The 67,416-nt window shown below is 37.1% G+C and overlaps 3 protein-coding genes and 1 pseudogene across 3 annotated transcripts; 2 read left to right on the top strand and 2 right to left on the bottom strand.

The window, feature by feature from the left end:
• Window positions 1-6,755: 6,755 nt before the first annotated feature.
• On the bottom strand, window positions 6,756-7,355 carry LOC142620172 (uncharacterized). Its single transcript, XM_075793585.1, has one exon. It carries the CDS (start codon window positions 7,353-7,355, stop codon window positions 6,756-6,758), a length of 600 nt encoding a protein of 199 aa, XP_075649700.1.
• Window positions 7,356-12,349: 4,994 nt separating this feature from the next.
• On the top strand, window positions 12,350-24,891 carry LOC142620171 (putative polygalacturonase). The gene is made up of 5 exons (XM_075793584.1): window positions 12,350-12,673; window positions 13,376-13,496; window positions 13,588-13,833; window positions 14,337-14,704; window positions 24,568-24,891. Exons 1-5 carry the CDS (start codon window positions 12,350-12,352, stop codon window positions 24,889-24,891), a joined length of 1,383 nt encoding a protein of 460 aa, XP_075649699.1.
• Window positions 24,892-26,978: 2,087 nt separating this feature from the next.
• On the top strand, window positions 26,979-31,034 carry LOC142620170 (putative polygalacturonase; annotated as a pseudogene).
• A 1,198-nt stretch (window positions 31,035-32,232) lies between these two features.
• Window positions 32,233-35,178, bottom strand: LOC142620169 (putative serine/threonine-protein kinase At1g01540). The gene is made up of 6 exons (XM_075793582.1): window positions 34,842-35,178; window positions 33,559-33,652; window positions 33,293-33,415; window positions 33,041-33,202; window positions 32,793-32,916; window positions 32,233-32,703 (listed from the first exon to the last, which is right to left on the bottom strand). The coding sequence occupies exons 1-6, from the start codon at window positions 35,176-35,178 to the stop codon at window positions 32,233-32,235; spliced, it is 1,311 nt and encodes a 436-aa protein (XP_075649697.1).
• Between the last annotated feature and the right edge of the window lie 32,238 nt (window positions 35,179-67,416).

The raw sequence follows: 67,416 nt of genomic DNA, 5'->3' as shown, positions 1-67,416 counted from the left end.
ACATACTAAAATTTTGACAATAGATACAATCAAATTTAATTAGTTGTCAAAATTGCATGATCTCTGCCACTCATCTTGCTCATATATATAGACAGTAATGTACGTACACACACACATATATCAACCATTTTTCTATATATATACACATATATATGAATTTGATAGGGGAATACATTTTCAATAAGTATAAATAATAATAACTTTTAATTGTCTACTCTTTTTGTTGGTATACTAATTGTCTACTATGGTCAACCACAAGTCTTCAATATTACTCTAAATTTTGTATTTACATAATGTATTGTATAATATATCATCACTGCATAGTATCTGCCAATAAAAAAAGTATTTGCCAACAATGCAATTCTCCTAAACAATATTATCATTTATTATATAACAATATTATTAGTCCACGGTAAAGATTGTCCCATGTAAAAGAAATTTAGAGCAATATAGGTACTTTGTTTAAACTTTTCATCTTTTGCTTCATTCATTCTTTCTTCTTCTTCTTCTTCTTATTTTATTTTATTTTATTGCACTTAATGTACAAAAAAGAAGTAACTTCTATTTGGAATCCATCAAACCGAAAATTTCTTAGAGAAAAAAGAAAATCGAGCCTGAAATTCAAAGCAAATAATTGAGATTTTGGTAGAGAGGAATGAAATAATTACCACTGCAAATTTTTTCTCCTTTGCAAGTCGAAGCTATTGATCAATCAGTGAAGGAAAAAAAATCTAATAAGAGAATTGTGTTACAGAGGGGAAGAGAAACATGGAGAAAAGAGAGAAGAGAGACAGTTAGAGAGAGAGAGAGAGAGAGAGAAATCTATGGGAAGATGAGAGACTAGAGTTAGTGACAATGAGAGTGTGAGGAGAGAAAAAGCAAAGGGAAGAGAGAAAAAGTGAGAAAACTTACCATGAGAGAGAGAAGGCGCCAAAAAATTATGTTTCCCACGGCTATAGACGAAGATAATATTTAAAGGAGATGCAACGTGTGAGAGAGAGATTGTTTTCCAAAAAAAAAAATTTGGAAAACAACCTATAGAAAATAAGCCTTATTTTTATTAGGGTTTTCCATTGACTAAAGATAGTTTTTCATTGACTAGGTTTTTTTTGTGTTACCAAACACTGGAAAATGTGGAAAACTATCTTTACAGAAGTTTTTCCAGCGAAACAAACAGAGCGTACATGTCCAAAAAAAAAAATTTCACAACCAAACCCACATCACAACAAGAAAAAAAACCAATGCGCCATAAAAATTTCACCATAATCAAAATTCTTCACATATCCATACACAACTACCAAACTTTTTTCATAGCCATACGAAAAGAAAGTTCCTACATTTCCAAAATAGCAAAAAAATTCGCACAAGCTCATGCCCATGCACAAATAAATTCTCACATGGCCAAAATCATAATCACAAAAATTTTCAAGAACCAACATCACATGCACAAAAAAATTTTCATAATCAAAATTTCATGCCCATAAAATTTTTCCCACGTCCAAAAATTTTCCATACCCACAAATTTCCCCACAAAATTTTGCCACGGCCATAAAACAAAGTTTACACATGCCAATAAACTTTTCCCATATACATCATGAACACATTCACATAAGCCTACCACAAATTTTTCACAATGCCAATACTCCCAAAATTCATCCAACAACATCACAATCTACCTACATTATCAAAATTCCATAAGCCATCAACATTGTCCAAATTGCTCCATGACCAAGAAACAACACTTCAAGAATGTCCAAATCCATTTTCCAACATAACCAATCACACAATGCCCCAAATTTCAAACAACCAAATGACAATATCTCACCATGAAACATGCAACAACATTTTCCCAAGCAAAGAAACCAAAGAAAAACTCACCTTGGTGTCTACATGACAATATGGAGCATGGGTCCTAAGGTCTTGAAGAAGTCCATCCGCATCATATCAATCAAATGTTGGATCATATTTCTTACCATGAAAAGTAAGAAAAGAAGGTCCCTTGGAAGAAGAAGCCATCTTGATGCAAAGAAAAATGGGTTTAGAAAAATGGGTTTCACCAAAAATGGGTGTGTAGTGAAAATGCTCAAAACACAATAATCTAAAGAAATATTGATAGAGATGGATGAGGGAAGGTTAAGAAACTTAGAAAAATATTTTTTGTGAGAAGAAATAGTGCGATGAAGAAGAAAATTCAAGGAGAAGAAGAAGGTGAATAGTGTTAATGGAGGAAGAGAAGTTGATGAAAGATGAAGCAAAGAAGAAAAAGGAGAGAGACAAGGAAGTGGAGGGGCCAAAATTTTGGCCCCCACACTTAAACTCAGCCAAAGAGCTGAGCCAACTTAGTCAAACTGAGTTGACTCAGTCAAACCTCAACAAAAAAAAAAATTTCAAATTCAAAGTTTTCAAGTATCTTTCAAACTCCAAATTTTCAATTCAAAATTTTCATTCCCAAGTAAAAAAAATTCACATTCTCAATGCCAAATTTTTTCTAAATTCAAACCCCATATTTCATGATCAAAAATTTCAAGCCTTAATTTTCAAAATTCCAAATCTCAAAATTTCAAATTTCAAATTCTAAATTTCGAGTCAAAATCTCAAAGTTTCAAAGTCTCAAAATTTTTAATGTCAATTTCAAAACTTCCAAGTTTCAAAAATCAAATGTTTCTCAAAAATAGAATTTTTTGTCAATTAAACTTTTCTTGATAAAGTTCAAATCAAGAAGGGCTAAATGAAAATCACATATCTCAAAAACAGTGGGACCACAAAGCACTCATCAGTTAAAGTCTAATTCCAAATTTTGACTTTTGCAGCTAGCAATTCAAATCGAAGTAGAGAAGACCTTTGATCGACATTCCAGCATTTTTAGATCAAAGTAGAGAAGAACTTTGATCAATCATTCCAGTAAGTTCAGATCAAAGAAGAGAAGACCTTTGATTCAACATTCCAGCAATTTCAGATCGAAGTATAGTAGTCCTTTGATCAACATTTCAGCAATTTCAAATTGAAGTAAAGTTTGATCAACATTTCAGAAATTTTAGATCGAAGTAGAGAAGACCTTTAATCAACATTTCAGCAATTTCAAATCGAAGTAAAGAAGACCTTTGATCAACACTTTAGCTTTCAGATTGAAGTAGAGAAGACCTTTGATCATTTCAACAATTTCATATCGAAGTAGAGAAGACCTTTGATCAAACATTTCAGCAATTCAGATTAAAGTAGAGAAGCCCCTTTGATTGGCATTCTAGCAATTCCAGTTTCAAGGTTGAGAAGCCCCTTGATCGTCTTTCTTTAAGTTTCAAGGTTGAGAAGCTTTTTGGTTACCTTTCGTCAAGATTGAGGTTGAGAAGCCCTTTGGTCGCAGACAACTCCGGTTTCAAGTTTGAGAAGTCCTTTGATCACCTTTCTTCAAGTTCCAAGGTTGAGAAGCCCTCTGGTTACCTTTCGTCAAGATTGAGGTTGAGAAACCCTTTGGTCACAAATGACTCCATCATTCAAGATCAAAATTGAAAAGCCTCTTGGTCATCCCACTTGTCAAGAATTATTTCCAGAGTCATCAACTACCAACTAAGTCAAGTATTTTCTTTTTTTTGTCAAAAGATAATGCACTAGTTCTATGTCCCGAAGTTTAGGTTCAAGGGCCAGGTAATCTTTGAAAATTCAACCTCAATTAAATCATGGTAGCTAAAATTAGTGTCTTTGTTTTACATTGACATTCACTTTCCAAGTTCTGTCAATGAGGGGCATTCTGTATACACTCAATTTTTCACCCATGATTTAATCAAGGACAATGACTGGAGTGACCATCCATGTACTCCAAAAATCATAATTTCATTACATGCATCAATTTGTTCTCGCAATACATGCATCAATATATTCATTGTATATCATAAAAATGATCTTGAGCTACTAATGGTCACAATGGTATGTCCAGTTTCTAAATTGAAATATCGGATTGAAAGATATTGCATGATCAAGTTTGCACGGTCAACATGCATTGTATCTAGGAAGAGTCGACCACGTACAATTAATTTAAATTAATTCTAATTGGTTAAACAATTAAAATTAATTAAATAATTTTATGAGTGGTTGATAATTAGTGTTTAAAGTAAGGTTGCATGCATAGGAATAAAAGGGATGATTGGATAACAATAAAATTATGGATAATATGAACTTTATCAAGATTTATTTTTAAGAGATTTATCTACAAGATAATTGTTCCTAAAATGTCTGAATTATCCAGAAAAGAGATAAAAAAAAAAAATCATAGACTGAAGATGAAAACACATCTAGGTACAAGGACTAGATAAAAGAACCCTAAAAAGAGAGTCCAAAATGCACCCAAACACGAAAGTGCATTCGGTGTCCAAAAGCACCATTCGGCACTTTTGGAGTGCCGAACGGCACTTTAAAAGTGTTGAATTGGCTCCTTTTGGGCTTTGGCCCAATGCCCTTAGAGTGACGATAAGGCACACCCTTTTTAATCTTTTCGCAAAAGGATGAGTCCCGATTCGCGTTCTACACTCAGAGCTATTTTTTAGAGTTTTCAAGCCTTTATAAATAGAGACTGTATCTCATAATTCAAAGGACTTTTTTTGGGTGCTCTAAGAGGCATACATTTTTAAACTCTCAAAATGCTTATATTTGCTAATATTTGCTGCCAAAATTAGGGTTTTTAGGTTTCAAATATAATTAAATAAATTTCTTTGAACCCTAAAATATCCTCTCTAGAACAAGGAGTACTCATGCAAGAGGTTGTTTTCAATAACCCCTATTCTTTTTTATGCTTCTTGTTTTTGATGATGCATGTTTTCCTTTATCCCTAACATGAATTTTTAATCATTGTTTTGTTAAAGTATGATCTTGTTTTTATATAATTGTTATGATCTCTTTCTTAATTTCAATAATCTACATATAACTAATTCTTTTTCTTAAAATAAAAATAGATCTACATCTTTCTTAGATGCATATCTGAATTTTTCTTAAACAAAAACGGATCTGCATCTTTCTTAGATTTAGATCTGAATTTTTCTTAAAATAAAAACAGATCTACATCTTTATTAGATGTAGATCTAAATTTTTCTTAAATCAAAAACTGATTTGTATCCTTCTTAGATACAAATCTAATTTTTTTTCTTTAATAAATGCAGATTTTGAAATAACGAAAATGATTATGCACGATTGTTATGTTTGTTGTTTGTTTTATTTAGTTCATGTAGCATAGATTTATCTTATGAATGAAATTCTCTTCATAAAAAATCTTTTTTGTATTTTTTGAACCTATAAAAACAGATCTGATCCTTCTGTTGTCAAAAACCTTTTTTTTTATCATCATAAAACAAATCTGGTCTTTTACAAAGTTAAAACCATGTTTTTTTTATTTTTTATTCTCAAAAACAGATCTGAGTTTTTCTCTCCAAAAACCTTTTTTTTTTATTATTACAAAACAGATCTGGCATTTTGACAAACTAAAATCAATTTTTTTAATCACAAAAACAGATCTGAATTTTTTAAAACAAAGAAGAGGATTCATTCATAAATAAATTTCTGTGATTTAGTTTTGTTCATATATACAACATGTCATTCATAGCATGCATAAATGGTACATTGGTCACAAAAGTCTAGAAGACCAGGCTTTGTTTGGGCGGAATGGGTGCCTAACACCTTCCCATTCCGTAACGTAGCCACCGAATCTAGTTCTTTTGGATAGGTAGATCCATGCCTTGTCTTTATTTTTTATTTTGGGTAGAATGTAACTAGGACAAAAAGCTAATTATTTGGTAGTTTGTAACTAAGACCCAAAGCTACGTAATTTTCAATTTTCTAACATGTATTTTTATTCAATCAATGAGAAGGATACTATTCAGTCATGTATTTTATATTTAGTTTTTCTTTTTTTTTGTATAAAAAATAAGTGGCAACTCCACACCACTTACGCAAAAAGAGAGGTTCCCTAAAAAGCACTCCAAAAATCTCTTTTTTTTTTAGAGTACCTAATTTCTTGGTCTCTCACAGGGCTTTTAACAAGCAAGCACCTCATCAAGTTTCTTTGAAGCCACCCGCTCCACTTTGGCATTGGCTTGAATAACTTCAAGCTCAAGAAACTTTATCCTAGAATAGGCATTTGTCAGCTCTTCATGCAATGCCTCAACTTCGCATTTTGTCTCTTTATGCCTCACAAGTATGCTCTTGTAATCCTATTCAGCTTTCTTCATTTTTCTGATGGCAGCCTTAGCCACTCTAGCATACTTTCCGGTCTTCTCAAGAAGAGAATTATAGGATTCTTGCAATCCTCTTGCTCCTTCATTTTCATCGTCGAATTCCTCTCCAACCCCCATAGACTCTACTTCAGTGTGCTCACCGAGCTCTTCCACTAGAGTGCTCAAATCATCCAAAGAGTCCACGGGTGCAATAGTCATAAAGGAATTGTAGTTTCCATCTCCGTCACAACTATCTTCAGAATCCGAGTTGGAGCTATCTGAGTCACTAGGGATAGTAGCAAATACTTTACCCTTTGCCTTCAAATAAGTGGGGCATTCTTTCTTCACATGGCCATGCCCTTTGCACTCATAGCACATGACTGCTTGAGATGAAGAGGATTCTTTGGAGTCCTTCTTGAAGTCCTTCTTATCCTTTTTGAAATTTGAGAATTTGCCTTTCTTAAACATCTTTCCACCCTTCTTGAATTTTAAGAACTTACAGAAGTTCTTTGCAAGGTACGCCATCTCCTTTTCAACCTCATCCTTATCCGAGAAATCTTAAGCTTCGACTCTCTCATTGATCTTCTTAAGAGCAAGAGATTTGCTCTTCCTTTGTGATGGTAGAGACAGCTCATAAGTTTGAAGAGAACCAATGAGTTCTTGAATTTTGATCTCATCAAGATCTTTACTCTCTTCAATTGAGGTGACCTTGGCACAAAAGCTCTCCGGCAATGATCGTAGGATCTTCCTAACAACCTTGGAGTCCTCCTTCTTTTCACCCAAGTTGAATTTGCCAATCATCACTTCATTTAACTTCCCATAAAAGGAGTCGAACAACTCATCTTCGCTCATTTTTAGTTCTTCGAAGCAAGTGGTGAGCATTTGTAACTTGGTGTCTTTCACTGTCTTGGTGCCTTCATATGTGGTCTCCAAGATTTGCCACGCTTCCTTGGAAATTGTTATATGGGAGATCCTCTGGAATTCATCGAGTGAGACACCATACAAAAAAAAAAAAAAAGCATTTAAAGCTTTACTATTAGCATTGGCTGCTACAAGGGCTGTCTTATCCCAAGCAGATTTGGCTACCTCTGGCCTAGTCCATCCAATCTCAACAACATCCCATACGCTCTCATCAATAAAGCACAAGAATGCATGCATACGCACTTTCCAAAAGGCGTAATTATTCCCATCGAAGAAGGGAGGTGCATTTAGGGATTAAGACCTGTCCATCTAAGGGTCAAGGATCACACTTAGGATATAGAAATCCGACAAAGTGTACCCGCTCTAATACCAATTGAAAGTTACTTGGTGTGTAAAACACTAGTGAATGTTTAGACCCCCTTTTTCAAAATAACCAATACAAGCTTATACTCAAACAATAGATGTGCAGAATGATAAGTACAAGCAATACCCAAATAAATAAACAACTCTAAACCATAATTAATCACAATACAACAGCAATTAAAAGGCAAGAGTGAGGGTTAGAAAGATGCAAACACAAAGATAACATCGGCACATGTTTTCGAAGAGGAAACCAAAGAACTCGATGAAAAACCTCTCTGCCGCTCTCTAAGCAGTGAAAATATCCATTAAACAATAAAGTTGGGATACACGAATAGCACTAGACCCTACAAGCCTAATCTACCCAATGCATCTAAGCCCTCCAAGCTTTTTATTCCAACAAGGTTAAGCCTAACCATGTCTTCTTTAGCTTCCTCGATCCTGCAATAAGCCCATTGCATCAACCAAATGAATTGGTCCTCTGTGAACTGTTTCCCAAGAACCAAATAACCTCCTCATAGATATGGGTATGGTGAGATAAGGATTTGGCTAATGAACCTCTCCATGGTATGTCAATGGAGATGGTGAGAGTAGACGAATTTGGAGAATCAAATGTCTAAGATTATGGATGAGTCAATCTTGTTTTTCTCTAGGGTTTCTCACTCAAAATTCTCTTTGGAAGTTCTCAACATTTCGTGGGTATAAGGGTTTTATAGAAGGGTATGAGAAGGAATGTGAAAAGTCATTTTTCTGCATAACAAGGGGTTCTGGCGACTTGACTCGCGACTGGGACTAGTAGCGAGTTTCAGTCACGAAATAACTGACTGGCCAAACTGTATTTTTTGTCCTATAGTGCTCCAACTGTCATGATCCTTTAGCTTCTTGCATGCTTCACACGTGTGGCAAACTTCTTGATTGCACACACACTTGAATTCTTCACACTCTCTCACACACAACCCTTACATGGTTCCCACCTAAATACAGGGTATTTAATTACTGAATTACAACCAAATTTGGCACAAAATAAAGCCAACAAATGGTTGAATAAATTCAACCTTACACTCGGGTTTAGTTCGAGATAGCAATTACAAATGATTTTCAAGTCTCCAAAAGTTCCTCCCTTCCTCCAAATGCTTCTTAGCTCTCCAAATGCTTCTTAGCTTTATATAATCAGTTAAGATGTATCTGAGCCCTACATTTGGAAGGTCAGGATTAAATTTCTCCGATACTTGTCCCATCAAGACCTTACTAGAAGGCTTCCATACTGAGATATGAGCTGGGTTGTTTCAAATGTCATTTCCTCATTAATGCAACCAGCTAAGTGATTACAGAGCATTGAATGCAGAAGTGATGGATGCTTTATCCATTCTCTTTCCTTTCTTTCCAGCTTGGCGACAAATATTTATCTTCGCCCTCGGTTTGCACCCAACAACCTTTAGCCTTGGTTCTTGGTTTCTTGAGGGCATGTTGACATCCTCGAAGTCCTCGGGCGTTGTGGTCTTTTTGCACTTGCATAAGGTCACTTATATTTTCTCGAGGACATTCTGCCGATGCTTTCCTAGGTTCTTACTCCTGGCATTGTCCTTAATTCATCATCTTTATTCTCGAATCCTCGTCTCCCCGTATATATATAAAGAAAATGTGATTAAACAAAGAGAAATTGGCTAAAAACACATCCATTTATCAAAATTTAATTGTTTTTAGTTAGGTTTCTGAATCCTTAAAAAAAAACCTAGAAAAACTTTGAAATCATCATCAATTTTTATTTTTATTTCTATGGCTCATACCACACAAAATAGTAGTAAAAAAAACCCAGCAAATTATGAGTTCTAACACAATGTTTTATTAAAAAAAGCTAATTTCATAAATAATCAATTAATTAGATTTTTTTTTTCTTTAGTTCTATAATAAAATACATTTATGACTTTCCCAAACCAAAATCTCAAACACCTAAAGACTCAAAGTAAATCACAACTTTTACAAAATTCACAATGTCTGACTTCAACATCAAAATTGTAAGCTACTGTCACTGAATAAAAAAAGCAAACCCCTTTCCTTGGTCATAGCCTATTCATACGGGTTAGAATCAAATGGTACCACAATCTTGGAGTTACGTAGGTATAGTTGAAAGGTTTAAGGTAAATAATATCGTTTTTTGCCTAAGTGTATTTGAGATGAGATGACATGAAGGACTGTGAGCATATATATATATATAAAGGAGTAGAAGTGAAAAGTGTGAACGAAAATGCAAAGAGTTTTTTGTGTGTAAGAAAAAAAAAAAAAAAAAAAAAAAAAACCTTGAAACATTGAACCAAATAAAACAAATAGTTTTCTTAAAACATTGAATAAAAAATGTAACAAAATTAGTTTTGAAACATTAAACCAACGGAAATAAAGAGTTCCTATTTTTAAATTTGTTCTTAATTTTGATATGGTTTAAGAGTATTTCAATTCTCTCTATATATGACCTCTTGATTTTTATTTTTTTTTGGATTAATATTTTTGGCTTTAACAATGTCTAATGGATATTTGTATTGGCATTAACTCTCCATCATAGTTTGTCCATCTGAGTTACAGCAGGTTTTTATGCAACCCGTTACTTGATGATTAAAAAAACCATCCACGTGTATTTATCGTTAGATGACATTTTTAATGAGTTATGTGACTTAGTTAAATAATACATGTGGATTTTTTTTAACTACCACGTAATGAGTTGCATAAAAATTTATGCAATCCAAGTTGGATAAAAACCTTGCTAAAAAAAAATTATTTAATGCTAACAACCTAAAGAGAAATACTATGTTTACAATATTTTCACAACAAATCTTTGGTAGCAAGTTGTTACTTGTTGTTACCACTGGGCAAAAATGTGATTTCGATGGTGGATTCAAATTAAAAATTTATAACAACTTGTCATTTAGAATTTGTTGTGAAAGTGTTATGAAAATATTGTGGATATAAAACTTCTCTATTATTAAGTGTTAGAATATTTCAAATTATTAAAAAAAAAAAAAACTCCCATGACCAAATCCTGATAATAGTTAGTGAATTTTTTTTTTTTAATAGGAGAAACTTTTTTTTTTTTGGGGTTAAACATTATTACTGATCACCAAATCATGATAGGGGTTTAATCAAAAGGGAATATTTTCAAATTTTAAAATATTTTACTTTAAAATGAAGAAATAACATAAGTTGTAACTTGTAAACTTATCAGGGATTTAGTAAGGGCTGTATTCTCTTTACGATGATAGTAATAAATTAATAATTTTTCAACGATCAAGTGAAATCTTTGATGCACTTTTCATTTAGAATTTGAGATGAATCAACCATCCTTGTTCAATACTAATCATGTGGATGACAATAAGATTCTAGGTCAAATATTTAAACTTTCTGAAAAAGGGGTCAAATATTAAAAATCATTAGTCTTTTTTTTTTTTTTGAATTAATAAGCAAATCTTATCAACGAGTAAAAATTAAGAAAAATGAGAAAATAGCTCAACTGAACTACCAACAAGGGACAACAAAACCAAATTCCCGCCCACAAATACAATACACCCCTACCCAAAATGGGCAACACCGGAATACCACAATTAGCAAATTAACTAGTAACTACAACTACCCAAAAAACTCAACGAAGTCAAAATTTAAGGAACGATTCTCATCTGTTTACACAAATTTCTCAAATATCCTACTCTTGAAAGGACAAAAATATATACAATTCCTTAAATTACTCAGTTAAATTAAGTTTAATTATATAACAACATTGACCAAGTATTAAAGTATATATCTGAATTTTTTTGAAACGATAGAATCACATGACTGAATTAACTGTTTTATTTATTTAATTTTTTTTTACAAAAAGCTGACATCTTTAATACTGAATTGAGCAATATACATTTGAAACATCAAACATCTAATATATAACACCTAAAAAGTGATACCTAACTTTTAACTAAAGCCTCTTTTTTTTTTTTTTTTTTCCTTGAACCCCAGCATGATCACCTAAAAAGTGGCATCTAAGATTCAAAAGCAAGTAATTCTCTCTATCAAAATTTTCCTTTTTAAAAAAAATCTCTCTATCAAATTAAAAAAGAGTGAATTAATTATTTATATATAAAAAAATAAATAAAAAGTAAATTAATTCCTCTACGAAAAAAATGGAAACCGAATACGTGAATTTCTATGTATGACCATCTCATAGATAGATGCGACGCAGATATCCTTCCAAAGTTCACCTCCACAACTCTTTAAATTCCCTCTTAATTCTTCTACAATGAAAATCAATCTTAAACATTCTCTTCAACCTTCAGTCTTCTCAAAACATGGGACTGTCTCTAAAGTTCAAAACCAATGTACGTTTTCTCCGAACTCCTAGGTTTTCTTGCTTTGTGTTTCGGTTTTTATATAATATTTTCTTGGTTTTGTACTTGAGAAATGCCATCCACAGTATTTTCACAATGCTTTTACAAGAAATCATTAGTAGTAGCTTATTATTGGTTGTTATTATATGGGCAAAAAAAGGTAATATTAGTGACAAGTTCAAATTAAAAACAATAACAACTTATTACATGATTTGTTGAAAGTATTGTAAAAATTTTGTGGTCATAACACATTTTTTATAAAATTGTTCCTTTATGATTTTCTTTTAAAGAGAACTAGTAATCTACAACATTTTCATAATAAATTTTAAATGACAAATTGATACTTATTGTTACTAGTGAGTAAAAAAATAATTTCAATACTGAGGTTTAAATTAAAACTTATAACAACTTACTACTTAAAATTTGTTGTGAAAGTGTTATAAATTGTAGCATTTCTTCTTTCTTTTTGTTATAGGGAAATAAAAGTTGACGCGATAATTTATAACAATTATGCAGGTTCTCTCAGCGATTGTTATCTTGGGAATATTAAGTTTAAGAGTCGCAGACTGTGGTTTACTTGCTGAAAAATTAGTGTATCAGGCAATAAATTGTCGAAAGCATACTGCATTTTTGACTGATTTTGGAGCAGTTGGTGATGGAAAAACATTAAACACAAAGGTTTTTAATTCTGCAATTCGTAATCTAAGCAGATATGCATCAGATGGTGGGGCACAACTTATTGTACCTCCTGGAAAATGGTTAACTGGAAGCTTTAATCTCACCAGCCATTTCACCCTTTTTCTTGAAAAGGATGCTGTTATTCTTGGAACGCAGGTATAAAGTTTGTTTTTTAACAGTTTAATCATCTTTTTAGATGAAAAAAGTTTGTTTGCAAACTTGTTTTGAGCAAAATAATCAAAAGAAAATAAGCTATTTCAAACACACTAATAGTTGAGGGGGCCCTATTTACATTTTTCCTTTTACATGAAATTTGAAAATGTCCTCACATTTTGGCCAAGAAATTAAACCAAAGCCATTATAGCATAATAATTGGTAAGCAAGGAACTGTTAAAATGAACTTGTCATAAATGGTATATTGGCCGTTATTTATTCCGAAGCTATAAACAAGGGAATGGCATTGGCCATTAGTTGATCCAAAGCTAAAAACAAGAGAAGATACTAATTTGAGTTTTTTTTTTTTTTTTGAGAAGATACTAATTTAAGTTATTATTTGTAGTTGACAAGAGCCTTGTAACTCACCTATTTAATACTTCTTTGTATTTTTAACAAAGATATCTAGATCTCAAATCTTCATTTTCAATTGTGACTAACAAATTATATATATATATATATATATATATATATATATATATATATATATATATATATATATATAAAACTAACAAAGATTTTGTTGGTAATTACCACAAATAGACTTTGGGTATACACTTATTATAAAAAAAGTGAAACTATTTTCTTTGATTACATGTTTCTCTAACCATCATTTGCTATACACATGCGTGATCAAATGGATAGGATGAGTCACAATGGCCTCCTCTTCCTGTGTTGCCTTCTTATGGAAGAGGAAGGGATGCACCTGGTGGACGGTTAAGCGCTCTCATTTTTGGTACAAATCTCACTGATGTCATAATCACAGGTAATTATATATTAATCAAAACTTTTTTTTAATAATTATTTTTGGCTTTAACAATGTCTAATGGGTAACATTTGTAATGGCATTATATTAGGTAACAATGGCACAATTGATGGCCAAGGTTCTATTTGGTGGGACAAATTCCGCGCTGGGAATTTGACGCTAACACGGCCATACATGATTGAGATCATGTACTCCAATCAAATCCAAATATCTAATCTCACTCTACTTAACTCTCCATCATGGTTTGTCCATCCCATTTACAGCAGTGATATACTAATCACAGGGCTCACGATCCTTGCATCAATTTATTCTGCTAATACCGATGGGGTAGACCCAGGTATGTTTGACACTTGTCCTAATTGCTTTAATTAATATGAGGTTGAAAGGTTAATTACTTATTCCCTTGCCATTCCCCTATTTTAAGGAGTCATGATAGAAACACAACTTTTTTTATCATATTTTTCACAACTTGCCGAGGAAATAGCTTACGATTGATCGATATATCATCATTTTCACATGACATCATTGATACATGTTTTATTATGCATCAATCATACAATGTCACCTCAAAAATTTCATAAAAACGAGTAGACCAAAGTTAGAATAGAATTTTGTTAGCCCTCCCTCAATTTCTCGCTTTTGAAAAAGGAATCTAAACACAATTTTTTGGGCTGATTTTGTTTGTCTGGGAAAATGTAATAGCTATAGAGTCAAGAGTGGCTTTGCTGTTGAAGTGTAAAATTATGAGTGATTTACAATTAACATATCATCATTTTCACGTGACATTGATCATTGACACAATTTACCATTGCTGAGTCTATGTTCCCGTTTTGTTTCCAGATTCATGCTCAAACGTTCGTATCGAGGACTGCTACATAGTCTCAGGGGATGACTGCATTGCCGTGAAAAGTGGTTGGGATCAATATGGAATCAAAGTTGGAATGCCTACACAGCATCTATTCATTAGAAGGCTTACCTGCATTTCTCCTTTCAGTGCTGCCATTGCTCTAGGCAGTGAAATGTCCGGCGGAATCCAAGATGTTAGAGCTGAATACATCACAGCCATTGATACTGAATCAGCTATTAGAATTAAGACTGCTATTGGAAGAGGAGGTTATGTCAAGGACATCCATGCTAGGCAATTGACCTTGAAGAACATGAAGTACGTTTTCTGGATGGCAGGCAATTATAATCAACATCCAGACCAAAACTACTGATGATGCCGAAAATATCACCAGTGAGTTGCAAGCGCTCCTCAAACGAAAGCAACACCTGCAAAAAGAAAACGAAGGACCTAGAAGAGAGCACCGGTGTGGTGTCGACCGAGGTTCCTATCCTGGTAGTTCGATCGGGCCTTGAATCATCTAGTTGGACTTCTTCCAATGTCTCCACGGGTTCCGCCACTGTTCTCTGTTCTTCGATGCTCATTGTCTGTACATGGTCATCCATCTCCATCATGGCCACGTAGCATTCCCGTGCAGTTACCTGATTTCCGCGTAGTTCTCCAACCCCATGTTCAGTGGGAAACTTGATCATCAGATGGTAGGTTGAAGTGATGGCTTTCCATGCATTGAGAGTAGGACGTCCGAGTATGGCGTTGTATGCTGAAGAACAATCCACCACTAGAAAGGAGACATTTTTAGTTATCTGTCGTGGGTAGTCTCCTACCGTCACCTCCAATGTGACGGATCCTAAAGGATGGACCCGGGTTCCCCCGAAGCCGACGAGGGCGCGCGTGCCGGGATCGGCGCTCCTTTGCAATCCCCATCCGTGGCTGGAACGCAGGATAGTAGAGGATGTCCGCTGAGCTCCCGTTGTCTACTAGAACTCGGTGGACGTTGAAATCCCCTACCCGGATGCTAACCACAAGCGCGTCGTCACGGGGGTGGTGAAGGCGCCGGGCCTCGTCTTCAAAAAACTCGATGCCTTTGGAGCCGTTTCGCCGTATTCTTTCTAATGAAGGTCCCGTCGATTGGACACTTTCTGTACCGTCCGTAAATAAGTCTTTCGGCCTTCTTGGACGATCCTATCAAGCGTTGCCCCCCATTATCATCCGTATGTACGCTACCGGGTGGTCCGGGACGCTCGTTTTCCCGTCTAGGATTCGCTCCCCGAGGATGATCGGTTCTTTTCCTTCCTCACGAACCTTTGCAACCTTCCTTGCCTTATAAGGGCTTCAATCCGTTGTTTCAAATCAAAACAATCCGTCGTTTCATGGCCGTGGTCCCGGTGAAAGCGGCAATATCTATCTCTTGGCCTCTTGTTCGGATCTCCCTTCAACTTGCCCGGGAATGTCAAGCTTCCTTCATCTTTGATTTGCATTAGCACTTGGTCAATTGGGCTGTGAGGGGGTGAAACTTGTGAACCTCCCCGAAGGCGGCTTTGGGTCTCCTGGGTCTTCTCGTCGATCTCTCGGTTCTAGCCACTTTTCGTCCGTTATCCGGTTTCATATCTTCCTCTCTTTCCCTTTTCTTTGGTTTGTAGTCTTCTCTCGGCCAGCAAGGCATCCTCCGCGTTCATATACTTCGTCGCCCTGTAATAGACATCGGACATAGTCTTTGGGTCATTCTTACATAGGGAAAATAAGAACTTACCCTCTTGTAACCCGTTTGTGAATGCTGCCACAAGTGTCTTGTCGTCGGCCTCGTCTATCGAGAGGGATTCCTTATTAAAGCGGGCTATATAAGACCTTAAAGTCTCACCCTCTCGTTGTTTAATTCCCAATATGCATGCAATAGACCTCTTGTGTCGATGACTTCCGATGAAGTGTGACACGAACTGTGCACCTAATTCCTTAAAAGTGCCGATGGAATTAGGCGTCAACTTGCTGTACCAATCCCTCGCAGGCCCTTTCAAGGTGGTGAGGAAAGCCCCTCGCACATGATTTCGTCCAGGTACGCCCCCGAAGATGCATTAGAGTTCGAAAGACCTGGGTGATCCAACGGGTCCTTGGATCCGTCATAGTTTTCCACATGGGGCATTTTAAACTTTGAAGGGACGGGGTATGAATTCACCAACGCTGTGAATGGTGAATCCGGTCTATGGACTAGGTCGTCCGGTAGATTTGGATACTCGTCCCTTAAGGGCGTTCATCATTGCATCCATACGTTCCCTCATCTCCTGCATTTCGGTAGCTATGTGAGTCGGCACCGGGTCTAAAGCAAGCGGTTGATTGGTTTCTTGTCGCTCGGGTCTAGTCGGAGCGTTGCTGCCCTCAGGCCTTTCCGCGTTCCTTCCTTCGGGACTAGCTCCCTCCTGATCTTCCTGTGGTGCGCTCTGATGTGCAGTTATTTGCCGTAACTGCTCTTCCAGATCATGATTCTGCTTAGTGAGGCGCTCAACCGCCGCTGCAAGCGTTTGGACCTGCCTTTCCAAAGCGGTGGCGCGTGGTTCGTCGCCTTGATTGTTGTTCGTTGCCATCGATCGGGTGAGTGCCATGCAACTCTTTGTCTCAGGGATAAAGCGAGGCTAATATAATCCGAAGTTTTTCTTCCTCCTCCTTAGTGTTATATTCCCACAGACGGCGCCAACTGATGATGCCGAAAATATCACTAGTGAGTTGCAAGCGCTCCTCAAACGAAAGCAACACCTGCAAAAAGAAAACGAAGGACCTAGAAGAGAGCACCGGTGTGGTGTCGACCGAATACCCTCCGAAGGTCAAGTTAGAATCTTGTTCCTTTAACCCTAGAGTGCTAGAGTTAAGAATATTATGCGTACCTTCATACTTAGGGTTTCTGGGGTATTTATAGTGGGTAGAATTACCTTTCTTTGAGGATACAACTTCCTTCTCAAGTTCCTTTCCATATAGGAGTCTTCTTAAACGTGTGCCGCAAGGAGTCTAAATATACACGTTTGCGTGGAGATAAAGCAGAAGCTTATCTGAAATATATCAAACGACACGCCACGTGGCATCCATAATTAATTTATACAAGACGGATATTCAGCAACACCTAACCGTCATAGCTGGGTCAATCATGGTGTCAATCCGTCTTGACTGTTTCCGTCCATTTACTATTTTTATCCCCTTCAGTTGCCCCCTTCATTCCTTGGATCCGTCCATTTACGACCAAACGATTCGACATGCGATCCTATTGTTCCTCAAAGAAAACCAAGATGTATTCGCATGGAGCCATGACGACATGCCAGGGATAGATCCGACGGTCATAGTCCATAAATTAAACGTATCACCTTCGTTCTCTCCAGTCCGACAAAAGAAACTCGTATTCGCCCCCGAAAGGGATCGAGCTGCAGCAGAGGAAGTGCAGAAGCTACGAGAAGCGGACTTCATACGAGAAGTGTACTATCCAGACTGGCTGGCAAATGTGGTAATGGTCAAAAAGTCAAATGGGAAGTGGAGAATGTGCGTTGATTTCACGGATTTAAATAAAGCGTGCCCTAAAGACGGCCTACCCGCTCCCACGGATTGACGCTTTAGTCGACTCCACCGCAAAACATGAGTTGTTGAGCTTCATGGACGCCTTCTCGGGGCACAACCGATTAAGTTGGAGAAGACGGATCAAGAGAAGACATCATTTGTGACGAGTCAAGTGGCTTTTTGCTACAAGGTGATGCCATTCGGGCTTAAGAATGCGGGGAGCCACGTACCAACGATTAATGAACAAGATGTTCGAGCACCGAGATTGGCCGGAACGTCCAAGTCTACGTAGATGACATGTTGGTAAAAAGCGTAAAGGCGTCGGATCATCGAGGGACCTCCGTGAGACTTTCGACACTCTTCGAACGTACAAAATGAAGCCGAACCCAAGCAAATGCGCATTCGGAGTAATGCTGGAAAGTTCTTAGGGTTCATGGTGTCCCGGCGGGGCATTGAGGTCAACCCCGAGAAAGTGAAAGCAATTATGGATCTATCTCCTCCAAGGACGGTGAAGGAAGTGCAAAGCCCGACGGAAAGATAGCAGCCCTTAAATAGGTTCGTATCGAGAGCAACCGACAAGTGTCTCCCTTTCTTTAGAACGCTAAGGAAATCTTTTGAGTGGACGGACGAATGCCAAAGGGCATTTGAAGAGTTGAAGGCATATCCGTCGCCCCGCCATTACTTAGCCCCGTCCTGCGCCGAGGAGGAATTATTCCTATATCTTGCTTGTCTCGTCGGCGGCGGTAAGTGCGGCTCTCATTAGAGAGGAAGGGAAGGTCCGAGAAACCCGTGTACTTTGTAAGCCGGGCGCTACGAGGCGGCCGAGGGAGAGGTACCCACGGATAGAGAAACTCGCCTTCGCACTTGTAACCGCAGCTCGAAAACCGAAGCCGTATTTTCAAGCACACACAATAACAATCCCGACGGATCAGCCATTACGGAGAGCAATGCACAATCCCTAAAACCGCCGGACGAATGGCTTTGTGGGCTATCGAGCTAAGCGAGTACGATATCCAATACCAGCCACGAACAAATTGTGAAAGGACAAATATTGCGTACTTCATTGCGGAATTCACTACACATGAGGAGCAGGGGGTAGAAGAGACGCCTACATGGAGAATTCATATAGACGGATCCTCCAATAAGCATGCGGGAGGAATCGGGGTTGTACTCCATACCCCGGAAGGAGATAAGATTGAATGTATGATCCGTCTGGAGTTCCCTGCTACGAATAATGAAGCGGAGTATGAGGCCCCGGTGGCGGGATTGGAGCTTGCAATAGCGTACTGGGGCCGGAAAGCAATGGTCTACTCCGATTCCCAAATCGTAGCTAGCCAAGTTAATGGGAGTTATGATTGTAGGAATGAACGAATGAGAAGGTACCTCGAAGAAGTGAAGGGTCGGACGAGTGCCCTCAAATTCACGATAACTCGAATACCGAGAGAAGAGAATCAAGAAGCGGATCAACTCGCAAAGGCGGCTTCGGCCGAACCTATGGTCGTCCCGGAGCGGTGTATTGTCCTTCGTCCAATATTCATCGTTACTAGATAATGTTCAAAAGTGTGAACTAATCACTAGAGATGATTGGACGGTTCCACCGTGGCGTACCTATAAGGACCCGGCAAGCTTCCCGAACGGGAAGGAAGACGCAAGAAAATTGAAGGTTAGGGCTGCCCGATTCATACCGATCAAAGGCATCCTCTACAAAGAGGATTCTCCCGCCCTTATCTAAGATGCCCGGGCCATGACGGCCGTACTACGTAATGAGGGAAGTTCATGAAGCGGATCTCGTGGAAACCACTCGTGGTCAAGGTCTCGGTACACAAGCTACTCAAAGGCGGGTATTGCGGCCGACAATGCAGAAGGATGCCCATGTATACGTGAGAGCCCGCGATAAGTGTCAACGGTTCGGCAATCTTATTAGGCGACCAACGGAGGAACTCACACCTATGACGGCCCCATGGCCGTTCGCACAATGGGGATTGGACATCATGGGTCCATTTCCAATGGCGGCAAGACAAGCGAAGTTCCCGGTAGTAGGAATCGACTACTTCACCAAGTGGGTGGAAGCGGAAGCTCTTGCTACTATCACGGAGAAAAATATTCGCAACTTTGTATGGAGAAATATTATCCGCCGATATGGGATTCCGAGAGTACTTGTGTCGGACAACGGGAAGCAATTCGACAACCATGCGTTCCGAGACTTTTGTTCTCGCCTAGGAATCAAGAATCACTACTCGTCGCCCGCTCATCCACAGCTAACGGTCATGTTGAATTCACGAACCGTTCCTTATTAAAGATCATAAAGACCCGGATCGAGGGGTAAAAGGGAATATGGCCAGACGAACTACCAAGTGTCCTATGGGCGTACAGAACAACGGCAAGAACGCCAACGGGAGAGACACCGTTTCGATTAGCGTTTGGTGCCGAAGCCCTCATACCGGCAGAAGTTGGGTTGACGAGCTACCGTGTGGAAAGCTATGACGAGAGTAAGAATGCTGAAGCATTACGCCTACAACTTGACCTTGTTGATGAAGTCGGGGCAATGGCTCAAAGATCGGCTCGGTATCGGGGACATGATGGCAAAACATTACATCTCTAAGTTTCGGCTCCGAGACTTCAGAGTTGGAGATCTAGTGTTACGAAAAGTGCTTGGCGCTACGAAAGATGCATCCCCGGGAAAGCCGTCCCCAAATCGGGAAGGCCCGTACCGAATCATTTCATGGCACAGAAGGGAACGTACTACTTGGAGACACTAGACGGAAGGAAGTTAAGCCATCCCTGGAACACGGAGCACCTGAAGAAGTACTACCAATAAGTGCAGCAGTCACGATACCAACTGCCTTACTTTCCAGTTTAATTTTAGACAGTTATAGCTTTTACTTTTTAGAGCTCAGTTTTTTCTTTTTCATAAACAATTTGGTTTATTGAACTTATGAGTGGAATTTTTTCTAAAAAATGCATGCTGATGAAAATCTACAAGTCCAGGAGTGAACGGTCTACAAGTCCACAAAGTGGACAGATCACCCAAAGGGTAAAAAGCCTACAAGTCCACATAGTGGACGGATCACCCAAAGGGTGAAAAACCTACAAGTCCACATAGTGGACGGATCACCCAAAGGGTAAAAAGCCTACAAGTCCATATAGTGGACGGATCACCCAAAGGGTAAAAAACCTACAAACACCTAGTGGACGGATCACCCAAAGGGTAAAAAACCTACAAGTCCACATAGTGGACGGATCAACCAAAGGGTAAAAAACCTACAAGTCCACATAGTGGACGGATCAACCAAAGGGTAAAAAACCTAAGTCCACATAGTGGACGGATAACCCAAAGGGTAAAAAACCTTAAGTCTAAAAAGTGGACGGATTATCCCATATTACAACTCCATAAAATAAGGCAGACTACACAAAAAGATTAGAAAATCTCGTTCACAAATGGACGGGTTATCTGAATATACGACGGATAATAAGCAAGCAACATGCCATTTAAGGTTTGATAAGTCAAGTTTAAAAATTACAAATGACGGTTCAAACAAAAGTTCACTAAACAGTGATAAATTTTTACAAAAGGAAAAGTGTTCTATTCGTTCTTCGGAGATGAGTTCCCGTCCAATGGACCGTCGTCTTCGAGTAGGAGGTTGAACTTCACCTTCATTGGCCGGAGCGATGACGGCGAACACTTCATCCGTACTCTCGGCCGGACGGATTGCGCTAGTGTTTGCCCTTGAGCATCAATGTTGATGTGAGATACGTCCAACTCGGGGTACGACGACTTAACTCGACGGATAGCGTCGTCGAACCCGTCCGCAAAGGAGTTTCCAAGCTCCGTTATAAGATTCTCGGAATCACGGTATTCTTGGACGGCTATCTCCTTGGCATTGTCAAGCTTCGACACCGTCTCCGTCACCGCTTATCTTTATTATTCAAAAGTTCACGTAGATGCCCATTCTCTTTCTCCACTTCGCCTCTAACTTGCTCCGAGCACTTGAGCTTTCGTCCATATTAATCTTATAGGTCTTGACTCATGTAACTCCTCCTCCATCGTCTTGTTTTTTTGTCTCGGACGGTCCATGGATGTCTCATGATTAAGGCAACGGCCAAAAAGCCCCTTCATCATCACCATAGCACTGAAGCAAAGAAAAACGATGTCATGATAATGACGGGCGTAAAGGAACTTAGCAACAATACTAGACGGATCCAAAATTACCTGAGCAAGGGTGAAGAGTCCCGTTTCACCCATCGCCTCCGTCGAGTGGTTTCCAAGGTCTGCGTAGTCGTCAGCAGTCAGCATGGACGACATCTTCTCGAGAGCATAGCTCGAGTCTTCCCGAAAGAGGACGGGTGGTTTCTCCCCTGGAGGTGTTGGACCCTTCATTAAACCTTTGCCTTTCCCGTGTTTGACGGGCGTTTTCTCAGCTTGTAAGGCCACGACAGGTTCGACGGTAGTCCTCTGTTTCTTCTGAGGACGGTCCGTCTTTTCATGTTGGATTCGTTTTGACGGTACCGTATGGGTCGTCCCTTTTGCTTGACCCCCGTCCTGCTTTTTCTTTGCTGCTTGCTGTTTAATAAGGGCTCTCCTCCTGGCGGCGTCCATTTCTGCAAATCATAGACGGATGAGAGAGGAAAGGTAAAGTAAAGCAAAAGAAAAAATGAAAGACGGGTATAGTTTTGACGAACTTACGTTTTCGAACTTTGTTATCGTATTGACGGGCAAGCCGGATGAAGGTTCGGGTCCGTCACAATACCAATTCGCAGTATCAAGCGTGACGAGTTGAGCCCAAGTTCTTTCCCGCAGTTTTGTCTTGTTAAAAATTCTCTCCAAAAAACTCCACCGCTCCACGTAAACCTGAGGACGGTCCCGAGCTGCAATAAAGGACGGTTAGACCTAGAAAATAAATTAAATTGACTTCAAAGATCGGACGGAAGCAAAAAAAGGGTACACATACCCGACGGAGGCATTATGCCCCATGTTGTGTCGACGGGCATGTTAGTTACATCTCCTGGACGGCACATCCATTCGTCCCCTTCTAAAAAGAAGTAACGACTCTTCCGGTCTATTCGAGTCCGGAGTGTCAGCGACGAGCCTCAATAAGGGACTTCTAGCTACAAAGCTATACATCCCCTTGGACTTGACGATCTCTCGTTGGACGGTAACAATGGAAAAATTCTTCCACCGTCAACCTTCGGCACCTTCGAGACATCGCCCCATACAAAACCTCAACCCCAATGAACACTCTCCGTGCATTTGGGGAGATTTGGGTGACGGACGTACCAAGGTATTGAAGAAGTCGACGGTGAAGAGAACTCAAGGGAAATCCGAGCCCCGCCTTTAAAGCTTGCTCGTAGATCCCAACACCGTCTACCCCTGTAGTAGCATTTCTCGGATTTGTTGGGAAGACGTAGACGGATGTTGTCCGGTATTTGGTACTTTGTCCTAAGTGTGTTGAGTTGAGATTCGGTCATGGACGACCTAAAATCGTTTACCGTCTAGAGAGGCAAGATGACGAACTCCCTAAGGCCATCTCGGGGCCAATTATTGATTGGACGGGAGGATCCACACCGTCCAAGCTACTACCGGACGATTCCGAACTCTCCGTCTCTAGACCACCATCAAGGGAAGAAGAGGTACTTGACGGATCCCTCTCTTCACTTGAAGTGTCGTGATCTCTTGGACTCCGATGGAAACTTTTCATCGTAGCCCGCCCCCTCGCGGACAAACGACCGGTTACTTGACGCACTAGACATTACCTACATTTATGACGGTACAACCTAAGACACCGACGGTTCTAAAGAAAACACACTTAAAACGAGTTGAAATTCAAAGAAAGACGGAGAAAGGTTTGGAATACGTACCGAATCGAAATGATTTCGACGAGAATCGACGGACGGATCGTCGAAATGACGGGAAGGCACGATAGTTGTGACGGTTGTGCTCTGCTCACAAGTTTTTCATATGAAGGTAAAATAAGGGGAGAAAAATTTGGCTTTTTATAGAGCAGAGGGCGCGGAATACGAAGCGACGCCTCGGTTTGGGTAAACAGCCAATCCATGAGGGCCACGTGCTCTTCGCCAGAAATGTAGGCCACGTGTCATCCGTCATGGTATGCCAAGACCGTCCCCATTTAATACATTGCTTTTAGTCATTCCATGGATCCGTCAGATTATAAGGACGGATCCAAGGAATGAAGGGGGCAACTGAAGGGGATAAAAATAGTAAATGGACGGAAACAGTCAAGACGGATCGACACCATGATTGACCCAGCTATGACGGTTAGGTGTTGCTGAATATCCGTCTTGTATAAATTAATTATGGATGCCACGTGGCGTGTCGTTTGATATATTTCAGATAAGCTTCTGCTTTATCCCCACGCAAACGTGTATATTTAGACTCCTTGCGGCACACGTTTAAGAAGACTCCTATATGGAAAGGAACTTGAGAAGGAAGTTGTATCCTCAAAGAAAGGTAATTCTACCCACTATAAATACCCCAGAAACCCTAAGTATGAAGGTACGCATAATATTCTTAACTCTAGCACTCTAGGGTTAAAGGAACAAGATTCTAACTTGACCTTCGGAGGGTATTCGGTCGACACCACACCGGTGCTCTCTTCTAGGTCCTTCGTTTTCTTTTTGCAGGTGTTGTTTTCGTTTGAGGAGCGCTTGCAACTCACTGGTGATATTTTCGGCATCATCAACTACGATCCAAAAGCAATTCCAGAGATTCAAGGTATTAGTTATCGGGAAGTGGTGGCGACGAACGTTACTTATGCAGGAAGACTTGACGGAATTAAAGGTGATCCCTTCACTGCAATATGCCTTTCTGAAGTGAACATTACTATGAATCAGAAGGAAAATAAAGTACCATGGAATTGTACTGATATTGCTGGAGTGACAAGCGATGTGACCCCTAAGTCATGTGCGTCGTTGCCTGAGAAGAAAGGTGTGACTTGTCTCTTCCCCTATGATAAGCAGCCTATCGAGGATGTTCAGACGAAGACTTGTTCTTACACCCATTAATGATGTTCAGTCGAAGTGAAATGTACTTTTTAAAAAAAAAAAATTAGGATAGAGTAAAGTATTCATATAAATTGTGGGTTATATTTAGGTCAACTAATGAAGTCTCTTATGGTTAAATAAGAGATTTGGAGTTCAATTTCCATCTACATCAAACACTAATTGATATTTTGGTTTGATGATAAAGAACATAATTATCAGAAACGAACGCTATAGATTGAAACTCTATCAAAAATAAATAACATAAAAAATATTCTTATAATTTTTTTTTTTTTTTTGAAAATGCTTACAATTTAATTCATAGAGAAATTATTGTTATTTCATCTATGATCCATTTAATTACCCAGAGAGAGAGAGAGAGAGAACCAATTATCAAAGCTCTGGAGAGCAAAATGACAAAGCTCCATGTGAAATTTGCGAACACAAAAGCAGTGGATTGATCATTGATGAAGCTACATTAACACGTCATAAATACAACAATATATATTAACAAGTAAATTTGCGTGACACAACTAGAAATTAATAGAAGGAACAGCAATAGACTTAGGTTATGAAAAATGAATGTCATGTTAAAGTTACACATCTACAATTAGTATATTATCAATGCCATTTATAGTTTATTATTAATATTGTAGTGTGTGTGTATATATATATATATATATATTTTTATTTTTTTTTTCAAAGTCTTTTTTTTTTTTTGAGAAAAATAGTTCAAAATTTTATGTGCATTGCATGCGTTTGTGATTAGTTTAAAATAAATTATACAAACCTCCCTTAAGATCTGGGGGCACTAGTGGAGGGAGGGGCATGAGTTTAACTCTTGCTAATGTGACAGATTGTTAGTAATAGATAAAAATAATAATGTCAATGGTTGGCCCAGATAACCAAAAAAGTATAAAAAATATTGTCCAATTTTTTGTGTATGCTGCTCTATCATGAAAGATACAATATAGCAAGTTAATTAATTCTCTCTATCAAATTTGAGCAATGCTACAGTCACAAACTATTTTACAGCATTTTTATAAATTGTTAATGTAGGCAATTCTTATAGGTTCTAATTTGGTATACCACTAACATCATTTTTTTACTTGATAATTACCACTCACCACATCAACAATTTGTAAAAAATGTTGTAAAATAGTTTATAACTCTAACATTTTTCATCAAACTTTATCCTCTAGAAAAGAAATCCTCTTTATCAAAAAAAAATCAAAGTGAATAAAAAAATATAAATAGAAAAGAGTAAGTCACTTTTCTATACCTACAAACAGGGACAGAGGCATAGTTGGACCTTGGGGGCCAATGCCCCCCCCTTATTTTATTTTATTTTTTTAATAGTAGTATTACATAAGAAAAAAATTTAACAATTTTGGTCTATAAAATTACTCTTTACCCCCTTAATATTATCATTAATTCTTTTATGAGTAATGCTACAAGCACAAAATTTTCTACATCATTTATTGGTTATCATCTAAACCCACCACTTACATTACTTTTTAACTTACTAATAACCACTCATCACATTGGCAATTTGTAAAAAAAAGTTTGTAACCCTAGCATTTTCCTCATTTTAAATGCCATAAAAAAATATATAGATTCAAAATTTAAAACAAAATATACAAGTCCAAAAAAATTAGCCCAACAACAAATTTACCATTATAAAGCTAAAAACAATTAAGCCTTATCAAACAATTTTACCCAAAACAAACAACTCAACCCTTTAAAAAATTTAAAATGAAATAATTATGTCCTTACTTAGAAGCAACACACACATCAAAAACACACAAAATAAATAAATAAATAAAACTCCTTAAAGGTTAAGTAGCAGAATCGGAGGCCAGAGCTGCTACATGCAGCCAATAACAAAGTTGCCCCCCAAACTTCAAGTCCTAGCTCCTGTCCCTGCCTACAAATACAAATTATCTATTTCACTTTTCTATTCTTCTTCACATTCCCATAAATAGACAGATGTCCTTCCAAATATTCACTCCCACCCTTTTCTATAAATTCAATCTTTCTTCTACAAGTTTATCAAAAAAAAATCTTTCTTCTGCAACGAAAATCAATTTTAAACATTCTATTCTCAGAACATGGGGCTGTGTCTAAAACTCAGAACATCCCATGTACGTTTTCCTACCACCCTTATTAGTTTTTTTTTTTTTTTCATATTTTTAAATGATCAATATGGTTCTGTTTTCTATGTTTTTCATTGTGTATGTCATTTTTGCGTTCCCTGAGGGCTAGGTTCTGACAGACTGTATTTGCTGCTGTGTTTCGGTTTTAATACAATGTTTTCTTCGTTTTGTACTTTTGTTTATAAGCATTTCTTCCTTCTTATTAAAGGGAATTAAAGTTGACATTTTTAAATTGATATTGTGATTTTCTTTTGTTAACGTTTACAGGTACTCTCAGCGATTGTTATCTTGGGATTACTAAGTTTAAGAGTCGCAGAATGCCAAAACAAACATCATCATCTTCATAATAGAGTTAATGGTGAGTATCCAGCAATAAACTGTCGAAAGCACAGTGCAGTTTTGACGGATTTTGGAGCAGTTGGTGATGGAAAAACATCAAACACAAATGCTTTTAATGCTGCAATTCAGAACCTAAGCACATATGCATCAGATGGTGGGGCACAGCTTATTGTCCCACCTGGTAAATGGTTAACTGGAAGCTTTAATCTCACCAGCCATTTCAGCCTTTTTCTTCATAAGGATGCCGTTATTCTTGGAACACAGGTATGCTTTTTATTTTTATTTTTCCTTTTTTATTTGTGGTTTAATATTTTCTAGATTTGGTTGAGTTTCTTGGTTTGAAATGGAAAGCATTCCTTTTATGGTAAAGATTATATGGAATAACAGGTCAGTAAAATTTAATCTCATCAAATAAAGAATGATAATTTTTTTTTGGGAGAAAAATGATAAATTAATTTTAAGTGATATGAAAACATATCTTTTATTTTAAAAGCTCTACTATATAATATAATCTTTTTATTTTGGAAAGAAAATGGTGGAGATCATTCTCTCAAAAAAAAATGGAGGAGATCAATTTCTTATTTTGATTTAGTTTTTTGCTTTGATCCTAGGACGTCATTCTCCATCATATGCTTTTAAGAAGAGTAAATCCAATTTGAATTAGAAAAATTATTCACTTCCATGAGAATAGTTGTCCCTCCCTCCTATTACATGGTGTTCTCGTCAAAGACACTATTTTACTTTCACAAAGAAACATAGGCTCTAACCAAAGAATAACATATCTTGTAGTAGAAGAAGATATGAGTAAAATAATGTAAAGAAAATAAGCTATATCAAACACACTAATAGTTGAGGGCCCAAAGCTTGCACGAAAACATCAAATATCTTAACAACAAACTATGAGCTACTATTTTTCTCAACAAAAAAAAAAAAAAAGAAAGAAAAAAACTATGAGCTACTACATTAGTAATCCTAATAATTATATTTGTAGGGGTATTGGGCCCAATAGTATATGAAGGATAGCCCAACGAAGTATTTTGGGTCGGAAACCCAAAATCCGAAGACATCAAAATGGTCGTGGACTATTTAAATATCCAAATACGTCCGAGGAGTAGATTTGTCCTCGGATTACAAAGCCGAGGACATAGGAAGAGAAGTTTAGTATCCTTGGGTTATATTATAAAGAGTCCTACAATTATGGGGATGCACAGTATACGTGGAGGGCGATAGAAAGAACGGTGGAATGTCTAAAAATAAAGCTGCCACTACCGCCCATACATTAAAAGCTCTGTAAATTGATACGCTGACTGTATAGATGGAAGGATGGGACCTGAACATCGAGCTTGGAACTTGGTCCCTAATCCCAACGGGCTTTAGGGAAGAATGGATGGGACAAGTATCCGAAAATGAGGATTGCAACCAGGAAAGTGGAAGGTGATGAAGGGAGAGAAAAATATATAAATAGGAGGAAATGAATACGAAGAAGAGGAGGACTTTTTGAGTAGAAGAGATAGAGTCAATAGTAAATGATAATCAACACTTGTATCCAAACTTGAGAAATATTATTATAAACCATCCTCGGATATTATCCGAGGACGACTTCTCAGCCTTACTCTTTGCAAACGATTCTTTGTTTTGTTCCATTGGGCCCAAAGCCCGTTCTTTTTGTAATTGTCTAAACCATCCTTGAAATCTAAATTACAGACCCATCCTCTACAAATTCATTGTGAAGAAAGGCCTTTCAAGCCCATTTTTCTCCCAGTTGTTGTTTGGGAACTTGAATTGTGTCCTTACAATATTGATAGATCCAAAACTACAGAATGACAAGATTGATTTTACTTGATTACGTACTTCGCCCTATTTACATTTTTCCTTTTACATGAAACGTGAAAATGCTCTCATATTTTGGCCAAGAAATTAAGCCAAAGCAATTATAGCATGATAAGCAAGAAACTGCCAAAATCAACTTGTCATAAAAGGAATTGACCATCACTTGTTCTTAATCTTTGATCTTATCCGAAGCTAAAAACAAGGAAGACACTAGCATAAGTTATAATTAGTAATTGAGTAATGCCACGTCCACCACAAATAAATAAAAAATGATACATTTCTTATTTTTTTTATTTTTTAAATTCTATGTTTCTCTTACCATCATTTGCTGTACACATGAGCGATCAAATGGGCAGGATGAGTCAGAATGGCCTCCTATTCCTTTGTTGCCTTCCTATGGGACAGGAAGGGATGCACCTGCTGGACGGTTAACTTCTCTCATTTTTGGTACAAATCTCACTGACGTCGTAATCACCGGTAATTATAGATTAATTAAACCTCTTAATATTTCTTTTTTTCTTTTGGATAAATATTTTTGGCTTTAACAATGTCTAATGGAAACCATTTGTATTGGTATTGGGTAACAATGGCACGATTGATGGCCAGGGTTCTACTTGGTGGAAGAAGTTCCGTGCCAGGGAATACAACGTGACGCAACCATACATGATTGAGATTATGTACTCTAATCAAATCCAAATATCTGATCTCACTCTAATTAACTCTCCATCATGGTTTGTCCATCCCATTTACAGCAGGTTTGATTGTGCTCCTCTGACTAAGTTTATCCCAAGCATGCAAGCACATATGATCATGGCACCTCTACTTATTAAAATCCCGTGGTTGTGATTGCAGTAATGTACTAGTCAAAGGGCTCACAATCCTTGCACCAGTTGATTCTCCTAATACAAATGGTGTAAACCCAGGTATGTTTGGTACTTGTCCTAATTGCTTTGATTAATATGTAGTTGAAAGGTTAATTACTTATTCCCTTTCCATTCACCTATTTTAAGGAGTAATGATAGAAACACAACTTTTTTTCTCAATATTTTTCACCTAAGGTAACAATTTACGATTGATGTATCATCATTTTCACAAAAAATCATTGACACAATTTACGATTGCTGAGTTTATTTTCCTTTTTTTGTGTCCAGATTCATGTTCAAACACTCGTATCGAGGACTGCTTCATAGTCTCAGGGGATGACTGCATTGCCGTGAAAAGTGGTTGGGATCGATATGGAATCAAAGTTGGAATTCCTACACAGCACCTAATCATTAAAAGGCTTACCTGCATTTCCCCTGACAGTGCTACCATTGCTCTAGGCAGCTAAATGTCTGGCGGAATCCAAGATGTTAGAGCTGAAGACATCACAGCCATTGATACTGAATCGGGAGTTAGAATTAAGACTGCTGTTGGAAGAGGAGCTATGTCAAGGACATCTATGTAAGAAGAATGACCTTGAAGACCATGAAGTATGTTTTCTGGATGGCGGGCAATTATAATCAACATGCAGACCCTTTCTTCGACCCAAAAGCAATTCCAGAGATTAGAGGAATTAATTTTAGAGATGTGGTGGCAGAGAACGTTACTTATACAGGAAGTCTTGCTGGAATTCAGGATGATCCCTTCACTGGAATATGCATTTCTAATGCGGCCATTACATTGACTGAGAAGCCAGAAGAATTACTATGGAATTGTAATGATATTTCCGGAGTGACAAGCAATGTAACTCCTAAGCCCTGTGCGTTGTTGCCTGAGAAACAAGGTCTGAATTGTCCCTTCCCTGAGGATAGGTTGCCCATTGATGATGTTCAGTTTAAGACTTGTTCTGCTGCCCATTAATAATTTTCAGTTGAAAACTTGTTCTGCTTCCAATGCCATCTTGTGAGAGTGAAATGTATTTGAAAATACATAATTCAAACATGTTGGTTGAGAAAATTGAGTGAAATAAGAGTAATTTGACACCACTTTTTTGTTATTTTATCTATGATCCATTTTGTTACGAAAAAATTAAATAAAGAAAATTTGGAAAGTTTTCAACTGTTCTCTCATACAGACAAGTCTTCCATGTGTGTGCAAGTTAAGAAACTGGTTGCAAATTTGCAATTTGCAATTTGCAAAGCAGCTTATGTCGCCCCTGATGTTGCCATAATTTCTTTGAATATTAAAGTATAAAACAAAGCCCATGCCAATGAAAAATAAGAATTATGGAAATTGATCGTGCCAGATGTTCAGATTTATACAAGCTCTATCGGAAGAGGAGGTAAGATTATGAGTTCTCACTACATTTATTCAGCCTATGATTTGTATCCTTGGCGCAATGGTGAAGCCTCAGGACTGTAGCACTTGGCTAAATTAAAACAGTGAACTCTGGCCGAATTACTTAAAAATGATTTTTTTTTTTTTTTTTTTTTATTGAATTATATCCTGATAACTGCATGCTAGTCTGGCATTATCAAAATTATGAAATTAACAGATTCAGTTACTGTTACTGTGAAATTCAAAATAATAGCACATGAGTAGATCCAGATATGTACTTAAAAGCCAAGAGCCTTATCACTCAATGGCATTCCCTAGTTTTCTTTATAAGGAAACCAGGGTTTTAAACCCCCCTCCCCAACTTAATTTAACATTTGAATTATCAAAAAGGATATGTAGTCAACACACCTGGAGCCAATCTGAAAGAACATCATGATTGGCACAGAAAACTTGAATATAATGAACAACGGTGTTGTGTGCATTGGATACAAGAATTTTCCAATTCAGACATATTATGGATAGTTTTATCATTAGGATGTTGTAGAATATGAGAGATTCTCCAATCTAATTAACTATGGATAGAATGAATACAACAAAGTCATAACTCATAAATCTAGATTAGAGCAAACGTTTCCAATCATAAATGACTTAGGAGTGCATCTCTTATAAAGATTTGTCTCAATAATGAAATTCAAAATGAACAAACATCCTATGGCTTAAGCTTATCAATAGAGGAAATATATAGTCTTGATAATTGTCTACAAGAAACTTTACCTTCAACTCAGAGACCTTCATGATCAGTAGTGTCTGTTCCAACATCATTTACCGGTAGTGATTCACTGCCGCTTTCACCTTGATCTGTTCTTTCAGGATCATCATCTGATATGGCAACAACCCTCTCTTCTAGGTAATTACCATGAGAAGTTTCTCTCCTAATCCGGGAACCCTTAGGATAGAAACAAGAAAAAAGTGGGATGGTCAGAAGGAAAAAGGAAAGCGAAGTAGGACCTGAATTTTGGAAGAAGAAACAGTTTGTCCTTACATTATTGAGTATCATGTCACATGGCTCAAGCATGTGAATCACATCTCCCATATTAGGCCTATCTTTTATATCAGGATCCGCACATCGAAGAGCTACCAAAACAATTCGTTTGAGTTCCTTTGAGCAAGGTCTTTCTGACAATTTAGGATCCACCACATTATCAATTTTCTGATTCACAACCATGGACTTAAACCACTCAATCAAATGTGGCTGCAATGAAGAAATCCAGTCAAACCATAATCTGGTATATAAGAATGATAAGAAAAGAAGTCAAAATTTTCAAAATTAGGCATTTGTACTTCGCGTTGATTGCAATCTAGAGGGGTCCACCCAGAGATGATCTCCATAACAAGTATCCCAAAGCTATAAACATCAGTCTTCTCTGGGAATTCATCAGCTGAAGCACATTCTGGAGCTACATAACTGCAGACTTTTGAAATTTTAATATTGATTATTTTATTTAAAAAATTATGCTATCACAAATCACAGGTTTTGATAGCGAAGAAAATGAATAAGCATGAAGGATTCGGTAAGCAGAGAAACTGACCCTAATGATTCCATAATTATGCGACCCCATTCAGGACCAAAAAGCTTAGCAAGGCCAAAATCAGTTATTTTTGGGTTCCATTGGTGATCAAGGAGTATATTGCTTGATTTTAGGAACCGATGAATAACTTTTGGTTCTAGGTCCTCATGAAGGTACGCCAATCTGCAGAAACAAATTCTTTTCAACTTTTATGGCATAAACCCATAACAAAGAATATAATGATACATCTAAAATTTAGGTGCCACGTATTACCCTTTTGCAATTCCTTGGATAATTTTCATCCTTATATTCCATGGTAGAGGACTGACTTCTTCTGGATTTTCATGAAGCCACTGGTACAGATTACCATTATCTACATACTCATATACAAGCATCCTAATTGAAAGGAAACTCATTTCAAATGTTTGAATATCTTAATCAGTCAATTATGGACAAAAAATGTTCATAACGTTCATCAAGTGGAAAAAGAAAAATTATATGAACTTATTATATAAGAAAAAGAGGAAAATTTTTTATACCTGGTAGTTCCTTCAATACAGTATCCAAGCAACTTGACTAGATTCTTGTGCCTAACTTGCCCAAATGCCTCTGCTTCTGCTATGAAGTCCTCATCTTGACAACTGATGGTTATAGTTCATTAAAAGATATTACATGTTTTTTTTTGCTCAAAGATATACGCATTCACTACAAGTCAAAAATAACAATTGGTTGAAGACTCTGAGCACAAAACTCTTTGCCAACCTACTTGTAAAATTTCAGGTTTATCTACTATATTCCAAATCATTTTTGCATCAACGGTATAAATTAGACAAATTGCCATCCAAATCTGAAATTTAAGCCTAAACTCCATTCTAGTTGCTGGAAATTTAAAACTACGCAACCATTTAAGGCATAAAGCATTTGCTGACATGGAATTCAGATCTTTGTTCTAGCAATCATTGGCAAAACCAGACCTTGTCCAACTGAAACATTTGAGACAAAAGTAAGGGCATTGTTGGATGATTAGAGATTCAATTTTCCCTTGTGCTAAAATATATGTTACTGTTATTTGAATTTCAATAGGACGGCTGAGCAAGAAGACTGGAAGAGATTATAGGAATTAGGATTCTACGGTATATTTCTTGTGTAGTTTTGGTTGTTAAATTTTTTTTTCTGGAGATTACAAGTGGAAACTGAGTAGGTAGAGCATTTCAATGCTGTGTTAGTATGCAGTTCCAAGAATACATTGTGCTAAGTGGAAACTGAGGTAGTGTTCGGTATATATCATGTCTTGCGGAACATAGAAATGAACTAACCTAGGATTACAAGATATAAATTTATCTAGTAGCACCTAAGATATCAGCATGCATTTCAACTCCTTTTTGTCATTTTGATTTAATTTTGCTTGAAATTCCACAAACTAACTCTGCATCTTAGTCTACAATACTTCTGTGAGATCAATAAATGTTGAAACCAGAAATGTTGAAAAACAATTAATGAACATATTGATTCTTTCTTAGTAGCTTAGCAATCATATATATTGTAACTTTTGTGTTTTGGGTTAGTGACACAGTGACACTTCTCTATTAGTATTTTTTATTAACAAGTAAAAGATACCACTTGTATATTAATTAATTCAGTACTCATCAATGGATTGTAGTTAACTTAATTGATAAAATCTTTTTATTGTTTAATAATAGGCTTAGGATCAAATCCTTGCCTACACCAAAAAGAAACCTACTAATATATTTTTATCTTATCATAAAGAACAATTATCATAAAGCAGTAAATTCAAATCCTATTGTATTTTTAAAAACAAAACCAAATACTCCATACCTGCTACTCACTAGTTTCTTCACCGCAACTCGCATATTATCCAACAAAATACCTCGATAAACAATCCCATGATCCCCCATTCCAATCACATCCTGTTTTGCCAATCCATTGGTGGCCATCTCAATCTCCTTTAAACTAAACCTACAACCCCTCCAAACATCCTCAGCCATTGGCAAGTACCTAGCAACCTCTTCCAAATCAGTGACATCACATTTTTTAATTGACCCTGTCCAACGTTTCTGACTAGACCAAGGATCAGACAACAACACTGGGTGTCCCTTACTGCTGCTACTGTGACTATCGTTCATCTCAATCTCGTACATGTTACGTGATAGTAGCCTCCTATCAAGGGAGGATAGGCTGGAACTATGGTAAGGATGATTCTTGGAAGCTACAGGATTTGACATACAAAATTTGTCCTTGTAAGACTTTCTTCTTCGACGATAACAAATGAAATATAGATATACAATGATACCAAAGAGAACAAAGAATATTGCAATGATAACAAGTATCAAAGCCCATAATGGAAGGTTAAAGAATGAGGTATGGTGAGAGAGCTTTCTTTTAACAATGTCAAAGAACATGATTAGAGTGAGAAAACAAAGAGAATAATGGGATTCTAATTAGTGTGGAAATATAAGAGAGCTTAGTTTTTTTTTTTTTTTTTTAATATTAAGGTAAAAATACCAGAAGAGTTTGTGTTAGCTAGAACTCTTTTGGAATAGATAGAATTGAAAATTTCAAACAGCAAACTAACCGGCGAGAGTAATGGGAAATCTGAGTGACAAAAGTGTTGTGGGAGTCCTTTTTATAATTGGATATATATTAATTTATAAGCTTATAGATTAATATATATCCAATTATAAAAAGGTAATTCAAATATTATATTAATTATCTTTTTGAAGTGAAAATACCAACCACATTCATCGCTACACTACCAACCCCATGAAACCCACTTAAATATATCCAAACCAATCCGACATATCAAGTTAGTTTTTTTGTGGGTTAGTGGACCAGGTTGAGTTGGATTAGAATTTTATTTTGAGTCTCAGCCGGCGACTCTATAGTATAGGCGAGGCGGTCACCTAAGACCCCCAAGTAAAAAAACGCTTCCAAATTTTAACCAATAGAGTTATTTATTTCATTATAATAATATTAATTAATCCAAATATTAGTTAATAAAGAAAATAATATTTTTTTAAATGAAAAAAAAAAGATAGAGAAAAATGTTATGTTCACAAAATTTTTCACAACAAATTATAAGTGACAGATTGTTACAGATTGTTATTAGTGAACAAAAAAATAATTTCAGTGGTGGGTTTAAATTAGAACAAGTAATAACTTAACGCCTAGGTTTTGTTGTGACAATTTGAGCTTCTCATATAGCCATATCTAAAGGAGAGAAAAAGAAAGCAAGAGTGTGAGGGATCAAAAGGAGAGATAAAAAGAAAATAAATAAAGAGTGAAATATTGAAAGAAGATATAAGAAGCCTCGATGGGTTGCAAACTAAAAGACAATCCATGCAAAAATTAGAGGAATCCTACTAAGGCGATCTAGGCAAAAATTAGGGATCATACTTGAAAAAGAAGAGGACTCCCCACAAAGAATGTTGTTTCCTCCCTATAAACAGCATCCAACCTTAAGGGGCACTTCTAAAAAAAAAATCAATACACAAAAAATTTCAAAAAAATTAAGTTGACAAATTTTTACTAGTTCTCATTTAGGTTCGCCACTAACATCAAATTTTTACTTACCACTATCAATATGTCATATCAATAAGTGTGAGAAGCTTTGACAATTTTTTTTTTTTTTTTTTTTTTGTCTATAGACTTTCTCAACAACAACAACAACAAATCTACACGGTTCATCAGTTCATGTTAATTAGTAATTTTGCATATAAAACAAGATCATAGAGTTTAAATAATATTAAATTTTTAAAACGAATCATATTTAAATATATAAAATTTCCTCAAAAAATTGTTAATATACTAGCCTTATCACACAAGCTTTGCACATGCAATGAATTTTTTATTTTAATGTCATAATTTTTCAATTTAAATTTGTCTATTGTTAGTAAGGTTACAGGAGAATGGATTTTTAAGAAGCTAAAATTTAGGATTTTGAAAATGAGTTAATGTGTGTGAGATATATATTTATATAGAGAGTGTGTGCTAAATTTTAGGAAAAATGTTTCTAGGATAATTTTTTGTTTTTGAATTTTGTTGAATTACAATTTTAACCCGATTTTTATTTTTTAGGAACAAAGATTATCTAATTAGATTAGGGGTATATTTGACATTTTTTGAATTCATAACTAACTTTCTAAATCCTTTTAATATATAGAGATAAAAGACATCAATTCATTTTTTTCACCTTAGACCCTCAAAAGCATCAAGCCACCCCTTGAGTCTCGAGTTGGGTTGGGATCAAGTTGATAATTTTTTCAACCCATCATATATATAAGTTTATTTTTTTTACCTTTTCAATTTTATGGTTTGATTTATTTTTGTATTTTGAGAATTATCAAATAATTAAATGCAACTTTTTACTTTATGGTTTGATGATAGTTTAAAGTATAAGGTGAACATCATTTATTGTAATATTTGCATTAATTTCTAAAAAAATTAGTAGTTAATTATTTTACTTATAATTTATTTTTTGAACAAATGGATTGATTTAGTAAATGTTAGGGATTATATATATACACACACACATACACACACACACATATATATAGGAGATTTTAAAATAAAGTTATTTTTATGTTAGCAAATTTATCCATAAGATCGATTAACGCTAAGGATAGCACCAAAAATGCCTGCCACATTTGTGGTTATTGCAATAGTGTTCTTCACCCATTTTCCTTCATTAACCAACTCATGTTTTTGGCCAAAGTACACCGAAACACCATAGAGGGTTTTTCGAATCCATTTTAGAATTATTTACATTAAAATATGATAATAATATATATGTCCCATATATAATATAGTGAAAAACACATATTAAGCATTCAACCCAATGGTCTAGACAAAGCCCCCCACCAGGGGCGTAGCCAGGAATAATTACTTGGGGGGCGGGTTGTAGGAGAGATATACTAAAATATAATTCAACCAATTTTCATGTGATTCAAACCACAAAGATTGAAAACTACGACAATAATTTTTCGGTCCTTTGTATGAATACTCTAAGTTTCTAGGTAGATATGGACCTGTTATGAGATAAACAGGTTGAATTTTATCTTGTTTGTTGATAGAGAATTCATATATTTATTTACGTGATTCTGGATCATGATCTATCCCTCTAGATTGAATTCTTGAACATTTGGAGGGACATTTATCAAACATTAAAGTATCAACATTTGTTTCTACAGATTACCTAAAATGACATACAACTTTTTCTTAAAAAATGCATTAATTGTTTGTCATTTCCTCATTATTTGGCACCTAATTTCAATCCAAAAAAAAAAAATCAATTCAAAAAATGATAAACTAACTTGAAAGAGAGATATAATAAATTATCATATAAAATTCATTCTTACACATTCTCATGGCCCTCACCCCACCCAGACCCACTCAAGAGACAAACAACACAAAAGCCAAAAAGGCTGAGCCATAGAGTTAATGGGTCATGAATAAAGAATCCAATAACAATAAACACAAAAAGACAAAGTCAAATAAATATAAATTGCTTTACTGGCAAAAGATATCACATACACATACTTAATGATAATGCAAAGAAAGTCAGTAGGCTGGATGCTCCGGACTTGAAAAGACTACTTGCTCTTTCGATGGCCTGGAAAAGAAAGAAAAGCAATCAAAGGTGACCAGGGTTGCCGGCCAAGAACCCTCCGATGGCAAAGTTAGTTTTCTCTCTATATTTTCAGAGTTCCAACTTATTGGGAAATATAAAGCATACCTTTGTTTGGTCTAAATGGACGTTTATATAGTGTCCTAAAGACAGTTATCACACTTGTAACCTTCCCTGGATTCGAGGAGGTGTGAGGGTTCAAAGATAACTTGCATAACTGCTTAGGAGTTATATACTTCTCACACAACGGTCACTGGAAGTTATACGTGTAATAAGGAGTTGTAATATACACTCGAAAATTTTCCTAAGTGCGACAACCTCGTCCGAGGATCTTCCTGTCGAGCATACCTAGCTTAGAAATAAGGGTTGTTCCTCCTATGGACGGATTTTGTTCAAGACGAGCTTCGTGACTCTCTAGGACGAGGCGACTTGTTCCCTGATCATACGAACCTCGTCCAAGCTTCTTCCTTCATGGACGAGGTAGTTATTAGTGAGGTTTCCGGGGTCCTTGCTTCGCTGGCTTTGTCCTGGACGACCTCTATGGACGACGTCGGGGTTGGTACTTTATCATACCCTATCAATTGCCCCCTCGTCGAAAGGTCGTTTAGAGTTCCTGGTCTTTGGACACGTGTTTCCTTGTTCATGATCATGAGTTACCCCAGGTGTCACGATCTTGATGGTTGAGTTCCATTGGTTTCGGATTGTGCCACGCGTCATGATTTTATTAGTTAACCGTCGCGTCGGTTCGTGTTTTCGAGGAAGTTGCCACGTGGCTCTTCCTAATTGATCACGTCGTTCCAGGTTCCATTTTTCAACGCCTATAAATAGTAGATTTCTTCTCATACCCTTTGCATTTTTCAAATTTTCTTGTTTGATATTCCTCATCCATCGCCTCGTCTAGAAGTATTCTAGCGTCCTTAGTTTCCTTTCATCTAGAGCTAGGTATTTTCTTTACACTCGTCTTTAGGTTTCCCTTAAATTTCCACATTGTCTGAAGTTTTTTCTTTGTCTAGTAATAGTGTTGACAAAGAGATAGACGAATACCATAACTCAACTAGTTACAGTGGCTCTAGTAGTAACAGTAGTAGTAGTAGGGGTAACACCACAAACGAGTATGTTTCTGGGGTTCCCCTAGAAGTCTTTCAAGAGGAATTTAGGACAAGAGCGGCGTCTAGATCTGGGGCTGGGGCTGGTCCCTCCAGTGCTCCTCCGTCCAACCCTAAGGACGAGGTTGAGACCATTTATAGCTGTGCTATGAGGGTTCCTTCTAAGACGGACGAGAAGAAGTTAGCATCTCTTAAGAGCTGGTATCAGATTCCAAATGAGCTAAACCCTAGGTTGGCCGTCCGTGATGAGTGGTGTTGCCAACCTCATTTTGGCATAGGAATTTATGAGGCCTATCTTCTAGGAGGTCTTAGGTTGCCTCTCAATGCATTTGCTAGGGAGTTGCTCACTAGATTGGGTTTGGGTCTGTGTCAATTCAATCCCAATGCATGGAGACTCATCATTTCTATGCAAATTTTGTGGAGAGAGGTTTTTGAAGGGGATTGTCCTCTTACTGTAATCGAATTCCTTTCCCGCTACAAACCCTCTGAAATTAGCCAATCCTGTGGCTTTTATCAATTTACAGCCAAAAGAAGAGATTGTAGGATAATAAAATCGTTGGTCACATCAGATAGGAATTGGAAGACGGAGTTTTTCTTTGTCTCTGGTTTTTGGGCAGGACACCCTGTTGAGGTGGGCAGGGATCCATTTGCCCCATATACAGGAGAGTTAGGAAACCTTTGTCCTGAAGGTATGCTTATTACTATTATAGTGTTACCTTTATCACACGTCGTTCTATACTAACTAAGCTCCTCGTCCTTACTGCAGGTGTTAGAAGGCCGTCCTTGAACAAGTTTTATTTGGGACGTGTTCAAAAAGCTCGTCTTCACCCAGAGATGGACTTCCATTCCTTGGTTACCCTTCAACGCCTTACTACTTGGGGACTTGGCCCTGAGCCCTCTCCAGAAGCCACAGCTCATGAAATTACAATCCGCAGATGTAAGTTTTTGCCCTGAAAGATTTCTTCGTCATTTCGTTCGTTTTTCCATTACCATCACCATTTTTTTTTTTTTGAATGATGCTAACAACTTTCTTTGCAGGAATGGCTATTATGAAAGAGAACAAGAGCAAGGAAGTTGTGGACGAGGCAAGAAAGCAAGACGTTGAAACTCAGGCTCGTCCTGCTGTAGGTGATAAGAGAAGTCTGTCAAAAGCTGTTAATCTTGAGAATCTCCCCAGCCGTCTGAAGGAGAAGAGAGCGAAGCACAAGAGGTCATCCAAGTCTGGGGTCGTCACTCCTGTTGTCCCTATTCCTCCTTCATCTCAGTCATCGTCCATCCAGATCCTGGACGTAGAGTCGTCTGAGCCTACCCATACCCCTCTGTCCAAAACTAATGCTCCTACCTCGTCCCAGCCTCCTTTGAAAGTTGCTTCAAACATCATCGAGGATGAGGACTTGGCTTGGGAGAGGTTTGAGAAGGCAGTTTCTGGTGAGGATGTGGCTGCGTGCTACAACATGTCCTTGAGAGAGTTTGAACACTCAGGTGTCCACGACCTTTTCAAGGTAATTAATACAAACTTTTCTCCATTCTTTTTCCTTTCGTCCATATCTTCCTCGTCATACGCTTTATTTATTTGCTTTATACGAAAATTCGTAATGTCGTGTGTAGGCTACGTCGAAGTTCATAGCCGCGTCCAGACAGGCTACTGAGATGGATAAGACGAGGATTTCATTGGAGAGGAGGATACAGGAAGTCAGGGATAACTGTAAAGGCTGGGCTAAAACAGCATCCAAGGCTAAGGAGGAAACCAAGGGTTTGCTGAACCTCATCGAAGAGCTGAAAGCTAATATAGTAGAGAAAGACACTCGTCTTGATCACTTTCAGAAGAAGACCGACGATTTGAGAAATTCTCTTGAGAAGGCCAAGGAAGATGTCGTAGAGGAGTTTAGGACCTCAAAGAAATTAACTGACCTGCTGGACGCCAACTATGCAGCCAGATTCAAAGATTTTCGCATGGAGGCAAATGAAAAGTTTCCAGAGGTTGATTTCAGCTCCATTGTGCTTCAATTAGGGGGTGCTGCTAGTTCTTTTCTTTAGAAAAGTTTTGAAGATATCAACATTGAAGATGAAGCCTTGACTAAGCCTGCCCAGGACAACCCCAATGTCGATGCCCCTGCTGCCTGAAGACGATATTTTCACTATTTGTTTAAAGTGTTTGTTTTGTTTCTTTGTTTTGGTCCACCGTTTTTAGGACCTTTTTTAGATGTATTTGAATACAATTATCTCGTCCAAAGTTTTCTGGACAAGTTTATTAACAATTGCCTTTTAAGGCTTACTTTGCAGGGGTTTTTGGACGTTGGTCGTCTACCCTTGTTTTAAACTTTGATGAATGCATATTTTTATTCAGTATTGACCTTTATTGTTTGGACGAGTTTATATTGTCTGGACTAGTTTATGCTCTGTTTTTACCATTAGATGTGGGCTTTTAAACAGTGAGCATTGTGTTGTGTGGTCATCCATGTATTTTCCTTATGGACGACCCACCTATGCATGGACGTCTTTGTTAGCCATTTTAATTTTTCTAAGTATGACTCGTCTCAGAAATGGCAACGATGATCATGCATCCTTTTCCACATCCATGGCTAGACAGTTGGCATTTGTCTTTCGTTCAGACGTTTGTAGTGTTTACCTCGTCCTAGAGCATCTGGGCGTCTTGGCCATATGCTCGTCCATGGACAAATTTCACTATATGCCCTTTTTTTTTCTTGTCCGTGGACGAGCATGCCTTAACTTATTTTCCCTTTGCTTTATCCTCGTCTCGAGAAAAGCTTATGAACGTCACATCCCTGCGTCCAGGGATTTTCATTCATTTCAGGTTTTTGCCCCACTTGTGGGCATTATTATGGAAATTAGATTTATGCATTAAATACATTAGAAATCCAAACCATATTATTATATGAACATTATCCACAAGTATGGCACACGTTTATAAGCTAGCGCCTTATTAAAATACATAAGAAAATACATAACCTCGTCTTTCACAAGCTGGTCTGTAGGTGCTGCAAAAGTTTAAGAACTAGTGCACTTTTTATTCTTAATACACACTATAGTAGTAAGAACACAACAGTAAATATAAGTGAACACGTAGATCATAGCTGTAACTTCGTCATTGATTTCCCTTGTCCTTGCTTATCACTGATAGTACCTCCTTAGGTGCTCCACGTTCCAGGGATGCTCTAACTTCCGTCCGTCCAGAGCTTTCAGGTAGTAAAACCCCTGCCTTTTGCAGTTGATTACCCTATAGGGTCCTTCCCAATTAGGTCCCAATTTTCCATGAGCTGGGTTCCTAGTTGCCAAGGAGACTCTTTTGAGAACAAGGTCCCCAACACTGAATCGTCTGGGTTTCACCATGGCATCATGCTGCCTAGCCATAAGATTTGTGTATCTTGCTGCCCTTTGCTCCGCATCCATTCTTACCTCATCAATAAGATCGAGGTCAAGACGAAGTTGTTCCCCATTCTCTCTCTCCTGATACTTCATCACTCGATGATTAGCCATATGAACTTCTGCCGGTATGATGGCTTCACTTCCATAGGCTAGCTTAAAGGGGGTCTCTCCTGTCGAAGTTCGTACAGTCGTCCTGTAGGCCCAAAGAACACCTGGTAACTCGTCTGGCCATATCCCTTTTGCCTCCTTGAGCCGAGTCTTAATGATTTTCAGCAAGGATCGGTTTGCTACTTCTGCTTGTCCATTCGCCTGTGGATGGGAGGGTGAGGAATAGTGATTCTTGATTCCAAAATATTTGCAAAAGTCCTTGAAGGGCGCGTTGTCAAACTGACGTCCGTTATCCGATACTAAAACCCTGGGTACTCCGAACTTACATAGAATATACTTCCATACAAAATTTTTAACATTTTACTGATTGATTGTTGGAAGAGGTTCGGCCTCTACCCACTTGGTAAAGTAATCAATTCCTAATACCAAAAACTTCATTTGTCTGGTTTCCATAGGGAAGGGACTTAGGATATCCAGTCCCCACTGTGCAAAGGGCCATGGGGCCATCATTAGGGTCTGGTACTCTAACGGCTATCTAGGGACATTGCTATAGCGCTAACACTGGTCACATACCTTGACATAGGCCTTAGCATCTGCCTGCATTGTAGGCCAATAGTAGCCTGCACGGACGACCTTATGGACTAGTGATCTCGCTCCTAAATGATTTCCACATGCTCCTTCATGAACTTCCCTCAAAACATAGTTTGACTCGACCGGAGCCAAGCACCTTAGTTAAGGTTGGGAAAAACCTCGCTTGTACAGCACTTCGTTTATGAGGACGTATTTAGCTGCCCTGACCCTCAACTTCCTAGCTTCGTCCTTGTCTTCTGGAAGCCTTCCATCTTTAAGACAGTTTACTATTAGATTCATCCAATTTTCTCCCCCTCCTATCTGCTGTATATCCGGAACATCTATGCTCGGCATATATTGGATGTTGTCGTACTCGTCCGTAACTCCTCCTGCCGAAGCTGCTTTCGCCAAGGCATCTACTTCCATATTTTCCTCCCTAGGGAGTTGAACAAAACTTACTGCTGAAAACTTTCGTGCAAGTCGTTTCATTTTGCTGAGGTATTTCTTCATCCGATCCTCCTTGGTATCACACATTCCATTTACTTGGTTGATGACTAGCTGAGAATCTCCTTTGATTATTATCGACTCCGCCCCTAAGGACTTAGCCAATTCCAATCCTTTGAGTAGAGCTTCGTACTTAGCCTTGTTGTTGGTGGTTTGATACTGTAGACGGGTCGCGTACTCCAGCTTGTCACCCTCTGGGGACTCTAGTATGACTCCAATCCCTCCTGCATATAGTGTGGACGATCCGTCTACATTAATAACCCACCTTTCAACTCCTTCGTCTTTGTCCAGCTCATCTTAGCTGGGGGTGAACTCTGCGATAAAATCTGCTAATGTCTGCGCCTTTATCGCACTCCTTGGAAGGTATCTGATGTCAAACTCACTAAGTTCCACAGCCCACTGTATTAATCGTCCAGCGGCTTCCAACTTGTTCATTGCCTTCTTTATGGGATGATCTGTTAGGACGTTGATAATATGAGCTTGGAAATAATGCCTCAGCTTCTTGAAAGCCGTAATCAAGGCAAAAGCTAGCTTCTCCATCATCGGGTATCCTCCTTCTGCTCCTCTCATCGCACGGCTTGTGTAATAAACCGGTTTCTGGATTCTCCCTTCTTCTCTAACCAACGCCAAGCTCACTGCGTGTGGGGACACCGCCAAGTACAAATACAGCTCTTCTTCAGGTACAGACAAACTTAGCAACGGCGCTGTCATGAGATATGTCTTCAAGTCTTGGAAGGCTTTTTGACATTCGTCTGTCCACTCAAATGCCTTCCTGAGGACTTTAAAGAATGGCAAACATTTTTCAGTAGCTTTCGACATAAACCTGTTAAGGGTGGCAACTCGTCCGGTAAGAGATTGGACTTCCTTGATATTTTTCGGTGGTTCCATATTTAGTATCGCCTGGATTTTGTCCGGATTTGCTTCAATTCCTCTGTGCGAAACCATGAACCCCAAAAACTTCTCCGACGAAACTCCGAAAGCACACTTGCTTGGATTTAATTTCATGTTATACAACCGAAGTGTATTAAAAGTCTCTTAAAGGTCGTCCAGATGATTTCCCTCATCCAAGCTCTTTACCAGCAAATCATCTACATAAACCTCCACATTCCTCCCAATTTGAGGACGGAACATGTGGTTAACCAGTCTTTGGTAAGTTGCCCCTGCGTTCTTCAAACGGAAAGGCATTACTTTGTAGCAATACAACCCTTGGCTTGTAATGAATGAGGTATTTTCTTGATCCGCTTCGTCCATCTTTATCTGGTTGTAGCCTGAGAAGGCATCCATGAAACTCAGCACCTTGTGACCTGTCGTCGAGTCCACCAGCTGGTCAATGCGTGGCAATGGGTAACTATCCTTGGGGCAAGCTTTGTTTAAGTCAGTAAAGTCCACGGACATTCGCCACTTGCCGCTAGCTTTCTTCACCGTGAATACGTTCGCCAACCAATTTGGATAATAAACTTCTCGGATGAACTCCACGGTAACCAACTTCTAGACATCTTCCTTGATGGCATTGTCTCGCTCAGGAGCAAAAACCTTTTTCTTCTGATGCACTGGTTTGGAATAGGGACACACGTTTAGGCTGTGAGTAATAACACTTGGATCGATACCAATCATGTCCTCATGACTCCATGCAAAGACATTGAGGATTTTCTTCAAAAACTTGACCAAAGCATGCTTTGCCTCTTCTTCCATGCTCACCCCAATTCTAGTGAACTTCTCAGGCTGGTTCTCGTCCAAAGGGACGTCTTCTAACACCTCATTGGGTTCCGCTGCGATCCTTTTCCCGTCTATACTTATTGCCTGTATATGCTCGTCCATCGCCAGCATGGCTAAGTAGCACTCTCTGGCGGCCAATTAATCTCCTTGTACTTGGCCCACTCCGTGCTCGGTCGGGAATTTGATGGACAAGTGGTAGGTAGAGGTTACCGCCTTCCAACTATTCAGAGTTGGTCTTCCAATAATTGCATTATATGACGATGCACAATCAACTACAAGGAAATTCACCTCCTTGGTTATCTGCTGTGGATATGTTCCAATGACCACTAGCAATGTGATGGTGCCCACTGGTTGCACCTTCATTCCTCTGAATCCCACCAATGGCAAATTCACTGGTCGAAGTTGATCTCCTCCTAGCCTCATTTGCTGGAAGGCGGGGTAATACAAAATGTCCGCAGAACTGCCATTGTCTATCAACACCCTCCTAGTCATGTAGTCAGCAATGAGTAGGGTGATGACTATCGCGTCATCGTGTGGGTGATGAAGTCGTCCTGCGTCCTCGTCTGTGAATGTAATGGCCTGCTCGTCTACTTCCCTCGTCTTAGGAGGTCGTCTAGACAGCTGGATGTTCTGCACCACCTTCAGGTATGTCTTCCTCGACTTGGATGACTGCACTGCCAAGTTTCCTCTGATAATTACCCTTATCTCTCTTAGTGGGGGTCGTGATGACTCTTCCACCTTAGCTTTCAGTTTCTCATCTCTCTGGTCTCGTCCAAGGAAGTTCCTTAGCTTTCCTTGTCTAATGAGGTTCTCTATCTGCTACTTCAAATCAAAGCACTCGTCCGTGTCATGCTCGTGGTCTTTATGAAAGCAGCAATACTTGCTCCTATTGCGCTTGTTAGGATCTCCTTTCATCTTATCCGGCCACTTCAAGGACGGATCATCCTTGATCTACATAAGGACCTACTCTAGTGACATACTCAGGGGTGTGTATTGCTGATTTCTCACTGAAGAACCTGCCTTCTTACCATCCTTATCTTTTCTCTCGTCTACCCAAGCCTTCTTTGGACGAGGTCCCTGATCTAAGTAACGCTGGTGGCCCACTTTTGAGCGCTCTGCTCTCTTTCTCTTCTTGGTTATGATAGCGTCCTCAGCATTCATGAAATTCTGGGCCGAATGGACGAGTTTGGCCATAGTCTGTGGTTCCTGCTCGTAGAGCTTATGGATGAATAAGTCAGAATTGACCCCATTATGGAAAGCGGCCAACAATAACTTGTCATCCATTTCGTCCATTGTCAAGGCTTCCCTATTAAACCGGGTAATAAAGGACCGCAAACTCTCATTTTCCCCTTGCTAAATAGTCAGCAAACTAAAAGAGGAATGCTTGTGGCGCTGTCCTCCAATGAAATTATTGACAAACAACTTACTCAATTCTTCAAATGATCCCACTGAATTTTGGGGTATTTTGCTGAACCACACCCGCGCTAGTCCCTTAAGTGTGGTAGGGAAAGCTCTGCACATAATCTCGTCCGGACCCCTTGAAGGTTCATGGTCGTCTTGAAAGTAGCAATGTGATCACACGGGTCACGATTTCCATCATACGAATCCAAAGAAGGCATTTTGAATTTCGGAGGTAGGGGATGACTATTGATGGAAGCTGTGAAAGGGGAGTCCGTTTGGTGAACTAAATCATCCACTGGGTTCACCCGCCTCATGTTCTCCCTCATCTCATCCATGGCTTTTCTCATCTGGTCCATCTCTCTTTCCAAGTGTGGCACTCTTCTTGAAGCGGTACCCCTTGTCTGATTTTCAGACTCAACATTTTCTCCTCCACCTTCCTAACTCTGGGCTCGTCCTTCCATGTGCCCATCTTGGCGCTGCCTTCTAAGGTTGATCTCCCTATTCAACTCCTGATTATGACGGATAAGTTCTGCCATAGCGGCAGCCATGGATTGTATATGTTGAACAGAAGGCGGTTGCATGACAGGCGCTGACCTGCGATCGTGAAAGGGATTACTAGAAGCATCCCTACTCTCCTGGTGGCCTGGGCTGGTAGCCCTTGATCTTATTCGAACCATTCAGCATTTTGTCTGGGAAAGGCTAATCGTTGACAACAAAACAGATAATCGAACGAAAAGAATAGTGATTATTTTTTTCCCACAGACGGCGCCAACTGATAATGCGAAGAAAGTCAATAGGCTGGATGCTCCAGACTTGAAAGGACTACTTGATCTTTCGATGGCCTGGAAAAGAAAGAAAAGCGATCAAAGGTGACCGGAGTTGCCGGCCAAGAACCCACCGATGGTAAAGTTTGTTTTCTCTCTATATTTTCGGAGTTCCAACTTATTGGGAAATATAAAGCGTACCTTTGTTTGGTCTAAATGGGCGTTTATATAGTGTCCTAAAGACAGTTATCACACTTGTAACCTCCTCTGGATTCAAGGAGGTGTGAGGGTTCAAAGATAACTTGCATAACTGCTTAGGAGTTATATACTTCTCACACAACGGTCACTGAAAGTTATACGTGTAATAAGGAGTTGTAATATACACTCAGAAATTTTCCTAAGTGCGATAGCCTCGGCCGAGGATCTTGCTGTCGAGCATACCTAGCTTAGAAATAAAGGTTGTTCCTCCTATGGACGGATTTTGTTCAAGATGAGCTTCGCGACTCTCTAAGACGAGGTGACTTGTTCCCTGATCATACGAACCTCGTCCAAGCTTCTTCCTTCATGGACGAGGTAGTTATTAGTGAGGTTTCTGGGGTCCTTGCTTCGCTGGCTTTGTCCTAGACGACCTCTATGGACGACGTCGGGGTTGGTACTTTATCATACCCTATCACTTGATATTTCTATTATGCTATTTAGTATTTAGTTCAGTTCTAGAGAAAAAGAGAGAGAACTGAGATGAGAATGACTAAATGAAATTCCTTGAGGAATTGAGGTGAGGGCTTTAGGATTTGAGGTTGAGCGATGAAGGCTAGGTCAGGTTAGTGGCTAGTGGAGCTACAGCGACACGGAGAGTCAGAGAGGTGTGACCACATGACGTGAGGACTGGGAATTCAGGCAGCATGAACTAAGGCCGTCAAGCAGAGCGCAGAGACGTGACGACATAAAGACTAGGAATTTAGGCAGAAGCATGAGGTGATGATTGAAGAGTTTGTTTTGTTTGATTAGGATTAGGGGTTTCAGATTTGGGGTTGGTTTGGGTTGGAAGTGCCTTTAGTTTAGAGGAAAATAATTTTGTATGATTAAGGATTTTGGGCTGGCCAGCTGGGTTGAATGTGGACAAATGTTTTTGTTTTATTTGAAATTATATTGGACTAGTTATTGAAAATAATTTGGGGGTGGGGGGGCCAGATTTAATTCTTGGAGGGGCCCATGTCTTTTTTTAATATACTGTAAGGGAAAATTTAAAAATTTTGGGGGTGCCATGCCCCCCCCCCAGGAGCTAAGTAGCTCCGCCCTTGCCCCCCACTACTGCTACTTGGGTTAGTTGGTCACCCCCACCTCCCTCGGTCTTCAAAGTGAATTTTGATGGTGCAGTCTTCAATGATTCAAGCCTATCAGAGAAAGTCCCCCTCCCCCTTTCAGTGGCAGATGTAGAAACTATGGCTACTGTTAAAGGTTTAGCCTTTGCTCAAGATATTGGCCTATCTTCCATCATTCTTAAGGGAGATTCGAAAGTGGTCATGACTCATGACAGCTCTAGAAAGTAATGACAACTCATTTGCCTCTTTTGGCCTCTTGATTACCTATGCTCTCTTGTATACAGTTACCATTAATCATATGTCTTTTTCTCATACCCATAGACAAAGTAATTCTATAGCGTATAACCTAACTAAGCATGCAAGACATGTCAATGGTTTAGCTGTGTGAATGGAAGATGTTACTTCATACCTAAATGATGTACTTCTAGTCGACTATGGCCGATTTCCTCTTTTTAATATAATTCGAATTTCCTTCTGTAAAAGAAAACCAGAAAACCATAACACGAAATTGCATATGCACCAATTTGTATTTCATAGGCATAAAAAAATCTAAATTTAGAAAGACTAACATCATAACTCCACTTCTTTAATTTTTTTTTTTTTTTAATTTTTACATACATGTTAAAATCTAGAAAAATATGTATACTCTTATCCCCTTTTTTGACATTTTAGAACTTTTTTCTTTACATGTTAGGATTCAAAAACATATTTTGTAGCTCAAATTTGGGTTATTTGTATAATATAATTTTTTAATATTTTCTCTTTTATTTACATTGCATAGTAAAAAACTGCACATATGGAATGAACGTGCAAAATTTTTTAATTTTTAAATAAAGTTTATGTTTAACAACGTGATTATGTTTAGGATTAAGAAAAGGTTTGTGTAGGGCAAGGTGCTCTAAAGGAATAGATAATTAAAACTCTCTCCTTACACTCAAAACATGAGTACTATGACTCTAGATACTCTTCATTTGAAAAGGCATGCTTTGTGCAAATTCATTTAAGTTTTGCAAATAATTATTTGTTAGCTGATATTGATATAATTTTTTAATAATAGAATTTTATAGTTTGGTGTTACTGGTAAAAGTTAATTAGTTTTGTTCACAAAATTCAAGCAAACCTAAATTATCTGAATGATCACTGTCTTTATAAAATTTATAAGATAAGGAGAATCACCACCACTTAAAGATACAAAAATGACAATTTTTGTCACACTAGGTATAATTTTTCCTTTTTCATTTTTCTAAAAAAAAAAAGGTATAACTTTTCCTTTTGTTTGAAAATATTGTTAATGTTGAACGTTTAATGTGTTAACTTATTTGCATTAAAATTATTCTATATTGGCAGTCAAACTTTCTATATTTTAAATATCATAATGGAAAATTATATCACCATCTAATAAGATGAATTAAACTCCATTTAATACAACTAGATGTAAAAGTTTAAATTTTGTGGAGTATGAGTTGAATATCATTTAAATAAAATTAATATTAAAAAAAAAAAAAGCAATAGCAATTTTATTGATTCCGAAGTAATTGCGATATCCAATAATCTCAGTTTTTTTTTTTTTATACAAGATAGAACTTTACTCTAGTCTAATCTAAGTGTATATGTGTATAAAGTTCCTTTCTGGAGACTTGAACCCCAGCCCTTACCCCCCCACACTCCAATAATCTCAGTTGAATTATAGTCACTATGTCAGGCAACCCAAGCATAAATGTTTGTTTGATCTGTGACCTATGGAATACATTAAAATATAAAACATAATTACGTAAACATGCAAAAAAAAGTTGATGTTTAAAATAAACTAATGCTAAGTACATTAAGTTACAACACATTAAAATTTAATTCTAATTCTATGTTTCAAATATATATATGATGAAAAACACATATTAAGCATAATGACAAAAACAAAAACAAAAACCTTAACACTTAACTGCACATATATTAACTAGTATTTATTTTAAATAAAGTATGAATATTGAAACACTAACATCATAACCCTGTTTCTTTGAAATGTTTGTTGGAATCAGAAAAATAGGTATACTCTAACATACTTCTTTTTTGTAGAACTTTTTTCTTTGCATGTAGATTTCAAAAAAAAATTGTAATTCAAAATTTATTATTTCTACAAAAATATTGATCTTCTGTAGAAAGAGAATGAACTCTAATTTTATCTTGATCCTTTTGAAGCGAAAAAGAGGCTACACTAGAGCGGCATGAACCTCCTGATACTATCCATAAATGACTTGTTTTTGGTAAGAGATGTACATTGCTGTATGTAAATTCCGGTGCATGGTATACATCGGTACTCCAGTGCATTTCTCCCTCTGAGTTAGAATAAATATGTTTTCTAACCCTCTCTTTAAAATTAAACGTATAGGTTCCCGCGCGAATCTCAGCAATAACTTGTTCTGATTGTACATATTGATCATTTTGGACTAAAAGAAAACTTTTTGGCGGAATAGTGACCTTGTGTAGAATATCTTCACTCTCAATAGTTACATACAAGTATATATAACATATAAAAGCAGGATGCCCATGACATGTACGTGTGGGTGCATAGTAAAAAAAAATGCACACATGGAATGAAGGTAAAATAATAATAATAATAACAACAACAACAACAACAACAAGCTGATTTCTTAAATAAAGTTTATATTGAACAACATGTTTATGTATATGTTTAGGAAAATGTATGCCTAGGTAAACTTAGTTAATACTCTCCCCTTCGCACTCACAATATAAGGGCTATGACTCTAGATAGTCTTCACTTGAAATGGCATACCTTGGGCAAATTCAATAAAATTTTGTAAATTGTTAATTACAAGTTCATATTTTGTAGTTGTTGGTGAATTATATAATTTTATAGTCAAGTGTTACTTGTAAAAGTTTAAATAATTTTGTTCACAAAAATTCAAGCAAACCTAAATTATCCAAATGATCATTTTCTTTATAAAATTTATGAGATGAGGAGAGTTACTATCGCTTAATGATAACAAAAAATGACAATGTTTGTCACTTTAGGTATATTTTTCCTTTTGTTTTAAATATTGTTAATGTTGAACATTTAATATGTTAACTTATTTACATTTCAATTAGTTTATACAGGTTTAGAACCCATGCGTACAATTATATATATATATATATCCATATTATCATAGTATCTATCATTCATCAGGACACTGTGACAATCGGCAATAATTATTGGCAACAAATGAGTAGAGCTATTCTTTTGTTTAATAAAGTTAAGATGTTTATTAATATTATGAGTTTCACACTTTGCACAAAATTTGAATTTTACTTTTTGTCCAAAAGGATCAGTAGTAATTCCATCATCCTCAGTAAGGAAAGGATACAAAGAGTTAATAAAAGGCAAACCAAGAATTACTTTATCAGTCATGTTTTTAACAAGTACAGAGGGAATTTTGAAGGAAACATTATCACAACAAATATAAGCATTGTTTAATTCATACTTGATTTTTATTTTGGTCCCATTAGCAGAAACTAGTCGTTCAGTAGATTTTTCAAAATATTTAGTAGGAATCAGTTCTTCTTGAATACAATTAACATCAGCACCTAAATCAATCATAGCAACAACATTAAAAGCATAATCATGAGCAACAACAATTTTGACTTTAGTGTACCATTTGGGCAGCATATGTTTAACAAGAGACAATTGATTATCAATTAAATTAATCAAAGTACGATCAGAAACATTACCAGAAGGAGAAACTTGTTGATCGGATTCATCTCCGTCTTTTTGCTCATCATCATCAGATTGGTGCTTATCCATAGTTTTATCAATTTTTAGACTTAACAATTCTTGTTTAAGATGGTCATTATCATGTTTAATAGTTTTAACATCATTTTTTAATTGGATTATTTCTTGTTTAACAGTTTTTATCTCATGTTGAAGATCATTAACAGTTATCTCTTTTGATTTATTTTTATTAAATCTTTTCAGAGTTTCTTCAAAACTTATTGTAGAATTAGGTCTTTTAACCTTATCTTCTTTTGTTAAGTTTTTCAAAAACTTATCAAGATAATCTTTCTGCAAATTAGGATCTTCAATCTTACTTATCATTGTCAATAGTAAATCATCATTTTCTTTACTTTTGGTTAACATTTTAACAGATTTAATCACATTACAACAAGAATCTCTACCCATCGGCCAAGGAATAGGGTTGATGTCCATATAACTCCCCTATTGAAACTCCTCCTCCTTTTAAACATTTGCGTGTGATAAATTTGATGGATATGGATGTTGAAACCCCTGCTTTTCAAATTGATATGGTTGCTTTAAGTAATGAATTCTTTTCTAAAGCAAACCGTGATAAAAGAAAGTATTACCAAAGTACTTTTGCTCAGTCAGAGAAAGACAGAATCAAAAGGAAATGGAGAGAAAAAATGAATTTGTTAAAACAACATATTTTGTTTTTTGATTATCTTGAGAATTATTATGTTTCAAGAAATGAGGTTCATACCAATTACTTGAACGTAATAAAAAAATCTGCTTTTGTTAAACATGATAAAACTGTTGTTAAATCCAGTCATCCACATCTTGAAACTGTTTTGATTACTTGCAAAAATGATAAAGAAAGCACTGAGGTGAAAGCCTCCCCTTTCAAAATTGCTGATGACAAAACTCCTGTTTCTGCCATTATTGAACAAAACAATTTTACTAATGAATCTTTGCATATTATTGGTCAACAAACACCGTATTGAAGAAAAAATTGATGAAAAACCTTCTATTTCAAAAAAAATCGAGAAACCTTTGATTGATTTACCCAGTCAAAGAAAAAATGTTGATTTTAAAACTTCTCAGAGTAAGACTTTTGATTTAGTTAATTCCCAAGGATCAACTGTTGAAAAGATTGAAAAAATGCTTGCTGATTTAAAAGTTAAAACCGAGCAAACTTCTACTTCCAGAAGCGCTGCTTGTGCTATTTCAAGAAATGAGAAAGAAGTTGTTTCTGATGCCGACACAAATGCTGACTCATTATCTTCAAAATCTTCTAAAAATGCTTTTGATGATGACATAAGTTTACCAGAAATTAAAAGATTTATTGAAAAACCCAATCCCACGTCTTTTACAAAAAATTGGTATACTAAACCTACTCCTCCTGATGTACAGTTTGAAGAAAGATCTTCTCAAACTCAGTTTTCTGTTTCTGCTGATAAAATTTATGAATGGAATATTGATGGTTTGTCTGAACAAGAAATTATTAACAAAATGGCTCATATGTCTATGGTTGGTATTGCATACATAAATAACCATGAAAGTCTTGATCATCCTGATATTGTTGATTTGCTTGCATCTGGTTTCACTGGTTGTCTTCACGGATGGTGGGATTCACATCTCACAGAAGAATCCAGAGAATCTATTAAACATGCTGTTAAAAGAGATACTGACGGTATGCCTATTTTTGATCAAAATATTAACCGTGGTGTTCCTGATGGTGTTAATACTTTGGTTTACACCATTCTTAAACACTTTGTTGGTACTCCTTCCAATATTTCGTCTCGAATTTCTGATTATTTGAATAATTTGAAATGTCCTACTATGTCTGATTACAGATGGTATCAAGATGTATTTACTTCCAGAGTCATGCTCAGAAAAGACTCTACGAGCCTTATTGGAAAGAGAAGTTTATTGACGGTCTGCCTCCTATTTTTGCTCATAAGGTAAAAAATGAATTAATTAGTAAAAATGATTCTATTGACTTTGATAATTTAACCTATGGTGATATTTTCAGCACTATTAAGAAAATTGGAATTAATATGTGCAATGATGAAAAATGGTTAAAACAACAGTTAAAAGATAAAAAGAAAGCTAAATATGAAATGGGTAATTTCTGTGAACAATATGGTTTACCTCCTATTGCCCCCTTCCAGTAAAAAGGAAAAGTAAACATGATAAGGTTTACAAAAGTAATACCCATAAAAAGAATAAAATAAACAGAACCAACTATGTTAAACCCAATGAAAATTAACCTAAAAACAAATCTACTTTTCGAAAACATGATACAAAGAGATCAGGAACATGTAAGTGCTTTAACTGTGGCAAATTTGGCCATTTCAGTAAAGACTGTACCCAAAAGCCTGGTAAGTTGAAAAATAAGTTGAACCTGTTGAACATTAATAATAATGATCAAAAGGAATTATTTTAGATTCTTGAATCTGCTGCTTCAACTAATTCCTTGGAAGAGGATTTTTCCTCCTCATCTGATTCTGATTATCACTCCCGTAGTGATGTTTCTAAATCTCCTAATATTAAACTTGGCTGTAAAGATTCTTGTTGTAATGTGATTAAATCTGTTAAAATGTTAACCAAAAGTAAAGAAAATGATGATTTACTATTGACAATGATAAGTAAGATTGAATAAAAACTGTTAACTGATCTGCCTCTTTGGTTCATCCGTTGGTGGAATCAATTTGGTTCTGACATTGAGATCTTCCCCAAACCTCTTGTTGACTGTTTCAATTTCTGGAAGCAAAGTTTTAAGGTAAATGCTCATAATGCCAAATTTCCTGCCCTTCTCCACTTTGTTAAACGTTTTAGAGTCCCCTGGATTCTAAAGTGGCAATATGAGAAAGAAGGTGATATTCTTACTAGACATTGGTATGTCAAATGGTGGGACAAATTTGGATATGTTCCACAAATATTGGATAATGTTTACCGAAGACCACCTTCCAAACAACTGATCTCTAGTGCCCAGTCTACTTCCAAGGTCCCCCCTACTTCTACTTCATCAGATATTGACAAATTAAGTAAGGATGATTTATATGCTCTCCTCAAGAAAAAGATTGAAGAGGAGAAGGAAGCTGAGAACAGAAATTCTGAAGAAGAAGGATCTGTTACTGAAAGCCCCGTTGCAGAAAGCCCTTGCTACCCTTATCCTCAACCTTATCCAAAAGATTGGTTTGCTCATGATGAAGAATATGATGAAAATACTCCTGACCTAGGAACCTGATTTGTTTGGCCTGCATAAAGGCTACTGATGCTACAATATTCACTCAAGAGTAAAAGTGTTTACTGAAGCTACTATTACAATGTTGACCACTTTTGGCACTACCAGCCAACTTACTTTCGGTCTCAAAAGCCGATTTGATTCCTTCCAAATATTGCACTCCTATTGCATCTCCTATTGCCCCTCACGGGTCCTGATGTGAATAGTAAAATGTCATTATTTACTTTGTATTGTTTACTACTTTATTCACCTATATAAGGGGAGTTGTCCCTTATTGTTAAACTCAGAATCTTTTTCTAGGATTTCCCTTAGAACTCTTTCTAGGACCTCCTTAGATCAAGATATCTCACTACAAAGCTTGTAACTAGGAACCAGGACTAGCTTTCAAGCCTTGTACTATTTACCCAACATGTTGATCACTGTAATCTTGTTGCTACTACTACTGTAAGTACTTTGATGTATATTCAATAAACAACTGCTGTTTTCAATACTTTGAATTATTTTGATATACAACTCGTTTGGGTTCTACCGCCTTACTTTCAATTATTATTTACTTTGAATTAATCCATATAATCGCTATCTCGTTGTGCTTCCGCCTTCGCGCCGTCGTCCCTTCCCCTTTATGGTATCGAGCCATTCTTTCCTTGGCCGATAGTGTTGTTGTGTCTTTTATCTTCTGTCCGTGTCTACCTGACCTTGTGATACTTCGTTGTTGTGTCGATCTCACCGTCGTTGGCGCCCCCCCCCATGTAAAAAGTCCCGTATCCGAACAAGAAGGCCCGTGAAGCCGTGGAGAGCGCGAGGGCGTGAGAGGAATAGGGTTGATGTCCGGTATGTGTTACGAAATGCAACGGTTGTGAGAAAAACATAATAATTGAGTGTTATAACTAAGTTAGATATTGATAGGATGTGGAGATCCGACTCCTCTGTTAGCTCTAGGACTGGTTGTCCTCCTGATATTGTAAATGAAGAAGACCTCACTGTTGGAGAAAGTGAGTACCCAGATTTTAGAAAATGGAATATTCCTAAAGTTTCTACTAAATCTGTTTACGATCTTAATTGACCGAAAAAGTATTTTCTCTGAATATAGAGCTCGAACTGTTGAACAAACTTTTTCTATTTCTAGAACTCATGAAAAATGTTGTTTATTTTCCAAGAAAAATATTAACGAGTTTTTGTCCAAGAAAAATCTTAAATATTTACACATTGGTTTGTCCTGATGAATGATAATATGATTAAATAAGGAGCAGTTATAACTCTTATTTATCCTGCCATATATATATATGCACACCATACATATAAGTTTCTACCTAATAGATAATGACTGTTTATAGTATTATGTAAAAAGCTAATAAATTTAAATTATTTTTGGCTAATCAAAAATATGACATTGGAAAGCACGATCTTTCAAACTCTCTCTTCTTCTAATTTTAGATATATATGATTGGATTTCTTAGGGCTCATCTATATTACACTTCTCGTATTTTGCACTGAATTAACTCACTTGACACAAAAATTAAAATAAAATAAAAATTAGATGAGACACATGGCACAAAATTAAACTCTAATTGAAATCCAATTTAAATTCTAATTGAAATCCAAATTAAATTCTAATTGGATTTTATCTCAGCTTTGGCTTTAAATGTATGTGTATTGATTTGCATTCAAACTTGCCTATATTTTAAATATCATAAAAATAATTATATCACCATATTGTTTTATGAATACTAATTATAATTATATTGTGAACTACATGCAAAACAATAAAGTGGCAAGCACTGCAACAAAATGATAATAATACTAATTATAATAGAGTCCGAATTCTATAAGAATGGGGTGTAAAACTTATGTTTTACACCATCCAATAAAATATTGTTACATTAGCTTTTTACTTAAAACTCGACATATCCTACCACATATAATAATATCTCAATAAACTCACAATTAAGTTGGATTTTCAAATGGGTATTAGAAATTTTTTTTTTTTTTATACAAGATAGAATTCTACTTTAACCTAATCTAAGTGTATATGTGTGTAAAGCTCCCTCCTAGAGACTTGTACCCCGGCCCTTGCCCCCCACTCCACAAGCACTTATACTTGTGGAGTGACCATCGCACCAATGATGTGCGGTGGTGAATGGGTATTAGAATTGATTGAGTGTGGTTATGTCTATTCTTTAATATGTAATACGATAATGTGGCACTTGGGATTAGAGGGGTATAACTTGGATTTTACACCACATTCTTATAGAATTTAATCTCATATTAATAACAATATGGTTAGGTGAACTCCAAGCCTACACCTGCGGACTATGCTAACCAAAATTCACTATTAATAATAGGATTACAATCCACACATAAACTCTAAGAAAACTCCCAAGCATAAACTAATTTAGAACCCAATGCACACAAGATGCCCTCACACACACAAAAAGTCTACACCACCACCTCTTTTATAAGGAATAACACTTCATTACTTCTTTTGTTTTCAATGTGGGACTAACACTTTTAATATAATTAGGATCTCGAACTATTCTTCTAGTTGATGTGGGATTCCAATTACAATTTATCATCCAAAATCATATCTCAAATTACACTTCACACCCCTAAACTTTTAAAATACACATTAGCACCCTAAACTATAACCTGTGTCACACTTTGCACCCATTCATCAATTCTACTATTATCTTGGAAGAAAAACCAAAGTTTATGGTGTAAAGTGTAATCGAAAGTATAATTTAGAATGATACAATGTAGTTTCTCCTTTATTTTAAACGGGTTGAGAAGAGGAGCAATTTGGTATTTTTACGTGGTATCATCCAAGATAATGTAAGGATTGAAGGTAGGGTGAAAAGTGTAACATGGGTTATAGTTTAGGGATGCAAACCGTGCATTCTGAAAGTTTAGGGTGCAAAGTTTAATTGGGGTATAGTTTATAGTGCCAAAGTGTAATTTCCCCATAATTTCTAAACTTCTCTAGCTATCATGGGTTGGACTCAAAAAATCCCCACATCTATCCCATGAGTTCTCTTTAGTAGTGCCCTTGTTAAAGATCATATTTATATTAGGTTTATGTTTATTATGTGTAATGGCCCAAGTGGCCCAATTTAGTGTAAAGTCCATCTACACTAAACCCTATACCTGGTAGTATCTATATATACCCTTCTAGGATTTGTTGTAAATTTGTTATACACATAGTGATATATCAAAGATGTAGTTGTCAAGAAATTTGTCTTGTGGTTATAGGACTTTAGGCTGAACCACGTAACCATAGCATTCTTCTAATTCTCTTTTGCTTTCGCTCATGTTTCTATTTCACTTTTAATTTTAATAAGACCTTCTTTGAGTCATTATATATCTATATATATGAGTGTTACTTACCTAAAATGATCATCAACATGATGCATTCGAAAAAATTCTGTATGCAAAATACAATACTATGTTTTGACAAATTGAATATATATACAATATTATATAACATGGACTTGTTTGCAATATCATAATGTAAACATATTAGACTTATTACAATTGAAAAAAAAAAAGTGGACAAGAACAACTAGTAAAACAATGTTAAAAGAAAAGAAAATTGTTAAAACTATTACTAGTTTTACTACATAAATCTTACAAAGTGATGTGTATAAATGTGACCAATGAATTTCAATAATCTAATAAATGAATATTTGAATTAAGCATTATATTGTAAAATTCGTATGATTTTGAGTTATTAATAATTAAAAAGATCCATTATTTGGATATCCAACTAAAGGAGGTCTTCGGCAAACCACAAAATAAGTTCAATTCTAAATCTTCTGATATGATTCGAAATAACATTAGTTCAAAATTGAATCTTTTTTTTTTAATTAAGCCATAAACAATTTTTAGTTAGCATAAAATTTCAAATTTAAAGCTACTTTTTTATGGGAATATAAATGTGAAATCACCAAAATTTGAAAATTTGATGGAGAGAAATTATTGAAAGAACTAAAGTTACAAATAGTTTTTATATAGCAATATATCTAGTTCCACCATAAACAACATCCAACCAAAAATAAATAAAACGAGTTATTTTGTTCTTAGTTGGCATGATTTTTTGGTTTGCCAAATACCTCCTAAAACTCTAAAGCCTCCGATAGGACTACTGTAAGGTTGAATTTATTCAATCATGTGTTGGTTTTATTTCATGCCAAATTTCTTGTAATTTAGCAATTAGATACCCTGTATTTAGGTAGGAATTGTGTAAGGGTAGTGTGTGACAGAGTGTGAAGAAAACTCAAGATGTGTGCAATTCAAAGGAGTCTCGCGACTAGATCTCGCGACTGGTAAGTCGCCCAAATGACACACGTGTGAAGCATGCAGGGGGAGCTGAAGGGTCACGATAGCTGGAGCATTACAAGACAAAACTTCCAATGTGGCCAGGCAATTAACTTGGGACTCAGACTCGCGACTCGTTCCAGACGCAAGGTTGAGTCACCAGAATGCCTTGTTTGGTTGAAACTGACTTTTTGCATTCCTCATACACACTACTATTAATACCCTTATACCCACGAAATGTAGAGAGTTTCCAGAGAGAATTTTGAGAGAGAAACCCTAGAGAAAAATAAGATTGACTCATTCACAATTTTCATCCTTGAAAGGTACATTTATTCAAATCATATCTCACCATACCCATATCAGGGAGGAGGTATTTTGGTGCTTGGGAAGCAGTTCAGAAGGGACCAATTTTTTATTTGGTTGATGTAATGGGCGATTGTGGGATCCGGTAAGCTAGAGAAAACAAAGTTCAGCGTAACCCTGTTGGAGCAAGAAGCTTGGAGGGCTTAGGTGCACTGAGTAGATTAGGCTTGGAGGGTCTTCTGCTATTCATGTATCCCAACTTTATTCTCTAATGAATTATTGACCACTTAGAGGGCGGCGAAGAGGTTTTTCGCCGTGTTATTCGGTTTCCTCTTCGATAACACATCACCGTGTTATCCTTGTGTTTGCATCTCTCTTCCCCTTACTCTTTACCTTTTAATTACTTCTATGTTTATGATTAACTATGGTTTAGAGTGTTTAGCGATTTGGATATAGCTTATATTTCATATTCTGCACATATATTGTTTGATTATAAGATTGTGTTGGTATTTTTGTATTTGGGGGTCTAAACGTTCATAGGTGTTTTACACACTATTTGAACTTTTAATTGGTATTAGAGTGGGTTCACTTGCTGTAGTTTCATTACCTAAGTGAGATCCTAGACTCCTTTTTTAGATGGATCGATCTCAATCGCTTAATGCTCCTCCATACTTTGATGGGTGCAACTATGCTTTTTGGAAAGTTCATATGAGGGCATCTCTATGTTCCATTGATGAGAGTGTTTGGGATGCTATAGAGATAGGATGGACTAGGCCGTAGGCTGCCAAATCCACATGGGATAAGGCAGCTCTTGTGGAAGCTAATGCTAATAGCAAGGCTTTAAATGCTATTTTCTGTGGTGTTTCCCCTAATGAATTTCATAAGATTTCTCATGTCACAATTGCCAAAGAAGCATGGCAAATCTTGGAGACGACCTATGAAGGCACCAAAAAGGTGAAGGACACCAAGTTGCAAATGCTTACCACACGCTTCGAGAAGCTGAAGATAAGTGAAGACGAGTCATTCGACTCATTTTATGGGTAGCTAAATGAAGTGGTGATTGGGAAATTCAACTTGGGAGAAAAGATGGAGGACTCCAAGATTGTGAAGAAGATCCTACGATCATTGTCGGAGAGCTTTCGTGCAAAGGTCACTGCCATCGAAGAGAGCAAAGACCTTGATGAGATCAAAATTCAAAAACTCATTGGCTCTCTTCAAACCTATGAGCTATCTCTACCATCACAAAGGAAGAGCAAATCCCTTACTGTAAAGACAATCAATGAGAAAGTAGAAGCTCAAGACACCTCAGATGAGGTTGAGGTTAAAAAAGATGTGGCGTATCTTGTTAAGAACTTCCGAAAGTTCTTAAAGTTCAAAAAGAATGGAAAGTTTGTTGAGAATGGAAAATTCCCAAATTCCTAGAAGGAGAAAAAGGATTTCAAGAAGAAAAATGGGAAAGATTCTCAATCCTCTCAAGGAATCATATGCTATGAGTGCAACGGTCATTGACATCTCAAGAAGGAGTGTCCCAACTATTTGAGAGGAAAGGGTAAAGTGTATGCAACTATCCTTAGTGACACAGACTCCTCTAATTCAGACTCGAAAGAAAGCTGTGACGGAGAAGGAAACTAGTCCGCATTTATGACTATTGCTTCCATGGAATCTTCGGATGATTTAAGTGTATTAGTGGAAAAGCTTGGTGAGCACACAGAAATGGAGTCGATGGGGATAGTAGAGGAATCTGATGATGAGGAATATGAAAAAACAATAGGGTTACAAGAAACCTATAATACTCTCCTTGAGAAGACCGGTGAATATGCAAAAGTGGCTAAAGCAGCCATCAAGAAATTGAAAAGAGCAGAGCAAGATTACAAAAGTCTTCTAGTGCGGTACAAGGAGACCAAATGTAAAGTCGAGACGCCGAACGGAGAACTAACTGAAGCCTATTCAAAGATAAAGTTTCTTGAGCTTGAGGTGATTCAAGCTAATGCTAAAGTTGAGCGGGTTTCCTCCAAAAAGCTTGATGAAGTGCTTGCACATCAAAAGCCCTTTTCTGACAAAAGCAGCTTAGGATACACCGGGTAGGCTAGTTCAAGCACCATTGTGTCTAAGGAGATAAAGTTTGTAAAAGCAAAGGAACCAATGGTAACAACTTCAACTGTTGAGAAAGTGAAGTCTGAGAAGATGCCAAAGGTGATTGCTCAACGGGTTTCAACAAAGCCTCCAACCCCAGCAGTGGCTAAACTTAAGGCGAAAGGAAAATCTCTTCCATAGTCACAAAGGGAACCGAAAATTCAACACTTTTGTCATCATTTTGGAATCCAAGGTCACACTAGACCCAATTGCTACAAGCTTTGGGCATTAAAGAGCTATCAAAGGCCAAGAGGACAAAGAAATGGTAAAGGGAACTTCAAGCAATCGAAAAGGGGAGAAGCTGAGTCTAACATTGGAGATGTAATGAAGATGATAGACACCATCACTTCTTGCTTGGCAAACTTCACCCTAAGGTTTGAGAATCGTAACTCAAGTACCCAATCCTCTAAGGATTTCACCCCAAACGCACGTGCCGTGTGGGTGAAGAAGGGTATACATGCATAAGCATTAGAACATGACCATGCATCAATTCGTCCTATATGTTGTGTCTTTGCTTGAATGTTTTCTTTGATTCTAGCATGTTTTGACAAATTTTTGTTTGTATGTTATTTGCTTTGAATGTTGTTAAATAATTTTTGATAAATCTTTACTTGTTTTTGTGTCAAAAATCCAAAAACACATAAAAAGTAGAAAATCCAAAAACACATAAAAAGGAGAAAATCCAAAAAGTTTGATCGGCATTATTGTGCTTTGTCACACGCATGTTTTGCCTTGTACCTCCTTATAAATGGCTTTGTGCATTTACGAGCGTAGCTTGTTCTTTATACACTCATATCATTGTGAGAAAAATCTTGACATCTATGTGACTGTTGTAAATAGATCTTCAAACTTGCCATGAATGATTAGTCAATGGTTTTGTTGATCTTGAGACTTGCATAGACTTGTGCCTATATATCTTCCCACCCTTTTTTTTTCTCTAAAGAGATCAACCAATGTAAATCTCAAAATGAAAAGAGATAATGAGCTACAAAAGTCGTCGCACATACTAGTATTTGATTAGGAAAAATGGAAAGCGACTTTTATGAAAATATATGATGCCCTAAAAAGCCAAAGACTTGTTCATCAAATTGAAATATCAAAATTTTAGGCATCAATCTCAAAAAGAGATGTAAAGATCAAAAATGATCAAATGTTATGATGTATTCGAAGCCAAATGAAAAGCTTCAACTTATGTAATCAAGTTTTGTGGGAGGTCATATATGCATATTTCCATAATGGAGATTGGTCACTCTTCCTAGTGCTAATTGTGTATGTTTTGGTTGAATTGATTATTGAAACTTCACATTAGACTAAGAACTATCTCACATTTGATATCCACACACATCACACATGTCTGTTCAATGAATGTCTTATTCATTTGTGTGATTGTACTTGATTAAATGTGTTGCACATGCTCAATCATATGTTGATCAAACACAAAAAGATTTTTAAGTGTTTTAATTTTTTTTGGAAAGTGTTTTTGTTTTGAAAATTTTCAAAAATTTCAAAAACTGTGCAACTCTGTTTTGGCGACTCACTCTCACAAGTGTCTCCAATCGCGTGTCTCCAATCACGAGCTTACTCAAAAGCTTTCGCAACTCCCCGGCAAGTCCACTCCCCAGTCGCGAAAAAGACTTAGAAAAATTTCAAAATTTCTAGGTTTTTGTCATCTTCGCGACTCAATTTGGCGACTGGTTCGAAAGTGGAAGCTCCAGTCGCAAGTTTACTCAGAATGATTCACGACTCCCTTCGCAACTCAATCGTGAGTGGACCTTCTAGTCGAGAAAAACACAGACAAATTTTTCAAAATTTGTCACACGGGTTTTTGGTGGCTTGACCTGGCGACTTGGTCGCGACTCATTCCAATCGTGAAAAACGCGTGTTTTGAATAATGAAGGTTATTTTCAAAGCAGTTTTCAAAAACTTTTCATTTTTTCTTCGCATCTCATGACTGTTCATCATCTTGTCCGCCTCTCCCTCTTTTAAAACCTCCATTTTCACTCACAAAACCTCCATTTTCTTCATCAATCTCCAAGAAAAGGTATGGGTTCCTTTTGATTTAAAAAGTATTTCATGTTTCTAACCCTAGATTTCTTGGATTTTGTGTGTGTGATGTGATTTGAAAATATGATGTTTGAATATGGTTTTAATGATGTTTTGTTGAATTTTCCATATGGGTTTTGTTGATCTTGTCCGTATAATGCCTATTCAACATGTTTTTCATGTTTGTTCTTCATTGTTGTGCATTATACCATGGTTGTGTTGTGTAGTGCATATCATGTCCATGATAAAATGTTTCATTGACATTTTCTTGTATTTTCGTGGATTTCATGGAACACAAAGGCTCTCGGGATAATCATGTTTCTTTGATTTTGAAACATCATATGACTATGTGTTTTTACACTTTGCCCTAGTTTGCACATTTTTACATTTGATGCACACACACACACACATTTTGACATGTTTGAGTGCTTATTGTCATGATTCCATCATGTCATGTTAATACATGTTGTCAAATGTCCATTTTCTTTGATTTCCCCTATGTATATAGATATATATGTGTTTAGGGTTACAGTTCTATGTCCATTGTGTTGGTACTAACGCATTACTAACCAAGTTTGTTGTCATATTTTTTACTCTGTTTTTGTGGTACTTGTTGCTCTGTTTTTACAAATGACTTTAAAGAAGAAGGCCACTACACAACGCACTGACAAGAGGAAGAAAATGGACAATACTCGATTCCACTCTATCCAACACTTTGAGAGATACAATCAGTTCTTTGGGAAGGCTCCAATCATCCTAGAGCGATTTATGGACCTTGTTGATTTGAAGGACTACTTTATCTCAGGCTATTTTCAAGATAGAGGTTGGGAAAAGATTCTTGGTGATCTCCCCAAGGTTTCTGAACCATTGATTCGGGAATTCTATGCCAATGCTATTCTTCGAGAGTATGAAATAGACTACTGGATTAGAGGCCATAAGTTCACCATTGACATGGAGGACATTGATGAAGTTCTTGGCTTTGAGGATCTCCAACATGATTTTACTCACTACAGGGATAAAATGCTCTCCATAGAGACAGTTCAATCCCATATTGGTGGTGTTAGAGATGGAAGATGCCTCAACACAACTGCTTTTTCCACCGGATTTGAGGTGTCTTACATACGTCATGATGTTCAATCTGTACCCAATGAAGAAGATGACCACCATCAACAATGCTAGAGACATTTTTCTGATGGAGCTTCGCAAAAATACCTATATTGACTTTAGTGCTCATGCATTCTCCACCATTGCCGATGAAACAAGGACAACCTCAAGGGCAAAACTTACTCTCCCTAGTCTACTCATGCGACTCTTTCATGTAAAAGGTGTGGAAATTCCACAAGACATCAGCCTCATGCCTACTCCTCCGGCCATTAATGCTCTAACAATTGAAAGGATCAAGGTTCATCTTCCGGGTGATGAAGAGGAGGGTGATCAAGCACAAGGAAAGACTATGGGCACTGAAACTGAAGCTTAAGGACAACCTTGAACTTCACGGAGTCGGGGTCAAAGGAGCAGAGCCTCATCATCCTTAGAAGTGCCTCCAAATGCATTTCAGATCATACTTGAGAAGATTGACAGCCTTCGAGATGTCCAAAATGAGCAATCTGACAGGCTGACTGCTATTCAAGACCAGATCAATTTGCTCTCAGCCAAGTTTGACAACTTCATTACACAACAGTAGCCCTTTGGCCATTCCGGTCAAAAAGGGGGAGTATGGAGTTGGAGTAGGAGTAGGAGTAGCTCTTGAGGGGGAGCATCATTTTGAGGGGGAGAAAATTTGAGCATTTCTATGTTTAGTTTATGTTGTTTATGTTTTATGGTTGATGTTTCGACTTAGTTTCTATTATGGTTTTCATAGCATTTACTTTAGTACCTTGGCTTGGTTTTTAAGTACTTTATAACTTCAATACTTAGTTTTAAAACATTTGGACATGGTGTGTTATGAATGCTTGTATGTTCCAGCTATTTTATCTATGCTTTATTTTTTACCTTTGTTCTGTAACTTAGTACTTTTAGTTAATGTTATGCATTTTCTTTAGTACTTCACTCTTGTGCCCTTGTTGGATTTTATATCCTTGATGCAACTACCTTGTGTTTTTGTATCGATT

This window comes from Castanea sativa, chromosome 12 (genome assembly GCF_040712315.1).
Source record: "Castanea sativa cultivar Marrone di Chiusa Pesio chromosome 12, ASM4071231v1".
Taxonomy (NCBI): Eukaryota; Viridiplantae; Streptophyta; class Magnoliopsida; order Fagales; family Fagaceae; genus Castanea; species Castanea sativa.
The sequence above is the reverse complement of the archived record's forward strand: the minus strand, read 5'-3'. Positions and strand labels throughout refer to the sequence as shown.

What these genes read in the sequence shown, in the direction of transcription:
- LOC142620171 (XM_075793584.1), top strand. Translation starts at nt 12,350, where the DNA reads ATGCAGGTTCTCTCAGCGATTGTTATCTTGGGAATATTAAGTTTAAGA. An exon ending in CACTGATGTCATAATCACAG is followed by an intron (nt 13,497 to 13,587) that starts GTAATTATATAT and finishes GCATTATATTAG; the next exon opens with GTAACAATGGCACAATTGAT. An exon ending in TACCGATGGGGTAGACCCAG is followed by an intron (nt 13,834 to 14,336) that starts GTATGTTTGACA and finishes TTTTGTTTCCAG; the next exon opens with ATTCATGCTCAAACGTTCGT.
- LOC142620172 (XM_075793585.1), bottom strand. Translation starts at nt 7,355, where the DNA reads ATGCATGCATTCTTGTGCTTTATTGATGAGAGCGTATGGGATGTTGTT.
- LOC142620169 (XM_075793582.1), bottom strand. Translation starts at nt 35,178, where the DNA reads ATGTACGAGATTGAGATGAACGATAGTCACAGTAGCAGCAGTAAGGGA. An exon ending in ATAATTATGGAATCATTAGG is followed by an intron (nt 32,917 to 33,040) that starts GTCAGTTTCTCT and finishes AAAAGTCTGCAG; the next exon opens with TTATGTAGCTCCAGAATGTG. An exon ending in TAGATTGCAATCAACGCGAA is followed by an intron (nt 32,704 to 32,792) that starts GTACAAATGCCT and finishes TCTTCATTGCAG; the next exon opens with CCACATTTGATTGAGTGGTT.